This window comes from Patiria miniata, unplaced genomic scaffold, assembly GCF_015706575.1.
Source record: "Patiria miniata isolate m_02_andy unplaced genomic scaffold, ASM1570657v1 HiC_scaffold_16, whole genome shotgun sequence".
Taxonomy (NCBI): Eukaryota; Metazoa; Echinodermata; class Asteroidea; order Valvatida; family Asterinidae; genus Patiria; species Patiria miniata.
Genome location: NW_024037054.1, coordinates 4676085 through 4737745, shown reverse-complemented (window position 1 = coordinate 4737745; position 61661 = coordinate 4676085). Strand labels below are relative to the sequence as shown.

General features: G+C 40.8%; 1 protein-coding gene and 1 long non-coding RNA gene across 5 annotated transcripts; both read left to right on the top strand.

Moving 5' to 3' along the window:
• The first annotated feature begins 1911 nt into the window (after positions 1–1911).
• On the top strand, positions 1912–23501 carry LOC119722728. Of its 4 annotated transcripts, none has more exons than XM_038193001.1 (4): positions 1912–2051; positions 19740–19840; positions 19982–20482; positions 21395–23501. In XM_038193001.1, the coding sequence occupies exons 2-4, from the start codon at positions 19756–19758 to the stop codon at positions 22180–22182; spliced, it is 1374 nt and encodes a 457-aa protein (XP_038048929.1). In that variant the 5' UTR covers positions 1912–2051; positions 19740–19755; the 3' UTR covers positions 22183–23501. The 4 variants fall into 4 exon arrangements, with proteins under 4 accessions (XP_038048929.1, XP_038048928.1, XP_038048931.1 ...); XM_038193000.1 differs by lacking the exon at positions 1912–2051 and adding an exon at positions 2414–2527; XM_038193003.1 differs by lacking the exon at positions 1912–2051 and adding an exon at positions 4189–4290.
• Positions 23502–25851: 2350 nt separating this feature from the next.
• On the top strand, positions 25852–29282 carry LOC119722726. Its single transcript, XR_005270473.1, has 2 exons — positions 25852–26057; positions 29178–29282. It is a non-coding gene; the product is annotated as an uncharacterized LOC119722726 (long non-coding RNA).
• Positions 29283–61661: the final 32379 nt, after the last annotated feature.

Sequence of the window (61661 nt, the reverse complement as noted above, 5' to 3'; positions counted from 1 at the left end):
TGTCCGCGGATCACAAAAAAAACGTGCATTCTTTCATCAAAACGAAAACAATTCACACACATCCTTATGTGATTTGTTATCGTTTTGCTGAAAGAACACTGAACTTTTTGTGATCCGTGAAAACTGAATTTTCCCATATACGTCGTTTACACAGAGCAGAATTACCATTCGTACATAAAAAAGCCATAATTCCAAAACCCTTTTACCTATAGTCATGACATTTCTTGGGTGTGTTCATGATGAGTTGCTCTTTATATGTACCGAGTTTCAACATTTTTCGTCACTCGATGGCCGAGATCTAGGGTGGAATCCACCCCCCCCCCCCGGCTGAGAGATGGTCAAAATAACCCGGCCCTTTTAGGGTTAAAATGGGCACGTGCGCACGTTTCCCTTGGTTCCGGTGCAAGACCACTAGTTTTATTTAGCGCGCCCTTTCTCGAAAGAAACTTTCAGTTGTTGTTTGACGGTTTCTCACGAAATTGAATCTCCTTATGTAACACATCAAGACCGATCACTGGCCGAACTTACAACTTAATACAGCTGGGCCTGGTGGGCTCGGGTTATTGCCCAAGTAACGAGTGGTTCATGATTTTTCCACGGAGGTTGACTTTCTGTTCTTTCATTCGGTTTGTATTTTTCGCGTTTAAAATATTTTATTTCTTTCGGTTATATTCTTTTTTGTTGTTTGACGGTTTTACATCAAATTTAATCTCATAATTTTACACAATCATCATGACAAAACACTGGACGAAATTTCAATTTTGAAATACAGAACAAACTCGTTTTGGGGGCAACAACTCAAAAAACAATAGGGCCTAGATGTATTTAATTAAAATTTTAAACACCTTGCAGATCTGTTGTGAGCATTTTTTTTAATGGAAGTACGTGTAATTATCACTTAGGTCTCTGGGAGTCGATTGCCTAAACTCCATTGCAAAAATAGAGCCATTTGAAGGCCCAATTCCACCCAAATTACAGAAATACAAGCTTGCAGTCACGTGCACGCCTTCTGCCCTTCTTTTCTACAAACTTTCAAGTTATTGGCCCACAAAATGCTCTAATAGCAAAGTATTTGAGGGTACACAAATTGTGATTTGGCTAGCGTAGGCAATTTGGGGCCAATCACAGGTCTGCACACCTAGTGGTCTCGCACGCCTATTAATTTTCTTTCCATAGAGGGCGCGCCGAATAAATAGTGGGTCTCGATGTCCACCACCAAACTCGTTTTGGAGGACAACTCATGAAATACATGATGTAGTAAACTAAATTTTCGTACACTGATTTATCATTATGTTTTACATTGCGAGATTTAATGAATTAAGAAACCGTCAAACAATGAAGCTATAAGGACCGTAACAATACAATGTTTTAAGCGCGACAAATGCAATCCGAATGGAAGTCAACGTTGATTTTTCGCTTTTGAAACACTACATTGTTACGATCATATTTTATTTATTGTTCCACGGTTTCTCGTGATATTGTAACACATCGTGGAAAATCACTTCACGAAATTTCAATTTAATGCATCCTGTATTTCTTGAGTAGTTTATCTGAAACGAGTTTGTTCTTTTTGTTCAATAGTGCAGCATCCGTGTTGGCGCGTTGTGGAGACCACTATATATGTGGCGCGCCCTCTATTGAACGAAACATAAAGTAGGTACGAGCGCACGTTTGTCTTGATGGTGCGAGACCACTAGTCTTATTTAGCGCGACATTTCTGGAAAGAAACTTTCAGTTTGACGGTTTCTCACGAAATTTAATCTCCTTATGTAACACATAAAGACCTATCACTGGCCGAGCTTACAACTTAATACAGCTGGCCGGCCTCGTGGGCTCGGGTTATTGCCCAAATAGTGTGCTATTTGCATCGCGGTGGACGTTGAGGGCGACTGATTCCACATCATTCGCGATTCTGCCGGCCCCGCGATCGGGCGCTTTGGCTATCGGGCTGTCCGATTATGGCCAAATATCTCTCCCCATAGCTCATGTATTGCCGGAACAAGTAGAGGAACAGTGCTGCATGCGGGAAGATTCAAGAGGGATGACCCATGGTTAATTTTGTATCCTTAAATGACCAAAAAATATATATATAATTTTAAAAAACGGGGTGTTCAGGTATGTTGTTCATTTGTATACGACATGCCGAGGGTGCAGAATACCCTTGACTTTGCATGGATGCGTGCTCCGGTGCGTGTTTGGGTTTGTTATTTATTTGGTATTATGGAGGGTTTATTTCTGCTTGGCATGGTAGCATCAACTTGTCGATTTTTATGGAATCCATTTTCTTCCATTTTGGATTGGTGAATTCGTCTTGGCTTTGGATTGAGTGGCATACATATCGGATCGGTGCGCATACCTGTAATTCACACGTGCCTTCATTATGGTTCCGCATTATTGCGTTCAGGCGTGGTCCTTTGTTCCTGCGTAGGCGAGGGTGGAGATCGTTTCTTGTGCCATAGCACACAGATCGTTTGAAAGATTGCTGAGTGACAACGAAATCATGGCCGACGTTTACGATGCTATAGAGGTTAGTTTGTCTTTGGTTTCAGGCATTCGTTAAAGAGGCAAATACTGGGGTTTTTACGGTTTATAGGGGTTGAGTTTCTCTTTATAGGTTTCAAGAAATTCGTTGTAAATGCATGTTTCTAATGAAGCCTTGACTTGTTAGATGCTTAAAGGTGGGATAATTTTTGAGACCAATGGCCGCATGTACATTATGTTAATGAATACATTTACATTAAAAAGGATGGTATTGCGGGCTGTCGAGAAAATTCTTCCTCAGGGTAGTTGCCCTTCATCAGGGTAGTTGCCCAGTATCCTTCATTAGATTTTGAACTCTTTTGTTGCTTCAAACGAACAAAATGCACAAATTACAAATGATGGACTGTAAGCTTTAAGCAAGTACCCTAGACCACTGATCTCTATATTAAGACTGGATAGCGGATATCCATACACAATTCACACAGTAAACTTTGCATATTGAACAATTCGCCCCCGGTCTCATGAAGATGGCCGCGTATGATACGAACGTTCTACGCGTATCGTCAGCGCGCGTTGTATCAACAGTTGACGCACATTTTGGTCACGTACACATATTATGATGTTCTAAAAAGGACACATTCCCGTAGTGATTATTATGTGTATATGGAGATCAATGGGTCTCACCCACTGATCTCTATCGGACTGGATAGCGGATATCCATACAGCATTCACACAGTAGACTTTGCATATTGGCCAATTCGCCCCCGGTCTTACGAAGATGGCTGCGTATAATACGAACGTTCAGCGCGTATATATACGCGCGCGTTGTATCAACAGTTGACGCGCACTTTAGTCACGTACACATTATTATGAAGTTCTAAAAGGGACACATTTCCGTAGTGATTATTTTTCCAAAACGCCGAAAAAGTGAACTGCGGCATTAAACAAGTAAACCACGTCGTTAGAAAAATTGTAAACCTTGGTCAGTGGTGGTGGTCAAAATATAAGTCAAGTGAACCGCGATGTTACAAAAGAAATCATGCTGTCTATAAAGACGGCAACTTGTCCTGTGTAGATCACCAGCCGCGGTCTCACAGTCTCACCAATATGACGTCAAATTCATTCATTGTGCGGCTCTCTATTCTATCCAGTCTTTATATAAAGATCAGTGGTCTCACCAATATGGCGTCAAATTCATTCATTGTGTGGCTCTTTATCCGCTATCCAGTCTTATTATATAGAGATCAGTGCCCTAGACGTTGTTCTGACAGGTTCGTGGGTGATATTGGTTGGTCGTGATAGCGCCCTCTCGCGGTGGCCGGTTATCGCGGTGGCGGGTTATCGGCGTAGCAAACAAGAACAGCGTCTAGCCCCTAGACTACTTTCATGCCCAACAGGGACACTTGGTCAGGTTTGATTGGTGGAGGGAAACGCAATTCGTCGTTATTATTATTATGCAAAATAGTTCTACCCATTTATGGGCATGCTTTGCAGCAGCATGATCACATGATAGCGCTGCACCCTATATTAAGCCCTGGGCTCCCGGTGTCACATGAAAATCCGACTCCTATGAAAATCGGACCCCTATTTCCCTATTATTGGTTGATCCCTCGCACGTGACAGGTCACTCTCCCGAAACGATCCTAAAAATAGCATATTATCGTACTCACGCGTGCGCAGCACTACCAATGAGTCCACATTTCATGGAGTCGGATATTCACGTTACACCGGTACCTGCCTCTTGTAAGCCTGAGCCAGCACAGGAGATACACCTAAACACCACCCACGAATTCCTGTGAACTTCATCCGGTAAGTTTGTCGCTTGGCTAGACGGGGTGTACCCAATGTTCCCCAATACTAGCCCCATTAATGTGGCCAATTTACTGGATTATCTCCGTAAATAAAGGCCACACTTCCACCATGTCCAAAAACATGTCTAACTTTGTCAAACTTTGATGTTCACAAGGGCCCGCAAAGAGGTCAGTAATGACACAAACACAATTTAAGGGGAAACATCAAACACATCAAAACTTATTTCCGTTTATTTTACCCAAACTTGGTCCTCTCCAAATGTCTTTTTTTTTTCCTCTCATAATTATCCGTGATAAAGTACCGTATTTTGAAATGTCTCGTATTTTACCAATATCATTTGTTAAAGGCATATATCATTTGCATTTATCCGAAAAGTAAATACCGACTAACTATCGACAAGCTTACTTAGCCTTGGATTATAGACTAGTACCGTACACCCCGTGAAATTTATTGTAGGTGAATCCCAACGATCAGTTAATATTAACTGACTTTAGAAAAAAGAGTGCTATTGACGAAATCGTGTGTAGTGATCATGTGTATTGTTTTTGTTTTCTCGAAAAGTGTACTATCTACTGAGCTAAAACTTCAACAGAATTTGAGTGGTGTTACCCGTTTTATTATTGGAAACAACCAATATGCATGAAAAGCAAATGACCCTATAGGCTTTTTATAAGTCCATGCACACCCTTCCTATGGGGAAGAAAGATTCGAGCGTAGAAACCAGAGTCCGAACAAGCGACCTTGCTGAGGAGGGTGGGCGGGGCAAAAAAAAAACACCAGGCGACCTTTTATGTCCAAACTCGAGAGGATAACTTAAATCTCCTTTACCTTACCGCTTCTGCGTCACCTCACGGTTCATCCCTGCCACAGCCGGTGCAGCATGAATTTAGGTTTTATAAAATACGGACTCATTGGTGATATTGCGCATGCTCATGCATAGATAATTAGGAGGGGGACCGGTCACGTGAGAGGGTTTAACCAATAAAAGGGTAAAAGAGTCCGATTTTAATACGAGTCCGATTTTCACATGACACCGGATTAAACTTCTGATGTATACTCGTCCGCCCTCTACGTCGCTAGCGGTGCAAATAGGTTGAAAATACCAAAAGTATGGTGGCCCTGAAGGGACATCGCATATCGCAAACGTGTGCGCATACGTATGCGATGTTGCGAAATTTATCGCGAATATGTGCGCACACGTATGCGATGTCGCAAAATTTATCGCGAATATGTGCGCACACGTATGCGATGTCGTGAAATTAATCGCGAATATGTGCGCACACGTATGCGATGTTGTGAAACAATTCGCGAATATGTGCGCACACGTATGCGAATTTGTTTGCAATGTCGTGAATTTTATTGCATACCTTGTCGCATACCTTTCAGTAAAATTCCTAATGAACTGGGGAGTTGTAGCAGCTAGTCTGGAATCTAGACGTACTGTACTACTGTTAGATATAAATAGGGTCGGACTAATAAACCTTCGCGCGCACGCTGTTCCTCGTGCAATCGTTACTACTAGTACTGTCGAGCGCAAACTTGCTACTTGCGCTAGTTTGAAATTTGCGCGCGCAAGTTTCAAACTTGCGCGCAAATTTCAAAGTCCCGAACTCCCCAGTTCATTAGGAATTTTACTGAAAGGTATGCGACAAGGTATGCAATAAAATTCACGACATTGCAAACAAATTCGCATACGTGTGCGCACAAATTCGCGAATTGTTTCACGACATCGCATACGTGTGCGCACATATTCGCGATAAATTTCGCGACATCGCAAACGTGTGCGCACATATTCGCGATAAATTTCGCGACATCGCATACGTATGCGCACACGTTTTCGATATGCGATGTCCCTTCAGGGCCACCATACAAAAGCGAGTATGTAGGCCTACCTCATCATCTAGCGGTCGCAACCGGGATCTCGTTCGCAACGCCTCGCCACAGTTTGCTTTATTTATTCGCATGCATGCACATGTGCTGCAGGAGTCTGCGTGTGCGTTGTTGATTTGATTTTCTCAATACATGCACATGTTTTTGATAAAACCGAAATTCAAGGGAATAACGACCCACACCAGTTGTCGGTTTGTGCTGCCGCGGTTTGCGTCGGTTAACGAGAAGCGGTAACAATCGGTTGATATAATTATGTAACGTTGTAATGGCATAAAGTTGTCTCTAGGCTCGGTACTTCCCTGGCACCGCATTTACATTGCTAGCACATGTACCCGGTTCAAAATAACCTGGGACCCTTTTTAGGTGTTGGGCTTTAGCCCAAAACCTATTGTTTTTGCTAGGGTTTTTAGGTGTTGGGCCTGAGCCCAACACCTATTGTTATTGTAAGAATTTACTATTTTTTTTTTTTTTTTTTTTTATTTCTCCAAGACACATTCGTTTCCGGAACTGTTTGTAAACATGAAAAGTAATATGAACTTTAATTGTCAATACATGAATGCACAACCCACTGAAGATGTGCTTTTTTGCAATTACGTCATTATGACGTCATCATGGGTCACGTGACGTCACTTCAAAAAATAATAAATTTAATCTTTGAAATTCAATATAAAATCAACCGTGAGAGACCGGAACTTGAATTTTGCGGGAATCGACATGATAATACATGCTCTTCAATTAATCTTGTGTGCGTAAAATCACATGACCCTTCCTTCCGGTCGAAACCGGAAGTGCCTATTAATTCAAAAGTGGAAAAAGATATGAACTTGCTTTCAACGATGTTAGCCTGTGGGTGGGTTGATCTTTCAAAAAAAATGATCGGTGACGCCATCAAGTGTTCGAGCGCCCTCTAGCGGCAGGTTAAAAAATGTCCAAAACGCATTTTCAGTTGATGTCTGTGGCGAAATTTGCGGTAATCGCTTCAAAATTAATATACATAATGACCTTAATGCAGACAAGACCTGTACGCAAAAAAATAATGATTACGTCATCAGACCGGAAGTTACAATGAAAAGACCTCTTTTCCTTTGAGAATTGCTAAAAAAATCAACCGTCAGAGATATAATCCAGTTTTGTGCTTTAAATGGCACTTCAATAATAGGTCTAAAACTTCCTAAGGTTTCGTTACAATAAATTTACTAGAAGTTGCCCTGCAGCCCCCTTGAAGTTTGAAAGTGAACACGCCTATGCATTGAAACGCTCATTTAATGCCACGTACATTGTGTGTACAGCAAATGGGGATAATTGCGTACAAAGGGAAAATCCCGAAAAATAGTGTGCTACGATTGCGTAAAAGGGAACTTCCCCTTATATGATATTCAACCATTGGGCTGGCGAAAGCGCCCAATTGGGCGCTTTTTTAAATTGGGCGCTTTTTTCTACAAACATGGGCATTGGGGTTAAGAGGGTATGGCGAGCAATATCTTGAATTGCGCCAATGGTGTGCGACCTTTACTTTAAGAGATATGAGCTATTTGGTGGGTTTTTGTTACAATTGTACTAGATAAGTTTACAGTACAGCACCATACGTGCGTGCAGATCCTCTGTATAATTACTCCACGCGCTATTTTTTAACCCTCAACCCTCAACATCAACATCAACAATCAACATCAACATCAACAATCAACATCAACAATCAACATCAACAATCAACAATCAACATTAACATCAACAATCAACATCAACAATCAAAATCATCAATCAACAATCAACATTAACATCAACAATCAACATCAACAATCAACAGCAACATCAACAATCAACATCAACAATCAACATTAGCATCAACAATCAACAATCAACATCAACAATCAACGATCAACACCAACAATCCACAACAAAAATCAACATCGACAACCCACATCAACAATCATCAACAATCAACTTCAATAATCGTTAATCAACAACACCTATCAACTGTCAACAATCAACAATCGACATGAACAACCACCGTCAAATTCAATCAACAATCAACATCATCAATCAACAATCAACATAAACAACCAACAATCAACATATCATCAATCAACAATCAACATAAACAACCAACAATCAACATCAACAATCAACATTAACAATCAACAACAACAATCAACATCAAACAATGTGAAAAAGCCAAACCTCTAGCCCAACACCGTGTGTTTGTCCTCAAACTCTAGTGTATTTTTGTGTTTGTTGACTATTCTCCTTTGCAAAAATTTGCAAATTCTTCTCCGGAACAGTTTGTCAAAATGAAAACATATATGAACTTCAATTGTCAAAACATGAATGTACAACCCACTGAAGATGTGCTTTTTTGCAATTACGTCATCATGACGTCATCGTGGGTCACGTGACGTCACTTCGAAAAATAATAAATTCAACCTTTGAAATTCAATATAAAATCAACTGTCAGAGACCGAAACTTGAATTTTGCGGTAATCTACATGATAATACATGATCTTCAATTTATCTTGTGCGTGCAAAATAACGTGACCCTTCCTTCCGGTCGAAACCGGAAGTGCCTAATAATTTGAAAGTGGAAAAAGATATGAACTTACTTTTAACGATGTAAGTCTGTGAGTGGGCTGAACTTTTCAAAAAAATGATCGGTGACGTCATGAAGAGTTAGAACGCCCTCTAGCGGCTGGTAAAAAAATGTCCAAAACGCATTTTCAGTTTAAGTCTGTGGCGAAATTTGCGATAATCGCTTTAAAATTATTATACATGATGACCTTAATGCAGACAAGGCCTGTGCGCGAAAAAAAATTGATTGCGTCATCAGACCGGAAGTTACAAAGAAAAAAACTATTTTCCTTTGAAAATTGCTAAAACAATCAACCGTCAAAGATATAATCAAGTTTTGTGCTTAAAATGGCACTTTAATAAAAGGTCTAAAACTTCCCAAAGATTCTTTTCAATACATTAACTAAAACATGCCCTGCAGCCCCCTTGAAATTTGAAGTTGAACACGCCTATGTCTTGAAACGCTTATCTCATGCCACGTACATTGTGTTTACAACGGATTACGTACAAAAGGGAAATCCCCGTGCTAGCTTCGTGAGTGTCTGGTTTTACAACTGTTGTATGTTAAATATTGAGCTACATGTAACGGCTGTTTGATGAACCGATGTATTTTAAGTGTTTACCAGTGTTTTGTACACGTTTATTATGACAACTTCTGAACGCAAGCACATTTTTGACTTCTGATGACGTCATATGATACTCAAAAATTGGGCTGGCAAAAGCGCCCAATTGGGCGCTTTTTTGAAATTGGGCGCTAAAAACATGCGCATTTGGGTGAAGAGAGTATGACGAGCAATATTTTGTATTGCGCTAATGGTGTGCGACATTTACTTTTAGAGATATGAGCTATTTAATGGGTTTTTGTAACAATTGTACTTGATAAGTTTACAGTACAGCAGCATGTGTGCGTGCAGATCCTCACCTGACTTTTTTAAACTATCCTCTGTATAATAACTACACGCGCTATTTTTCAACCCTCAATTGAACCTCACCCTTAACATCAACTTCAACAATCAACAATCAATATTAACATCAACATCAACAATCAACATCATTAATCATCAATCAACAATCAACATCAACAATCAACATCAACAATCAACGTTTGACAATCAACGATCAACAATCAACATCAATATCAACATCAACAATGAACATCAACATGAACATCAACAATCAACATCAACAATCAACTTTCGACAATCAACTTTCGACAATCAACAATCAACATCAGCAATCAACTATCAACAATTTACATCAACAATCATGACAATCAACAATCAACAGTCAACATCAACAATCAACTATCAACAACCAACATCAACATCAACATCAACAATCAAAATCAACATCGACATCAACATCAACAAATATCGACAATCAACATCAATAATCGTTATCCAACAACACCAATCAACTATCAACAATCAACAATCGACATCAACATGAACAACCACCGTCAAATTCAATCAACAATCAACATCAACATCAACCATCAACAATCAACATCAACATAAACAACCAACAATCAACAATCAACATTAATAATCAACAACAACAATCAACAGTCAACAATGCGAAAAAGCCAAACCTCTAGCCCAACACCGTGTGTTTGTCCTCAAACTCTAGTTAGTTTTTGTTTTCTTCTATACACATTCCTTCTCCAGAACTGTGTGTCAAAATGAAAACATATATGAACTTCAATTGTCAATACATGAATGCACAACCTACTGCAGATGTGCTTTTTTGCAATTACGTAATCATGACGTCATCACGGGTCACGTGACGTCACTTCAAAGTTTAATAAATTTAATCTTTGAAATTCCATATAAAATCAACCGTGAGAGACCGGAACCTGCAATTTGCGGGAATCGACATGGTAATACATGATCTTCATTTTATTTTGTGCGCGTAAAATCACGTGACCCTCCCTTCCGGTCGAAACCGGAAGTGCCTAATAATTTGAAAGTGGAAAAAGATATGAACTTGCTTTAAACGATTGAAGTGTCTGCCTGGATTGACCTTTCAAAAAAATAATGGGTGACGCCATGAAGTGTTGGAGCGCCCTCTAGCGGCAGGTTAAAAAACGTCAAAAACGCATTTTCACTTGATGTCTGTGGCGAAGTTTGCGGTAATCGCTTCAAATGTTGTGTACATGATGACCATAATGCAGACAACACCTGTGCGCGAAAAAAAAATGATTACGTCATCAGACCGGAAGTTACAATAAAAAGACCTTTAAACCTTCAAAAATTGCTAGAAAATATACAGTGATAGATATAATCAAGATTTGACTGTATATAGCAGAGTTAAAATAGCGCTTGAACTTTCTGGTAATGACGTCATAATGACGTCATGGTTTCGTTTTTTATGGCAATCGATACAATATTGCAGGGTCTTCAGTTTTGGTATAAGTGCAAAATCACGTGACCCTTCCTTCCGGTCGAATCCGGAAGTGCCTTATTATTTGAAATTGGCAGAAGATGCGAACTTGCTTTCAACGATGTGAGTGACTGCCTAGGCAGTACTGTACAAACATTTTACATATTACATTTGACGTCATCAAATGTTAGAGCGCCCTCTGGCGGCATGTTGAAAAGTTTTAAACATGCATATTTTGCGTTGATGTGTATGGCAAAGTTTGCGGTAATCCATGGCCCAACACCGTGTGGTTGTTCCTACAACCTCTCGTTTTTTTATATTTAACTGTGACCCTCAAGTTCATGGCAAATGTTCCCAAGTTCATCATTTTATGGCAAATGTAGCAGAGAATTTGCGGGCAGTCAAATCGTGATTGGTGCAGATTTTATAGAAGAATTACTCATTACCACGCGGGCCCAACCCCATATCGCGGACCCAGAAACTGGGCGTGCTGCGCTGCAGACGTTGATAATCGGAGATGGCCGCCTTATGCGCATGGGGGCCCACTGGTCGCCGATGATGACTCGATCGGTACATTATGATTTAGAACTTATGTAGTAGACTAGTACTGTTGTTCCCGAATGCCCCGACAAACATGAGGACTGGTTTGAGAGTACAAAAAAATACATGATTATTTTGTGAACATGTTGCAAGAACATATCGTCTGTGTTTACAATTGAACATAAAAAATATGGTTCCCTCATTAAATCTACTCTGTCACTTGTAAAGTGCAAATCTTGCTTTGTGGATAACGTTTAGAACTTCATGGTTGTACCTTGATATTTTCGAAAAACACAGTGTTGTTAAACAAAACTGTGTGCGAAAACAATGAGGAAGCTTAAAAATGAAATTAATGCATGACCACACGGTTTACGGTGATTCCGTTTTAGTTTGAAACCTTCGTTCGGCACAAGCCTACGTGTTTTGAAAATAAATATGAAGCACATAGTTCCTCTTTCCCAAAGACAACATTTAAAGTGCAAACCCTGCTTTACGTAGTATAGGCCCATTTTAGAACCTGTGACGCCATGGTTGTTCCACGAAAAAGTGAACCCAAAAACATAGGTTTTCTCAGTATTGTTTGTGAAATACACGTAATGAGGAAGTTTGAGGGGAAAAAAACACACTATGACCCATATTTGTGAGAACTTAATTGAAATACCTTTTGTCCGGAACATGTGTTTTCTAAATAAATATGCAAATCCAAAATAAATATATCTAATCCAGTTCCCTTTTCCAACAAACCATAAAATACGGTAATGCGCAAATCTTCATTTTGTACTTTAGAAAGCAATATCCGATGGGGGCGCTGTTCAAATCTGACGATCATGCACATTGCTATCATTGTCATAATTGTTTTGAATCAAAACGGGGGGGGGGGGTGTTTGACACCCACCGGATCCACGCCTGCGTACCTAGTGCATGTGCAAGATTTTTTAACACGCACAATTAAAGGTCAAATACCAGGTTGAGAAAGCCTGCAGGCACTGGGAGCGTACTGCTCGACACCGTGGGACGGAGGTTGCAAAGCAATAGATCGGCCCATTAGGCCCCGCCCACTGTGCACGTATTATTATAACCAAAAACCACGTGTTGTGTAAGTTTAATGTTTCCGATACATGATGCGCGCACGCATGTCGGACGTAAAGTTGTGCACGCTTGTCGGACATTAAATCAGGGCTGTGATTGGTCAAACACCACTGGGCGGGGCTTAATTAGTCATCTGTGAGCTCGGATGGGGCGGTTGCTGTAAGCTAATGTACAAGCAAATAGGTTTAACACTTCGTGATAAATTTCAAGCCCCACGGTTGCTATTTATTTCACTTGAAGAGCAACCCATCAGTAAGACAGTTGGTGGTGTGAAACGAAGTACTGAAAATATTGTACATTAAATTCGATTTCGTTTCCTTCGTAAGCTTATAGCTACCGTAGCATCCTCCGCATACAACGGCTTCAAGGTAGGTCCTCTTTCTTATAAGTACCAGCCTTAAAAACAACTGTGTCAAATTATTTCTCGGTTTCTTTCTTTTTATTTTAAGAACTTAACTGCAATTTTCAGGAAATGCAAGCCGATCGTTTCAGCCCCAGCTGATTCTAAAGTACCGGTCAAGTTTGACCGTATAGTTGCTCGTCCATTCTGACTAAAGTTTTTAACACGAGTGTCACAGTATCAAAGCTCGACTTCGTGATCTAACTTATGCAGCCAGTCGCGGGCCTCAAAGATTATTCCTGATGGCTGTCTTATATCGAACGTCCCCGGAAACATTTGTATATCTTGTGTTTCGTCTATTCCAGCTGGATTCGATTCAAGTCGATTCCTATTTCATTCTACGGATACTTTGAGTAAATAAACTGATAACACATCGTACATTCTACCGAGACCAACGCCTATAATTCTAATGCATTGTTTAAAAAACCTGTCCAAGTTCAGCTCATCCGATACTATGCCTTTGTGAAAAAAAATAGTGCTTAGGCCAAAAAAAAAAAAATATTCGGTCTCTGGTCAGACCGAAGTTCCGGAATTGACGCGGGGACGCGGCTTTTTTTTTTTTCTTCAAGCTTGGATTGTACAGACAAGGTGGGGTACTATTTTGCTTTTTAGGTGTCCTCATGTACATTGGTGTCCTCCATAATTTGCCTTGGTGCTCTCGAGCTTTTGCCTTGGTGCAATTTCCCATTCCTTGGTGCTCTTTGATAAAAAATAATTGAGGAGGTGCGGCAACAGAGGGCGCTGTTGGAGCTACAGCGGAACATTTTGGGAAACAAAGATTGACGCGCATGATTAAATCGACGCGCGCGCTGACCAGAGACCGACTTATTTTTTTTGTTTGGCCTTATGGCCAAAAAAAAAATCTCCGGTTTCTGGTATGGAGCTTGCCCAAAAAGTGGTGCGGCGACGCGGTTTATTTTTGTTTAGGTGTTGGGCCTTGAGCCCAACACCTCTTGTTATTGTAAGGGTTTACTATTATTAGGTGTTGGGCTTTAGCCCAAAACCTATTGTTAGGTGTTGGGCTTTAGCCCAAAACCTATTGTTTTTGCTAGGGTTTTTAGTTTTTTTTTCTTCTATACACATTCCTTCTCCAGAACTGTGTGTCAAAATGAAAACATATATGAACTTCAATTGTCAATACATGAATGCACAACCTACCGCAGATGTGCTTTTTTGCAATTACGTAATCATGACGTCATCACGGATCACGTGACGTCACTTCAAAGTTTAATAAATTTAATCTTTGAAATTCCATATAAAATCAACCATGAGAGACCAGAACCTGAAATTTGCGGGAATCGACATGGTAATACATTTATTTTATTTTTTTAATACATTTATTTATTTTGTGCGCGTAAAATCACGTGACCCTTCCTTCCGGTCGAAACCGGAAGTGCCTAATAATTGGAAAGTGGAAAAAGATATGAACTTGCTTTTAACGATTGAAGTGTCTGCCTGGATTGACCTTTCAAAAAAAAATAATGGGTGACGCCATGAAGTGTTGGAGCGCCCTCTAGCGGCAGGTTAAAAAAAAGTCAAAAACGCATTTTCACTTGATGTCTGTGGCGAAGTTTGCGGTAATCGCTTCAAAGTTAATGTACATGATGACCATAATGCAGGCAACACCTGTGCGCGAAAAAAAATGATAACGTCATCAGACCGGAAGTTACAATAAAAAGACCTTTAAACTTTCAAAAATTGCTAGAAATTATACCGTGATAGATATAATCAAGATTTGGCTGTATATAGCACAGTTAAAATAGCTCTTGAACTTTCTGGTAATGACGTCATAATGACGTCATCAAGTATGGTATTACAAGCAATCAAAGATTTCTAGATTTAATCTTTGAAAATCAATATAAAATCAACTGCTACAGATTTGATTTGTTTTTTATGGCAATCGATACAATATTGCAGGGTCTTCAGTTTTGGTATTAAGTGCAAAATCACGTGACCCTTCCTTCCGGTCAAAACCGGAAGTGCCTTTTTAATCGAAATTGGCAGAAGATGCGAACTTGCTTTCATCGATTCGAGTGTCTGGGCAGTACTGTACAACAATATTACAGGTGACGTCATCAAATGTTAGAGCGCCCTCTGGCGGCATGTTGAAAAGTCAAACATGGATTTAAACATGCATATTTTGAGTTGATGTGTGTGGCAAAGTTTGCGGTAATCCATGGCCCAACACCGTGTGGTTGTTCCTACAACCTCCAGTTTGTTATTATAAATTGATAAACAATATCAAAACTTTACAAATTTAGTAAATTATTATTAGCTTTATGCCATTTATGATTAAAATCATTTACGCCAGGTATACTAATACTACGTGAGTGTAAACGCAAATATGTTTAACTATTTATGAATGTATATATTGTCTTTTACCTCGCTTTCTTCTTGGAGAACCAAGACAATGCTGTCACCAAAGAATGCACAGTTTTCTAATAATGTGCGCTTCCATGTACTATTCATCGGGCGATGATTGCCCTATCCGAGGACCGATTTCTCTTCTAAACTTCCAAAATTATATTCAAATATTGGACCGAGCGAGCACAGCTTATACACCGTCTGGGACTCTCCAAAGCTAAGCATGTGTCAAAGTGTGCGTCTGTTTTTTCGACTTTCCTGCCTATTCTTTTCCCCTCATGATAGTCAGGTGGCTTAGACCCAATTTTTGATAAGATCGTGACCAAGTGGTCCAAAGCACCAAACTTGGCAAATATGCTGTTATAGCCTTAGAGAAGATATTTAGAAGGGGTGACCCTGAAATTCTTTGGGGAAGAGTGCCTAATTTGCTTCAATCATTAATCCCTACCGTGTAATACATTTATTCCCACATTTGAGTACACTTTTTTTTTTTTGAAAAGTACATTTTGGGGATTCCACTTACACATCCTTACTTCAATAACATGTTCTAAAACATTTAAGACTGTCTGGATAATTATGAGGACATAGTAACGATTCGAAATGGCTACTAAGTTGCGCGCATTAACCTTGTCTCCAGATATAATCAATTAGTCTTGCCAAATAGTATTGATGAGCTTCAAATTCACCAAGTTGCTTACTGGCACAGTTACTCGATTAAGACTTCATGGAAAATCATGTGGACAACAACATTGTGATATTTAGCCCAGAACACAAAAACGGGGAGCTTGATTAAGTCCTCCACGTCAGGCTTCAAGTAATTTTTAGCCCAATTTACGGACACCTCATTTTCCCCCTTTTTGTTTTTGTGGGCTAAATATCAAGATGATGTAATTTTTCACATGATTTCCCTTTTATTTTTGTTAGGATAACTGTGTCATTAAGTAACTTTGTGAATTTGAAGTTCATCAATACTGAGGTTTGGCAAACTACTTGATAATATCTGAGGGAAAAGGAAATGGATCTTTATTATGTCCTCATAATCTTCAAGTCTCCGATATTCTTTAGAAAATGTTATTTAAGTAAGGATATGCAAGTAAATTCCCAAAATATACCTTTCAAAAATAAAAAAATCTACCCAAATATGGGAATAGATATATTACACGACAGGGATTAACGCTTTATGCACATTAGGCACTCTTCCCAAAAAGAAATTTCAGGTGTCACCCCTTCTAAATATCTTCACTGGGGCTAAAAGAATCTATCTGCCAAGTTTGGAGCTTTGGACCAGTCGGTCACGATTTCAACCGTATGCAACCTGACTCTTTGTCACTTCGTGGGAACATGAATCGCAGAGGCTTTACCTATTTGTACTTTTGACGACATTTTGTTACTTTTGCGCGTCATACGATGGGTGAGCACGCGCGCGTCTGTTCTTTTTCAACATTCGCACGCGCGTGTATGCTCCCATCCCGCCGCGTGTAAACCACTGATCTCTATATAAAGACTGGATAGCGGATATGCATACAACATTCACACAGTAGACTTTGCATATTGACCAATAGACCGCTTGCAGACGCGTTCGATAATCGACGCGCGAAGGCGCGCGACGCCATGTTGTGGGACAGGCGTATATCAATTCACGCACATTTTGTCCCATAACATGGCGTCGCTCACCTTAGCGCGTCAATTATCGAACGCGTCTGCAAGCGGTCTATTCGCCCCCAGTCTCACGAAGATGGCCGCGTATAATACGAACGTTCTACGCGTAAATACGCGCGCGTTGTATCAACAGTTGACGCGCATTTTGGTCATGTACACATATTATGATGTTCTAAAAGGGACACATTTCCGTAGTGATTATTATTTCAAAACGCCGAAAAAGTTATATTTGCGGCATTTTAGTAACCACGACGTTAGAAAAATTGTAGTTAACCTTGGTCAGTGGTGGTGGTCAAAATATAAGTCAAGTGAACCGCGACGTTACAAAAGAAATCATGCTGTCTATAAAAACGGCAACTTGTCCTTTGTAGATCACCAGCCGGTCTCACCAATATGGCGTCAAATTCGTACATTGTGCGGCTCTGTATTAGCTATCCAGTCTTTATATAGAGATCAGTGGTGTAAACCAATGTATAATTCCTCCGGCCCTGCTCACGAGGTGAATTTTTGTCACTTCGTGAGAACATTTTACACTTTTTTACATTTCGTAAAAATGAAAATTTCCGATTTCAGGCTTTTTGTCAATTGTTTGTTTACAATAATTAAGAGAGTAAACAAGATTTTGCCTTGAAACTTGGTCAAATTGTTCCTTGAGACAACTTTAATAAAATGGCCAGTAAAACTCAAACTCGAATAATTATCGATTTTCGAGGTTTTTGTCACTTCGTGAGCAAAGCGACGATTTATGGGGCTACCCCAATACGTTAGTGTACCTATGTTCCCCAATACATTATGTTCCCCAAAATCGTTAGGGTTAGTATTGGATTTCGGGAACATAGGTATTTTTTGGGAACATGGATATTGGGGAACATACCCGGCTAAACCATCACACATATTAGGTTGTAGTTTAAAATCCTGTACATTTTGGAACTCGCTGAAGCATGTTAAATATAGGTAGGCCAAATTGAATGATTAGCTTTTGTGCAATTTGTTTTCATTCGTAACAACAAAATTGCTCAAAATCTTTAGTATACGAGGTACTTATACTACTATCAGGGTGCACAAAGTACCAAACCTGTTGGAGTTTCGGCTCAGTGGTTAGCTATGCATATTGAGAAAACACAGAAAATGTATATGTAGGGCTACAGTGTTTATAGCTTCATGGTCTTGGATTATGTTGCAGCTATTTTCAAAGGTGTCGTGTTAGTATGAATTGCATGGCATTCTCATGTATAAAATCATCCCGAGATCAGCCTTCAATCATGTAGGAATCATCATGTCGAGGTCCCAGGGGATGGGTAATTCGGGCATTGTGTGTGCAGGATATTTCTTTTACGAACGAAGTACGAAAATGGGCAGCCTACTTCAAAAATACTTTTAACAACATTTTTGCTGCTTCGCATAACGAGCTACCGGTGGAAGGTCAAGTACGATCGGCCCACATGGATCTATCAAAAGCGTGACTGGCGTCTGGTTCTCACACATTTTTAGCTATTTATTTCATGAGTTGATCTTTGACAAGTCACACGTTGCGACGCGTCGGTTGCCGGCAGCCTATAGAGTACAGGGCCGGCTCGAAATATCCACTGGACCGTGGACCGTGTCTAGTGATTTTAGCGTCGGTCTAGTGCTGTGTGTGACTGCACTAGTCCGGCTGTCTAGTGTTTTTTTTTCTTGCACTATATAAACAAAATGACCCCAAATATACTAGCAGTTGAGGTCTGATTAATAGTGTGCTTTGAGTTCATATTATTACTTGATTGATTAAAATTACCGGCCAAAAAACTGTCTGTGCAGTAGAAGGAGGGGGAGGGTACCAGACTTTACCCCTCCCAGTGATCCCCCTCCCCCCCCCCTCCAAAATAGATCCCCCTCCCCAAAATATATCCCCCCCCCCTCTCCCCAAATATATCTCCCTCCCAATATATCACTCTCCCAATATCTCAGTCTCGGAATCAGGCCAGGCTCTTAATATTTACAGTCGCCCTCTTGGAGATCTCAACACAGACTCATAGCGACTGATGCGCCCTCTATCATTACTTTCAAATAAATAAACAAACAGCGTTTTCTTAGGTTTACAAAACAAAGTTTTAACTTTATTAAAACACAATAATGTAACTTTAACAAAATATAATTTATAAACCACAGATTTAAAAGAGGCGAAGTGCACGTCTCCTATGACATCATGTTACTGTATTTAAAAGAGAGAAGCACGCTTCACTTTGCTAATAATATTTATGACATCATTCTTATCGATGAAACTTAATTTACAGTTAGAGGAGAAGCACGCTTCCCTTTGCTAATAATATTTATGACATCATTCTTATCAATGAAACTTAATTTACAGTTAGAGGAGAAGTGCACTTCTCCTATGACATCATGTTACTTTATTTAGACGAGGAGTAGTTTGCTACCCTTATGACATCATGTTACTGTATTTAGACGAGGAGTAGTTTGTATCACAACCAAAACTATTCACTCGGATCCCTCTCATATAAAGTGTTCAAAGTGAAAATTTGAGAAACCTCAAGCACTTTTTCCTTTTTAATTCCGTCAACAGCATCTTTTCCGTCACCATGCTGAACCAGTCTCGTGCAAAGCGACCGGCCCTGCGCCAGGCCGCATCACCGCGAAGCGAGCTTTCTAAGGCCTCCGCCAAAGGTGAGTTAAGTCATATCCAATACAGGGTGAGTCATATAAAAAACGAAACCCAAATGTCGGGACCATTGTTTTAGTGAAGTTCTGTTTCAGTGAAAATCTATTTTCGGGTTGACAGTCGAAAATCTACAATTTTGTTTGCAGCTGCGACACCAGTCACGGACGATCGCCAGTTGCCGTGCGTTTGGGGGCAGCCTTTCCCCGTGAACGGCCAGGGAGTGATGATCTTCAACACGGACCGCCACATGATGCCCTTCTACGCCTGCGTGGAGGACGAGGACCCAAGCAGCAACGTTCTGGCTCTGCACGTCGGCGTGGGCTACGCCTCGTTCGTCATGAACAGCGCCGGAGACGCCAACCCGACCGAGCTGAGGCGGGTCACCGAGGCCGACACGCCCAGGTGCGGGGTGGAGGAAGGCAAGGTGTCGTACTGGTACAGCTACGACCGCGACAACCTGGTGCTGAAGTACGGCAAGGGCTACCGCATGGAGGAGAGCACGCTCATGACGCACGACTTCTTGGAGGGGGTCACGGACGAGGAGGACCAGATGAAGATCAGGGAAGACTTGCAGCCGTTCTTCACCGCCGAGGTTCAGAAGTTCGTCAGGCAATACGACGAAAAAGCCAGCATACAGATGTATGCCGGTAAGTATACATTAACTTAGATAGCAATGGAAAAACAAACATTAATATAACCACAAGTTTAACCAGCAAATTATGATCTAACAAAACACTTCATGCTTTACCATCGGGGTAAATTTCAACAGAAACCTAGCAAAATAAAAAGTGTGCTGAGCAAACTCTGTTGATTACCAGTGGAATGAAACCAAACTTTTAGATCATGCATGCAAATAAAAGCATGATACATTTTATGGAGTGAGTTTCATCAGCTTTGTACAAGAGGGTGAGATTTAAACGCCAAACGAAAAAAAACATCCTCACTTTCAGAATCTGCCACTTCCGACTTGGCGTCCTCCAATGTCTACATGTCGATCACAACACCTGGAGACGGTGGCGGAAGGCGCTTGCTGCGGCCGAAAGCTTCTGAAGGAATGCAGGATCACCCCTGATGTCATTGCACACCTCCTCAATCGTTTGGCGAAACTCGCGACCGAGGAGGTGCATGAGCAATGACATCAGGGGCGATCCTGCATTCTTTCAGGAGCTTTCGGCCGCACGCGCCTTCCGTCTCCAGTGCTGTATCGACATTCTGAAACCGAGTATTTTTTTCATATGGCGTATGATAAACAACAGAGTTGTTGATGATCTAAAGTAGGACATGTTATTTTTGACAACTATTACATGTCTTTGCCGGATTATTTTCGGTACATTGTTTTCTGTCCGGGAATTCGGTCTAGGCTTTGATAAAGTAAATGGTATAAGTAAAAAGATGGAGTAAAAAGAGTAGGATTGGTTATGGACAGGAAGTGTTTTATTGTGGGGGGCTGGGTGGGGATTAATATTAGTTCGCTTTTGCCCGTCAAGAAATAATAATTGAGAGCCTTTGTATTTGTTAAAGATGAGGCAATTTCCTGGAAAAAAATCGTTTCTTTTTAGCAAGGGGAACCGAAGTGACGGAGCCGATGGTTGAGTTCGACAAACAGCCTCTCATCTGCAACCTCCCGCCGACGGTCATGGACAGCTCCAAGGCCAACCTGTTCGAGCTGGACAGGGGCGACCACATCTTCTCTGCCAGCCTGCCGGCGGCCTGCAAAGAGCTGTACTCCAACGTGGCCAACTGCGAGCTGAATTACACGGAGGTAGAGGGGGAGAAGGTGCTACTATCGGACGCCATCCGATACAGCCTGGCCTACGGCATCCTGAAGGACAAGATCGAAAGCAAAGTGGGCGAGCTCGGCGACAACCCAAACGAGACCTACTTGCGCGTCACGCTGGGCAGCAGTCTCGGCAAATCTCCGGGAATCCCGTACGTGCTGGAGATTTGGCCAGGGGGCCATTACAGCCCCATCCACAACCACGGCAACGCCAATGCCGTCATCAAGGTCCTGTTCGGGTCCATCACCATCGACATCTACAACAAGCAGTCGGAGACCAGTTCCCACGACCCCCTGTTCACGTTCGAGGCGTGCGCAGGAGACGCGACTTGGCTGAACCGCAACTGGTACCAGACCCACAAGCTGCGCAACCCCGGGAAAGAGTACTGCGCCACCATTCAGTGCTACAATTACGACGCTGGCGACACTACGTACTGGCCGTATTTCGATTACGTGAGCGAGAACCAGACCATTGACGAATTCTACCCAGGTTCTGATTTTGGCTTTCTCGAAATGCGTAGTCAGGTCATGAAGGAATACACTGATTTTGTATACGGCACTAGCTCTTAGGTTGCTTGCGCAAGTTTTTTTCAGCACGCAATTGACACAAGTTTGGGTTGTTTGTAATTCCTTTAATGTTTGTTTAATTTTTCATCCTAAAGGCCTAAAGAATCCTTTGTCATTATAGGGCCTACACTCGTTCACATTTCATGAAGCTGATTTCGATTAAATTCAGTTTGATTAAATTTGATTGCTTCGGTTCGATTATAGATTGGTCTCAGTTTTAATTTAGCCTGCATTTAGTGTACTTAATTTGATAGATTAGTTTTGACTGGATTGGAGAAAATTAAATATGATATCGTATTATTTTGTAGTTAGTTTGGGTGACTTGGTTTGATACGATTTGTAAAAGTTCGATATTATTTTTTTGGCTTTGAATGTTTGTTTGGTTTTGTTTAGTAGCAAAACCTCAATTTTCAGGACAAGGAGTGAGCCTAAGTGTTAATGTAGGCCTAAAGATTTAAAACAAAATACTGTAGGTTCTTTTTTGGTGGTTTTATTTCAATTCTTTTGAGGGTAATTATTATCTCATGTTAATGAATAAGACACACATTAAAGTAATCAGGGACTGGTTTTCCGATAAACCACCCATGATACGCCTGCACCTTAATATTTTCAAAAGATGGAATTTTTGTCGGGGTGATTGATATTGGTATTGTGTTTTGCCCTTCACCGACGTATTTACTTTATTCTCAGTGTTGTCACGAGTGATTGTGAAAAAAATCCCTTGAGACAATCAACTAAATATTAAAGAAAAAATGGCGGAGATCGGGGGGGGGGGCGGAATCTGCCCCCTCCCCCGGCTGAGAGATGGTCAAAATAACCCGGCCCTTTTAGGGTTAAAATAGGCACGTGCGCACGTTTCCCTTGGTTCCGGTGCAAGACCACTAGTTTTATTTAGCGCGCCCTTTCTCAAAAGAAACGTTCAGTTGTTGTTTGACGTTTTTCTCACGAAATGGAATCTTCTTATGTAACACATCAAGACCGATCACTGGCCGAACTTACAACTTAATACAGCTGGGCCTGGTGGGCTCGGGTTATTGCCCAAGTAACGAGTGGTTCATGATTTTTCCACGGAGGTTGACTTTCTGTTCTTTCATTCGGTTTGTATTTTTCGCGTTTAAAATATTATATTTCTTTCGGTTATATTCTTTTTTGTTGTTTGACGGTTTCACATCAAATTTAATCTCATATTTTTACACAATCATCATGACAAAACACTGGACGACATTTCAATTTTGAAATACAGAACAAACTCGTTTTGGGGGCAACAACTCAAAAAACAATAGGGCCTAGATGTATTTAATTAAAATTTTAAACACCTTGCAGATCTGGAGTTGTGAGCATTTTTTTAATGGAAGTACGTGTAATTATCACTTAGGTCTCTGGGAGTCGATTGCCTAAACTCCATTGCAAAAATAGAGCCATTTGAGGGCCCAATTCCACCCAAATTACAGAAATACAAGCTTGCAGTCACGTGCACGCCTTTTGCCCTTCTTCTCTACAAACCTTCAAGTTATTGGCCCACAAAATGCTCTAATAGCAAAGTATTTGAGGGTACACAAATTGTGATTTGGCTAGCGTAGGCAATTTGGGGCCAATCACAGGTCTGCACACCTAGTGGTCTCGCACGCCTATTAATTTTCTTTCCATAGAGGGCGCGCCGAATAAATAGTGGGTCTCGATGTCCACCACCAAACTCGTTTTGGAGGACAACTCTTGAAATACATGATGTAGTAAACTAAATTTTCGTACACTGATTTATCATTATGTTTTACATTGCGAGATTTAATTAATTAAGAAACCGTCAAACAATGAAACAATTATGATCGTAACAACACAATGTTTTAAGCGCGACAAATGCAATCCGAATGGAAGTCAACGTGGATTTTTCGCTTTTAAAACACTACATTGTTACGATCATATTTTATTTATTGTTCCACGGTTTTTCGTGATATTCAATACACTCATGTAACACATCGTGGAAACTAAGTGCACGAAATTTCAATTTAATACATCCTGTATTTTTTTAGTAGTTTATCTGAAACGAGTTTGTTCTTTTTGTTCAAATAGTGCAGCATCTGTGGTGACGCGTTGAGGAGACCACTATTTATGTGGCGCGCCCTCTATTGAACGAAACTTAAAGTAGGTGCAACCGCACGTTTGTCTTGATGGTGCGAGACCACTAGTCTTATTTAGCGCGACATTTCTGGAAAGAAACTTTCAGTTGTTTGACGGTTTCTCACGAAATTAAATCTCCTTATGTAACACATCAAGACCTATCACTGGCCGAGCTTACAACTTAATACAGCTGGCCGGCCTCGTGGGCTCGGGTTATTGCCCAAATAACGAGTGTGTTATTTTTCACGGACGTTGACTTTCTGGGATTTTTTTTCATTCGGTTTGTATTTTTCGCGTTTAAAATACTGTATTTACTTCGGTCATATTTTTTTGGTATTGTTTGACGGTTTCCCATTAAATTTAATCTCATAATTTTACACAGTCATCATGACAAATCACTGGACGAAATTTCAATTTTGAAATACGGAACAAACTCGTTTTGGGGGCAGCAACTCAAGAAATACTAGATGTATTTAATAAAATTTCAAACGCCTTGGAGATGTGAGCATTTAATCTCATAATTTTACACAGTCATCATGACAAATCACTGGACGAAATTTCAATTTTGAAATACGGAACAAACTCGTTTTGGGGGCAGCAACTCAAGAAATACTAGATGTATTTAATAAAATTTCAAACGCCTTGGAGATGTGAGCATTAAAAAAAAAACCCGCGTAATTATCACTTAGGTCTATGGGAGTCAATTGGCAGGTCTAAAACCATCGGAATTGAAAATGGAGGCGCTCTGCGCATTTGCTTTTTATATGTGGCCACAGTGGGTTTTTTTTCCCAGTGGAATTAAGTTGGTATTTTCCAGTTGAGGTATCAGATTGAATTTACAGCATGTTGTTAACATTTAAAACTCCCGACGACAAATTTCACCGCATGCCTGTGGCATTCTTTGGTAAAAACATTGTTCCTAATAGTTTTGGTATTCTTTTGTTATAAGGGGAATATTTAGAACAAGGATTTTAGGGGCAATGATTAATGCAGCGAGTGAAACAAATCCTCCTGTTCTCGCAAATTGAGCAGCGCCCCCTTTCGGCTTTCAAAGAAAGCCACTCTTGAAACTCATTTTGCATATAACGTGATTCATAAAAACTGCCCCAGAAAAAAGGTACTTGAAGAATGCCTTGCATGTGGCTATTATTTAGTGGATGTGATCATCTATTGCATAAATTCTTGTTTATCGGACATAATCAAATAACGAGAAGTTGGGACTTTTTATATGTCACCGGCCGGCTGCACGCACGGTACGACCGCACTAAAAGTTCCCTACAAGTTTACCTTTTGGCGGCTTACAATATTGGGACGGTGCATTATGCTAAGAGGAAAAAGAGTGCGCATCATTCACAAAATTACCCAGTAAACTTGAACGTATCCCCCTTCTAATAAATAAGGGTGTATGATCATTTAACTGTGTGTGTAAATTTAATCAGCAAAATTTTGAATGTGCTCTCTGGGAGTGGAATTATATACATTTTTGGGGTAATACTCAAAAAGAATTACCCTAATACAAATGGGCGAGACCAATACTACACGTGGTTGAAGTGTATACACGTACGTGCGTACATATCCGGCCGCCTACTCATACCATGCTGGAGGATAGGAGATCGACGACCGGACCACGGACCACGAGTACTTGACGAGCGTGGTGGAGTAAAAACTAGGCCTACTTTCCCGGTAAAAAGACGGGTCTTTTGCTAGCTGTGATCTATGGGATTGCTTTGCCGTGCAAGATAATTTCAGTATCCAGCAGTAAAGTGAGTTACCTTCCCTTCTGACTTGATGTAAAACATTGGGATGTATTTTTATAAAGTGTTCAATTTACTTGATAATTGATTGGTTTTCCCACCTGCATTTTGTTAGGCACCTGTTACCAACTTTACTGTGTTTTTATTGCTCCATGAGTACACTGAGACATCGGGGTCAGATGCAAAACTAAATCAGGCTAACTTTAGTCTTTACTCACTCTTTAACCTAGTATTAAATTAGCCGACAAATATCTTCACATTTTTCATTAGGCAAAGACAAGGTTCTCTGTATTTCACCAGCCAAGTTCGAATTCTGAAATCAATTTTTAAAGGAGACTTTTGAAAAAATATTTTGCACCTAGATACATGGCACTTCATGCACTTATGGCCAAGTGATTTCAATTTGAAACAGTATGACTATGAGTATTAAAAATAAGACTAGACTGGCTGGCACAGTGTTTAACAATGTGATGAGATGTGGGAATTGAAGAATGTTGCAAATTGACGCCACTTTATTCATCATGTATCATCTCAATAGAGGTCGGTCATTGCAAAAATGTTGGTAAGACATGAATCTGGGGGGAAAAAATTCAATTTTATTGGAATCCTTGGAAAGATTTCCATATACGAAGTTCACTAATTTTCCTCTGTATTGACTAACAAGCCCCCAGATAGCAATTTCATGTCATCAAAGTCAATTTGAGCAGTGAGAAAATACAAGCATTTTCTTAGAAAACACTTAAAAAATGTTCAGTCCAATCTCATAGGGTTTGTACACAGAGTGTTGAGTGAACTTCGTATATGGAAATCTTTCCGAATCTTCTTGTCTCTCCTTCCTTTATAACTCCATCTTTGTATACAAGTTAAACCCACAAAGTGGTGTCTACAAAGCACATTCTTTCCACGGGTTGAATCATGAGTTAGTCTGTTTTCATGTGTTACATATTTTCAAGGTCAGTTTTGGGACTCTCATAGGCCTACACCATGTATTGCTAACACAGAACTGTCAGCAGTGGAGATGGAACACTTTGGAAAGTGGGGGAGGGGCAAAAGCTCCACCCGTGGGGGGGGGGGGGAGGGTCGCTAAACCTCATTCATCAATAGGGGCGGCCTTCGGCAAGATTACCATATGCGAAGTTCACTAATTTTCCTCTGTGTTGACTAACAAGCCCCCAGATAGCAATTTCATGTCATCAAAGTCAATTTGAGCAGTGAGAAAATACAAGCATTTTCTTAGAAAACACTTAGAATTTTTCAGTCCACTCTCATAGGGTTTGTACACAGAGTGTTGAGTGAACTTCGTATATGGAAATCTTTCCCGGCCTTCTCCAAGATCAAGAGTACTCTATTGTGGGACGTGAGTGGGGTCCCCCATAGGGAAAAGTTGGGGGGGGGGGACCCAATGGCCCCCAGGCCACAGGCCCACAGCAGGTTCACTTGAGTATTTCACTTCATTTTGGGTACGGATACGATGAACTTGTTTCGCCTGATGAAGCCATACAGGAAAACGATCTCATGCATTGAAAGTTGTAAGAATTTTATTTCCCTGAACTGAAAAACAGGATAAATTTCCCACACAAAATCGGAGTTGCTTTAAATCTGTGAAAATGATAAAAATTAATTATTTATTAATAATATATACATTTATATTGCGCAAATTCCATAATAATATGTGATGCGATCAAGCTAAATGAGTCGTTTGTCGACCCTTGGTCATTTTTTTTTTTTAACAGATTTCAAAAGAGCATAATCTCAGCATTACTGCTGTGAAAACAGTATGCTTGTACCATCTTTAGTTCAAAAATTATGGAAGTTGGAGAACCAAGAAATGTGATGAAATGGTCCTATTTTGGCCTGAATCTCCAAATGAAAATTCCCCACAAACGACTCATTTAGCCTGATCACATCTATTATGATCGAATGCGCATCACAATTACTATCCCTGTTCATCAGGAATGAGATCCTGCAGCAGCTCGAGATCCACGCAATATGGTCTCTACCTTCACCCATCTATACTCCTGGGTGGAGAGAGGCAATTGTAATATTTTAAGTGCCTTGCCCAAGCGCACAAGCACCATGTTCCCTGTCAGGGTTCGAACCCATGTACCACGGCACACAAGTCAAACACCGTAACCATTGGACCACAGCATCCCACCGATATTTTGGTAACAAGGGGGAAAAACTATGGATACAGAACCTTCAGTGTCTGACCACAGAGAAAGGTGTTTTTCTATGGTCTGACAAAATAAACTTTGACAAGCGATAATATTGTTCATTCATGGTTGTTGAATTTGGCCTTGAGTTGATAACAAAAGTGCCGGGCCTGAAGAGTGCACTAAACTTTTTACGTACAGAAACAGGACCGGAGGGAATGTCTTTCTGTTTTTTTTTAGAGTGTTTTTTTTTTTTTTTTACAAAAGAGGATCATCACTTAAATTCTGATGAGATTATTGGAGATTTGATTTATGTCCTTTTCCTTTTCGAACTTGTAAGCCGGCTATCTGTTCAGAGAATCTGTAATCCTGAGAACATGTCCCAGGGGCCGATGACATACATGTACACCACAGACAACCACTGCAGAACGATATATGCGTAACAATGCAGAGAGTGTCAGTTGGTCTTGTAAGGTGATAAAAATGTTCAAAAGAGGACTTTTTCCCTACCAGTGTCAACCTGTCGTAGTGAAATTTGGCCTTGGGCTTGGCGTGGGTTGGGTTAGGTGCTGTTGGTCTGAGTACACTTGGGTGCCAGTATGTATCGCTGTACAACCATAGAGCATAGAGCAAGTGTGTCTTTTCCTGTACATACTGGTTCTGTCTAGGTGTCTGTAACATGTGCAGGGTGATTAAAAAAAACCGAAACCCAAATGTCAGGACCGTTGTTTTAGTGAAGTTCTGCTTGTAGCACTTTCAAAATCTAGGATATGAAAGCCCAATTCATAAGCTTTCCTTTACTAAAAGAAAGCTTATGAAATGAGCTTTCTCCTAGATTTTGAAATTACTACATGCAGAACTTCACTTAAACAATAGTCCCGACTTTTGGCTTTCATTTTTTTACTCACCCTGTAGACTGTACCATTTTGAAATTTTAATATCCAGGAAACAATTTGTTGAAATTTTTGCCAAATAGATAATTTGTCTGCTGCAGCACAATGGAAGCCGGCCCAGTGTTGTCCTCCTGGAGGTCGTTTATGCTGCTGCAAGTTTGCCTCGTCGTTTTGCTGCTGATCATCGCGGGATCATCAAAGACTGAAGCCAGAAGTCAGGGTAAGGCAACTTTCAAATTGTTATTGGATAACTTTGCATGGAAATCTATATCTATAAGAACAAAGTTACAAAAAATGTTTGTTCAACAAAGGATTCCGGTGCGTCGGCTCCCGGGCGCCAAATGCCCGCTGCAAAATGCGGGAGAAAATTTGGAATTGGTCAATATTGTTCATTCATAGTTATAAAGTTTGGGTAACCCGGGCGTTTTCTTTTTCCATTGGCCGTCGTGTGGCTGTTACGAAAGTTGTGTGTCTGCCCTCTGCTGCCCGCTTTTGGTTCTCCCCGCTGCGGGTGGTAACGGCCAGAACCAGAGGGGTTGTGTTTAGTTGCGATACTTCGTTGGTGGTGCAGTTGAGTCGTACACTATAAACAGCCGTGAATGCGCAATATGCATTCCCGGATATCGTACAATCTTTGATGCACTATGCGCTGTGTGTGTGTTTTTGAGCGCCTTAGCGGTGTTTTGGCTGCTTGCATGGGTTGCTGTTGCACGTGATAACGTGATAGTTTGCTGCAGTAAAATCCACATGTCGCGTTATTTTTGGAGGTTGCAGATCATTGAGTTCTGTTGTACCACTCCGGGGAGCTATGGGGCTATGGTTGTACGGAGGATTTGCAGTGCTTACAAATCACAATGATGAACTAATTTGGTTGGGCATGGAGAAGAGTGCATAAATAATACACAGCATTCACTGAGCTAAAACTTTATCAAATTAGTTGTTGAGCACTCGTCTTTAGATGTTGAGCGCTTTTGTTGACTTAAAAAAACCAACAAAAAAACCCACAAATGACCTGCCTTTAACACTTGTATGAGTTCCAGTTGATATTTACGGTATATGAAATTCGAGCCTTGTCCTTCAGGAACTTGCCCCTGAACTAGGAGTAGGATGTAAGAGCACTGGATTTATCACGACAAAAGGAGACAGGGTCTGTTACTTCCTTGGGATTTTATTGCTCTGCCATCGCAGGAAGCAATTGAAACTTGATCTCATTCCATCAGCTGGATAATAATGTGACTGGGCGGCAACTCATTGCCCAATTTAGTAATCGCGATGAAATCTCTTGTTATTTTTGATGTGTCATGTCTGATTGTGTTCCTTCCTGACAAGACATGATGATACCCGTCAAATTATAGACAGTTCATTTGGAGGCCATGGAATGTGGACAGTAGAACATACATGTCTTGGGTATATAGACCAATCAGGGCATATTATTCTATCATGGATACGTCCTTCAAAATGCAAAACATTGTTCTAGCAATTGTTCAAATATAACATCATCTTATAGGGTACTTGATGGGACATTTGATTTGTGCATAAAAAAAACGGAGCCCTCAAAGCCCCCTCTTCTTCACAGCTTTAAAAAAATACCTCGCAAATATCGAAGCATACGTGGAGAGTATAGTTCATTGGCTTTTCACCAACGAAAAAATCTTGCCAATCGGGTAAATATTTATTGAGTGATGGCCAATTCAAAATAAGTGCCGATTGTTCAATCTGTCCTTGGACTCAATTGTCATTTCTTAGGAATGTAATGGATTTGGGGGAGGGTAGTTTGCTTTCTGTAATGTTTTAACCTTTCTTTATTTGTTTCTTTTTCCTTTTTTTCTGTTTTGCAAAAATGGTGATTTTTCTTTTTGACAGTAATGGTAGTCTTGAAAAGGACTGTTTGGTTAACTTCTTAGATGTTTGCTGTGCTGCTCTGTCTCTGCCCTCTACTTCTTTGCCTTTTTCACAAATGCAAGTTTCGGCCCGTGTTCATATTGCGGCAGTCAAAATATCAGTCGCCGTGGACAAAATGAAAAAGCGGTACTTGTATTCAACTGGCCATAACTCAATAAATATTCACCTGATTGGAAAGATTTTGCCGGTGTTGAAAAGCTAATGAATTATTACTGATCTGCAATGGGGGCTTTGAGGGTTCAAGCCCCACGAAGTGTTCAGTGATCTTAGTGCCCGACTGTAAACCTTGAAATACAGATTGTTGCTCCCTGGTGTAATTAAGTGCCCAGTCATACCCCTTCCTCAATTCTGAGACCATGATGTGACCAATTAAACATATTTTGTCCCTGCACAACTATTATGAGAAGTTTTGCTGATCAGTGGTTGGTTTGGTTGTCACTGGTAGGGACATAAACCAGAGGCTGATGACCAGCATGCGCGAGTCATGATTATGTAATGTGGTAGGAACAAATTTCATCTACTTAAAAAAAAACAACTGTTGAGGACAGGATCACATTTGCTCAGTGCAAAATCAGGACCTCAAGCCAAAATTGTCAGCATGGAAAGTATGTACTTGTTGTTGCTGGAACTTTGTAACACGTTGCTGTAAAGTGGAGTTCCCGAACGTGGCACACTTCGACATTTTCCCTCCACTTTTCTCATGCAAAGTTGCCAAACCTCTTTGTTGACAAACTGTTAATTCATTCAGTCAAATACTGGTAGTTTTACCTTAATAATGCTTGCTATTGAACCAGTGTTTCCCCTGCCCATTCAAACGTGAGGTGGCCCACCTCGCTACTATCAGTGACCACCTCGCTCAATTTTTGCCAATATCACCACCTCGCTGTGAAGATTGGCAAAAAAGGAAATATCAATTGAACAATTTTCATTTTGTGTAATATATGTGCATTTTCCTTTACCTCCATGTATCAAGAACTCACAATTTCGATGTTTTTTTTTAATCATCGCGCATTTTTGTGAGTGCTGCATTCTTTTCAGTTTGCAGACTGCGTAAATTTCGATTCAATCATCAACTTGAATTGCTACCACCTCGCTCAGTTCATTAGCCAGGGGAAACACTGTATTGAACCTTGTTAAACAATTTCAGTATGACGAAATTTAGTCTGAATTATTAAAAACGGTGACGTCCAGAAATTGGGCACAAAATCGTCCGAGTGTTCCCTAACGTGGCACTTTTGAAACAAATTTCGGTAAATCCCAAGTTTACATTAAAGCCTTTGAAAGTTGACAAATTAGAACCATTATTAATACCTCTTGCGTCACCGTCTACAAGTTTGTCGGAAAATTATTTTCTTATTTTTGGGCGCATTTTAAAATGGTTCATAGTGCATTGTTGTGCACTTCAAATAAAATCGGAAAATCACGCCAAAATAAATGTCTCCGTTAAGTTCATTTGTAGTGGGTACGTTAACTTGAGATTTATGAACGGGAATTTTTGAAGCTCGATGAAATTTTGCTTACTGTGAAATTTGAGGTAATACCTTTGCTCTAGATACCAGTACCAAGGCTCAAGAGGCAAAAAATAAAAGTGTGCTACGTTATGGATCGCGCCATGTTAGGGGGCATCAACAATATACACATATTATACACATATCAAATTTGTTATCGCCAAATTGTACCGCATTGAAATGCATTCAAATACAGTATAAAAATGTCATAAATCTGCGTACTGGGAATACAACTCTCAGCACTCCAATCTTTTTAGAGGTGTTCTGAATCCATCAAAATCCACCAAAATCCACACCCCTGTTTTGCAGGATTTCATCAGATTCAGGATACCTCCATATTGAAAAATTTGGGGGATTTTGATGGATTCAGGACAGTAGACTAGCGGTACTGCAGGATTTTTATTTTCAATGTATTCATTTGGGGGCCGACTTTGATGGATTCAGTATCTCAACAGTTAACTCCTTGGATATATGTTTTGGTGTGCACGAGTCATATGTACTACACTTGTGGATTTGGATGGACTCACTGGTGGATTCTGATGGACTCAGAACACCAACATATATTTTGCATGACAAAATTGGTGGATTTTGACGAAGTCAGGAAACTTTCTAGTAAAAGTTCTCAAGGGGTTAGGGTTAATCCATGGGTCCTATACTCCAGATGCCTTTGATTAAACTTGCCCTTATTTTATGGTTTGCCCTCATGAGGCCCCACCAAGGGATCAACTTTTATACGCCTACATACCATGCCATTCTGGTAGAGGCACGTTTTTTGTCCAGTTTTACTCCCACCTGTGATAGCAGTGCCCTACATAAAGGCCTGTGCAATATTGAGTTTAAATTTAAAATGTGCGTGGGATTGGGCAAAACTATTTGAACAGCCCTCGGGCATTTTGCCAATTAGAAGGGGACCCCAGAACCCGCAACATGTAAACATCTACTGTGGGCGTACATCTTTTTTCAGGTGAACTGTGGTTTCTTTATAAGTATGATGAATTGGGAGAATTTTGGGGCTTGTGGTTCAGGGTCTCGTGTAGCTCGAAGGCACGAAGTGAGAGACACTTTATAAAATTTGAGTTCACTCGATCCCTCTCTGGAATCACCAAATGTTTCACATTTCCTGGGACGCATGTAGTGCGCTCTTGAGCTGTTTACATTGTACATCGTGCGTGTACAACAAAAATGAGACACAATGGGCAATTTCAGACATGAATTTGTCACATTGCAATCCAAATGTCAACGGTGGCCATTGAAGTGTGAGCATTGTCATAATTTGATCACTTGCAAATAATGTTTCCTTCCTGATAAGATTGGCTTTTTGTGTTATTGTTGCAAAGCGTCTCATATGGTTTCATTTTATGACAAAAGTTCTGTAGCATGAAAATTCTGCAGTGCCTCAAATTAATGTAGTTTATGTTTAAAACCCTTTTCTGATCTATTTTACCTCCTGGTATTGGAAGGATTATTTTAGCGTAAATTTTTGGGTTTATTATTTGCGTACTGTATCTTTTTTTACTTGGATATACGCTGTACAGTAGAAGCAAAGTGAATTAGGAGCAAACTCTTTTTTATTTCAAATGTTCAATGTGGGCTGGTAAACTCGGGCCCGGATTATCCAATAGGTAGGCACTGGGCCTACGAAAAATGTCAGGGCCCACGAAAATACCACAGTCACACAGTGTGCCATTAAAACACACGCACACTTGTTCCGTAATTGTGGGGACTACACACAAGTTGTCCCATGGTACTACGGGGACCGAAGACGCTATGGGGACCGAAGACCCTATGGGGACAGCAGTAAGTCCCCATAACACGGTCCTAATTTGCCTAACAATAAAAAAAACTTCCCAATAAACGTGGTGATGGCCCGCCCATCACCAACACCAGCACCCACGCACTCAAGAATAGTTTTTAAAAGTTTGAAAGTTTCTCTCTGAAAAATTTCCGAATTCGGGAAAGCTTCAGACTAGCAGATTTAACGTCTCTCTCTCAATTTGTGTATTTTGGGAAAGCTTTGGAACACTGGTGCCTAGGGGCTACGGAATGCTGAATCCAGCTCTTGGTATAGAAGAAATCTTTACTAAACAGTGCATTGGATCTGATTATCCAATGTGCTTAATACTACCCATGCAATCATATCCCATCCCATATTGAATTCCTTAGCCAAGATCAGGAATAGACCAGTAGGGTACTGTAGCAATGCCATATTTAAATTTATAATATATTTCTACCCATATAATGGCAAATGTTACTGGACCCTCGGACTAGGCCTAAGCCGTGTCCGCACTGGACTTTTTTTTTTGAAGGTTTTACCGAGACGATGGTAAAATGAAAAATGGTCAAATGTGACCACTGTCCGCACTTGGACTTTCGACACGGGAAATTTTACCCCGACCGCGTGGGAGAAGTAACCGAGCTGTCACAGTGTCAGTATAATGACTCACCGTACGCAGAAAACAAATTGCCGATCACATTTTCAGCCACCGATACGCTCAGTAATATTACACACGCCATTTGCATGCATAACATAATCGTTTACACGATATTATTTCATCTTGACACGCTAAATCTTGACGAAAGGGCCTATAATTCTGACGCATTTGTGATGCACGTCGTCGAAGCCATGCCGCTGTACGATGTTCCGTGCGGCAGCAGTGCCATCAGTATTCGTTGGTTCCCATCGCATGCTTACAGAATCGAAGCTATGATGTGGGCCAGGAACCAGTGACTACGGCCTACGTACGGTACCGGACCATGATGTTCCGTGCATGACTACAGTAGCGTATCAGGACGAATTTGGATCGTAGAAAATAACAATACATCGGTGGAGAAAGAGAATTTCCGCAAATTAATTCTCAGAATGTGATCTCTCTTCTCTGTGTATGTATTTGTCCGTTGAAATATATATTTTAACGAGATTTTACCGCTCGGACTTGATAATACACCGCAGCGTGTTTCTACAAAATGTTCGGCCACTGCACGTGCAGGTTCGTGCGGTCTCTGTATGCATAACAGGGCGCTTGAGCTGGATGTACGCTTTCCTGAGCCGCTTTTACCGACTCGCACTGTCCGCACTGGACTAATCGTCTCGGGAAAAGCGACTCGGTCAGTTTTCCTGGGCGCGTGGGAAGTTTTCCTGGGCAGCAGTTGGCCAGTAAAAGTAACCGCTGGACTCAGGAAAAGTAACTGAGAGGAAAACGTCCTAGGCTGTCCGCACTGGACTTAAAATGGGCAAAGTACCCATAGTCTCGGTTAGTTTGACCAAAAAAAGTCCAGTGCGGACAGGGCTCTAGATACCCCCTGCCGCCACCGCAGATTGTACACGCTTGTGTTGCCACATTGTGCTGACTGTATCAACTTACTGAACCATCAACAAACATCCGTACAGTTGTACAAATTCTAGCAGAGTAAGCACCAGATTCCCTGTGGGTTCGAACCCAACTGTAGCCATTTTAGATCTTGTGTTGAGTTATTGTTATGTTACACTTGGGAATTTGGGCTGTGGGATTTCTGCTTGTATTAAAATGGGACCCATATATGCGCGCAGTATTACTACCGTTACATCAAGGTCTCTCTCTCACACACAATTCGGCTATCGAAATCAGAGAACCTTTGAGCTTGAGCCATGCCAGGGATTTGAATAGACTCAAGTATGTGTGAAATCTTTTGTGGGGATTCAATTTACCGGCTTCCTATATCCTTTGTATACACCAGACTGGGCCCACTAGGTTCCCCTTTCAAGAGGTTTGGCCTCTTTTGTGTTCATTCGGCACCCTGCAGACTTGCGTCTGCATCTATTACTGGACTGGTGTTTATTTATCTAAATTTTTAACATCAAACTAACAATTTTTGTTGTGTGTGTGTGGAGCACGGGGTCCAGGGTTTTTATCTGCCAACCGGTGTGGTATACATAAAGACTTCCTGTGGCATGTGGGCACTTCCTTTCCCAGTGCAGTGTCTGGACAAGTTTTAATTAACATTGAACCCTGGTTAAAAAAAAAGGCCATTTGGAGTTGGGTGTTTCAATGACAGTTTGGTCATGAACTTTTAAAATAATCTATGGTGAGTCAATGGATGATAGATAGTGCATGCATCGGGCCTGCCAACTCTGACGCATTGAGCGCGAGACTCATGCATTTCTCATGCTCTCATGCCCACAAATAATATAAATAATAAAAACAAAATGAATAATTACTCCAAACTTGAATTTCTCGAAAAATGATGTTTAACCCTTACTCTCTGAGGGTAGTTTACTGCATGTCAGTTGGTTATGCCAATGCCCTCCAGCTGCAGTTTATTGGAGGATACTTTGATGTAGCAGTGAAGGCTCCAATTGGCAGGAGTTGGAGGCCCTGGAGGGTGCCTGATACTGACCAGCTGGGGGCACTTGATTGTTATCAGAGGACTCTCATTGTTCTCTGTGGCATGTATTGGAGTGCCTGTCCAGTTACCCTTGAAATGACATGGCAGATATTGGAGGGCCATGCAAAAAACATAGGAGATTTTCTTGAGGCACAATTGGCATGCGTTGGAGGGTCAAGTAGGGTAAGGGTTAAATATTTATCTTTTGCTACAAAAAAAAATAGTTAGAGTGGTCAGATATTGCTTCAGATCACACCACAGAGTGTCCAGAATCCAAAAGTTTCTGGGCCCTTAATTAAGTGGGCCCCGAACTCCACAAGCCGTTAGGGTCTTGCGCTTCGCATCTGAATTAGTTCTGATCAAGCTCCATCGCCAAATTCTCACTCTCAGCTCTTACCCAAAGTTGGCAGCCCAGATGCATTATCTTGCCCGCACAGGTGTCCACACATGTGTAGCATAGGGGCAAACCATATTGTACTTGGCTGTGCGATCCCAGCAACAAGATCTACATACCTTCATGGGTTGAGCCTTGGCTGTTTCGCCTGACCTTGTCAAAACGCTTCATGACCCAAATTATTTATTTGGCTCCAGGAAGGTTTTTTTTGTTTTATGGCCACAACTGCTGACTGTTTAGTTTGACCAGCTGTATACTTGAGGCACGGAACTTGTGTGAGAAAGAAAGAAAACGATTCACACAGATTTAACCATTTGATACAAGTGAAGTTCCATTCTTGTCATGCTGTGCAATTTCAAAAGTTTGCAAAGTATTGGTTTACCTGCGAACAAGGTGACTGTAACTGTACTAGTTACATTCCATGATTCTCAGTGGGTTGAAAAGTGAGGGTTACACTCCCAGATTTCACAAAAGTATAAATGGCCATCAGGAAAAGTACTCTGCATATTTTCAAGTGTGATTTTCTTGTGTAGAAGCAGTTCTACAGCAACAAGAAATTGAAGATTATCCCCAGTGATGGTGCCTCGTGAAATGATGAACATTAGGTTCGGGCGAGTAGTGGACTCTCCTACTCGAGTACTCGCAGAGATATTCCTCACGGGTAGTCGAGTACTTGCGAGTAGTTTACTAAATTCCCATAAAAACATTAACAAATGGCATGTATGTACTAAGAAGGAAGTTACTACGAATAATGTGCTAGACACACCACTCCAGAATCTTCCAATACCCCCAAGAGGATTTTGGAGGATTTAGGTCGGTTTAGGGATGGACATTCAAACAATTGTTGGAACAGGCTGTTCAAATAGCAGCATACATAAGTATGCGTGTAACTTGTCATTTTCTCTAAAGATTTTCTGGCACAAGTTGACTTTTCAACAATAATCTTGGTTCCTGATGCAATCATGCAAGGCCAAGCTCAGGGGCTCTGCTACATTCCATTCCGATTGTCCAGAGATATGTCAATCTGCTTTGGTGTTTGCACATGGTATTGTGCGGCTTGATTCCCCGTGACTGGGAGGCTTTTCAGGGGAAAAGAACCAGGGATTAACTTCATTCTATTAATCTTGTTATGGATAACAGTTGTGGTTGTATAAGGTTCCTTATGGGGGTGTGCACACTAGGTATTTATTTACACGTGCCGGGTTTGTTCCTGAACTTTCAAAGTCAGGTCATGCCCAAAAGGTATTTTTCTGTGAAGTGTAACCATTTTCCAGTGTTTGTAAACCCCAAGTGGATTTTATAGCTCTGAGTTTATGATCGGAACCTGAGTTCAGTCGGTGCCGTTCTGGTCAGGGTCCGTGCAAAGCTGGTCTTGTCTAAACATAACTGAACTGAAGTTTACTCAACCATAAATTTAAGTGAACTTTAAACATCAAAACGGGGCGGAGTTTTGTAGTAAATTAATCACATTTGGAAGGATACAATGAACTAACTGCCTCAGAAATTAAGATATTCTGTGCCTGAAAAGTATTCATAGAAATTGCTTTTCTACCTATGGGGGTGCAGACCAGTAAATTGGTCCAAAATTGTCCATGCCGGCCAAATCACGACTTGCATGCCCTCAAATTCTTCAGTATTAAGAGCAGTTTTGTGGGCCGTGAACTTGAGGGTTTGTAAAAATAGAAGGGTGGAAGGCGTGCACAGGACTGTGAGCTTGTAATTTCTGTGAAATTTGGATGAAATTGGGCCCTAAAAGCGCTCTATTTTGCAATGGAGCGTAGGCATCTTTTTTTCAAAATGGCGATGGGCTTCAGGACTATTTTTAGGGGTGATCATTTTCGGATGGACATTTCTCCCAAAAGTCATTGCTTTATTACTAAAAAATTGAACAGAAAATGAAAGATGATGGTCTATAAGCTTTAATTTGATGCTTGTTGAACACCTCAGAGAGTTGTGAGTATTTTTAATAATTGTGGGAAGTGCGCGTAATTACCACTTATGTCTATTGTAAGTAGATACTGGCCCGGACCCACAGAATGGCGATCACAAATTAAAGAATTCTGTGGTTACGTTATACTGTACATGACCTTTGGATCTAGTTATTTCATACTTAGGAGGGGCTAAATTAGCACTTCATGACCTTTGCGCTTGTGGGCGGCTGTTAGGTAAGACTTGATAGATGATGATGTCTCCAGTGAGAGATTATCTGTGATTAAAGGCATTTCCTGTCCAAGAGTACACATCATCTCTGAATGTCCTCACATTTCGGGTCAGTGGTGGTTTACTCTGTCATGATCTACGGTGTGTGATTGAGTGTGAGTGAATGCTGTGAGTAACGTGACCAGGTTTCCTGTTCATAACCTTGAGGGATTTAGAACTTTAGGGGAATATACAACATTTGCTTTTGCTGTAATTTTCAGAAATGGATGGTTTTGGGGGGTTAGTATTTTATAGCAAATGTTATACTGACTTGTTTGAAGTTTTGTGTTGGCAGATGCTGAAGAACCAAGGAAAACAACCGTAATTCTTGTAGTCTGGTTCACTGACCCCACTTCAGATGAAACAGAGCAATTTATAGATGTCGGGGAATTGTAAGGTCAGGGAACCAGTCTAGGTGGCTTGTACCCGTTCATACATGTAGGTGTGTAATCGATTACAAACAAAATGCGGACTACCTAAATATGGTAAATTGGGAGCAGTACTTAAAAAAAGCCAGTTTTTTCCAATTCTGGTCGGCTGACCAGCATTGGAAATTGATACAAAAAACACTTTTCTTGCAAATGTCAGCACACCAGGTTCCATGATTTTACAGGATGCTTTAAACTGTCATTCACTAACAGTCCAGTAAAGGTAGGCCTATTTCATATTAATTTGGTAGGTTTGTTTTTTGATGTTTGCAGATGTTGTATATTCCCTTTAAAAGATCTGAACTGTATTGCTTTGTGTTCTACAAAGGAAACTTCGACAACAGTTCACACATAAATTGTGATAACCTTGGAATCTGGTTGACATTTTATTCAGACATACATCATGCACATTGTGTGTTAGCATCTAGACGAGAATACCTACAGTGTAGAGTTTATTCGAAATCAGTTTTGAAACTGTTGGATTTAAGTGACCTGATTTTTGTTCACCCATACTACATGAAACTTAATAGACAGGTGCTTGTGACAATGTGTATGTTTCCTGGTGTATCAAGTTCTTTCACGTGTTTACATTTTTAGAAAAACTTACATTTTTCTTGATTTATACCTGTATAGTTGTAGTACTGGTACAGTCCACATGTGTATGCATGCAGATTGAATTAATCTAATCCTTCCTTGTCATTGATACTCAATTGATTATTTCCTTCTGAGTGATTTTCTGAAGGCAAGGCGTCATGTAAATGCATACTTGTTAACAGGCCTGAATTATATCATGCAAAGTATCGACTGTAAAGTTACACATTGTTAAACAATGTGTTTAACAAAATAATAAACATCCTCTTTCTTGGACCTGACAGTGAAATTTAGAAATTGAGGTTTTCACAAATGTTTTTGTGCTAAAGCCCCCCCCCCCCCCCCCAAAAAAAATAGTTCTCTTCCGATTACACGGCATTTGAAAATAGGGTAGGTAGGTAGGGAATTTTTTTGGCCAATTGTTTGTGTGTACGATCATATGGAGGCGTCTGCATGTAGTCAAGGGTAAAAGGTAGAAATTGGTGGTTTGGGTGTTTTTTTCCTGATTTTTCCCATAAAAAATTAGGGTAGGGGCTGTCAGAATAGGGCAGGTAGGGAAACCCGAAGCAGAACTAGTTTTTCTTTTGGCCCAACCAAGGTCTGCATTTGTAGGTAATATTTTCTGGCATTATTGTACAATTTATGACAATGTTTCTTCCCCAGCAAATTCTGAAAGCTAAGACGCCCCCTTCCTGTTTTTTTATCCTCCTCCTCCCCCCCCCTGCCTACTGTAAGTTTGACACTTTGCAAGGCCATGCAGTGTTCTTCAGGAAATTGGAAAAGCTACTTAAAATCACGCTGATATCGTGTGCCCTTAGGCGATAAAACTTAATTCTCACTGACTGCAACCTTGCGTGCGTTTTTTTTTTTCAACTGGATTATGTGCTCACATTACATTACTCATTTTGAACTTGAAGACTATTTTTGGCTTGAATGTAACCGTCACCTGTTCATTTTAACGAATGTTATCTCAGTTAAACCTATACATACATGCAAGTTAAATAAGGAACTATTGGTAAGGCCTAGTTCTGTTGACCTTTTTCCCCTTGGCACTTATGAATATGAACATATTTAGACATTTATTGCTTCCACGCATTGTACTTGAAGGTTTTTGCGCTGCGGGTTTGACCTCTCTTCACCAAATTTCCCACCAAATGGACTTGCTTGACTTATATCAGTGTCCGTGCAAGAAGGCCACAAAACAGAAAGGAGTCCAGCCACTACATCACACAAGGGCTGATAAATTGATATCCAGCTTCTTCTTTTTTAAACGAGAACAAACTATGTCCTTTGGTACTCAATCAGTTGACTTCTTGCAGATTTTGGTTGGTTGTTAAAACCTCCTATGCAAACATGCAAACATACATTCTGTGCAAAGTTGTCCTTTCAGTAAAAATCAATCAAGTGACTGTTTTCAGTAGTTAAGAATTCCCAGCCTACGTAACCTTTTGGTAAATTGATGCAGCTATGCTTTGACTGTGGGTAGTTGATAAGACGAGCTGTGTTCACGACTTGCCTGCTTTGTCTGTGTATGGTCTGTTGACTGAATTTGACTAGTCACAGTGCTTGCTGGACGTATAATGTGGCTGCTGGTGACAAGCCTGTGTCAGCCGACCATCGTTGGAAATTGATACAAAAATTCAACTTTTCTTGAAAATGACAGCGTCATATACACGTTCTCACTGAGCCGATTGCAGCTACGCGATGTCGCGCACTGATCTGATGAATTATAGCAACCGGGTGCGCATGTGCGTCGTGCCAATGCTTGCGCGCACTTCGCCGAATTAAAAAAACGAACTACTAATTTAAATTTCCTACGGTGCTTCTTAAGAAGCACCATTGGAAAGGCCTTCTTTCGTTGATTTCTTCAAAATGACAGCTTGCCAGAAAGAATAATTTCACAGGGAGTTTAGTCCCCTTATTATCTTTCAACCAAGTATGTTTTTCAACAATAATTACGCCAGTTACTTTTTGGATAGCTGCAAATGATGGACTCTGGCTTTAAACACAGTGTGCAGGAAGTAAGGTTAGATCTTTGTACCTTGACGAAGTGGTGTAGATTAATTATAGCAAGAACGGCTTTGCCACAACCCAACATGGGGGAACCAGTTAATTGAGGTGAATGAATGGCTGGCTATTGGCCTGGAAGCCGCTGATTTCCTGTCCCACAGGAGGGGGTAAGTTTGCTCTCAAAAGGCTGAACATTGTTTGTTGTTCTTCGGGATATTTTTAGTTTTTTGGGGGGAAGTCCTTGTTTCTCAAATTGGAAACCTCAAATTTCAACAGACGTGATGCGATGTGTTCACGCTTTAGACGGGTCTTAAGAGTTCATTTCCGCGATCAACGCCATTTTGTTTATAACTAGAATCCCATCTATCCTGGCAGCCCAATATATGAATACTTTTAGGAATATCTGCTAACAATAAAAATACCGACAATGCAAGAGATTAAGTAAACAGTATGCCTGTAAGGCTGTATCGATGCATAATTAAATAATATGGGATGGCTTGTGGGGGATACAAGAGTATATTTCATGAGCTATAACAATATTTCACAAATCGACGACGAGTGCAATAATGTCAAAGTGATTGCAATATATGTCTGTATCACCTGAAAAAAAAAGCCATGTAATGTTGTTACTATCTATATATATAAGAGAGAAGTTTACTCGCCCCCGAGACGATGTTTGCTCCTGAAAGGATCTGAGACCGCGGGCTCCCGCGGCGCCAAAATCGCTCCACGTCCGTGGAAAAATGCGGAGGGTGTCTTCCGTCGGGTCGGACACTTCGGGTCGTCCTGATTTTCCCGTACGGACCGGCGATCCGTTTCGTCTATTTTTCGTGACTGCGTTTTGCCCAGGAATTTGCCGTCGTGTGCGCTTTCACGTTGACTGCCTGGCCGCCCCCTGTGCTGGCTTTTCTGCGTGTCTAGACTGTGCGAGGTCAGCGGCTTCGACGTAGGGGTTGCGTTTACGTGTTCTACTCGGCTGTTCTGCAAAAGCGTTCACCAAATTGTGGATGGGGTGACCTTGGTAAAATATTTTTTCTCCATGGTGCGTGGCCACCCAGTGCCCCTATTCTTTCATATGCTTCGCTTGCCACCCCTGCGCCGAGTGCAACGAATACTCAGAAGGACTACATATTAAGTATGCCTTGCGCAGTCTGACCAATCTAAAGTCTACACTGCGTAGTATTTCCGGGCTATGCAAAACTGTCGATGGCAACGCGTACTGCAACCTGCTCCACACCCTGGAAACGAGGTTGGGTCTACGGTGCTCGCTATTTGAAGCGCAAGCATGTGACGTCGCGTGATAGAGTGCTGTTGCTTCCATAATGTGTTTACAGCTCCATGCTTCCACCACCAAGGCTGAGCGTTGTGAGTTCGCTGCCCGCCACGTATAATTCATGTCGTGTTATACTTTCGGGGGCCTGTTTGGGGTCAACGAAGGATCGATGCATTGCTTCAAATATAGCGATCTTAAACGCAGTCACAAAAATTCGACGAAAAAGTGTCCGACCCGGCGGAAGACACCCACATTTTTCCACGGACGTGAAGCCGCGGTCTCGGATATTATCAGGAGCAAACATTTCTCGGAGGCCGAGTAAAACTTGCTGTTATATAGATGGTTGTACCAACTTCAATAAAAGTTACCGACTTTTTCCTTGCAGATGGTCTCGCAAATTGTAAGAAGTTCAAGTTTACGTTTGTTGAAGAGTCCAATACCTTAATTATGACCTTCCTCCGTGATTCAGACCGTTTGTAATTTTATGGTAACACTCAACATTTTCATTTCAAATGACACCTTCACGTTTTATTGCATTATGATTTAAACCAGCCTTCGCCTGTGTACTACAGTAACCTTTTCACTATGTTTTCCAAATGCGACTGCCTCACAAAAAGCCAATTTAACAGACCAACGGCAACAGTTACAGACAGTTGCTACGGTACATAATTATCATGTGCGTAAATCGACCCCCCCCCCCCACACACACACACACATTTTGAGGCGGGGGGGGGGGGGGGGGCATTGTTTGGTGTTCCCCCCCCCCACACTTTTTTTTCCCCGAATACAAATATTGTAGCCTACAATAATGATTATATTGCTCAGAATACATGTAGCTGATTCAATTACTCAAAACTCAAAACTTTAAAAGATGATCTTTGGTTTTAGTGGTCAGAAATTGCCTAAGATCACACCACAGAAATTGCTTTTCTATAACTTCATGTCTCCCCAACTATATCCCCCATTTACATTTAACTCCCCACATTTTCATCCCCGACACTACGCCCTACCCGATCTATGATCGGGTAAATCAGCTTGTTATTTATATCAGGCTTACTTGATCCGCAAGAAATAAATTTCAGGACACTGTCTTTATTTCTCCAATTTCGTCGAATATTCTTCGCTTACCGAAACAGGTTTTTTGCGCTGCTCAAAGCAGCCATTGTGGTTCAGTTGTTGACAAGAGTGCGCGTATACCCTGCTGCGCGCTGCGTCAGCGTGCGATGGTACTGCACGCTACGTCTGTTGACTGGTTGACAACTGTGAGTTTTTACACTCTTGATTGTGCGGGAACGAGTGAAATTTGTTAAAATACCCGGATGAGGACAATATCTTAAAGGGAATATACATCATTTGCTTTTGCTGTAATTTTCAGAAATGGATGGAATTGGGGGGTTGGAAATATAAAGCAAATATAGTTACACTGACTATTTGGAGGTTTTGGGTTCGAAAATGCTATAAAAACCAAGAAAAACGATAATTTTCCTGTAGTCTGGTTCACTGACTCCATAAAAAAGAAACAGGGCAGTTTACATACATTGGGGAATTGTAAGGTCAGGGAACCAGTCTAGCTGGCTCGTACCCGTTCATAGGTTTGTAATCGATTGCAAACAAGTGCAATGGTCAATTGGGGCCAGTATTCGAAAAAAAGCCAGTTGTTTCCAACGCTGATCGGCCGATCAGCGTTGGAAATTGATACAAAAATACAACTTTTCTTGAAAATGACAGTATACCAGGTGCCATAATTTTACAGGATGCTTTAGACTGTTATTTACCAACATCCTATTAAGGTATTTCGCAAAAACTTGGTAGTTTTATTTTTCGATGTTTGCAAATGTTGTATATTCCCTTTAAGTAATACTGTGCTCATCTGGGTACTTTTACTGACATAATATTGCAGTCGTCCGGGTACATTTTACGAAAGCATACAATACGCTGATTTATTTTTACCAATGGAAGCCTGATATAAATAGTAATAGTGTATAGCGCTTCAGCTACTTCTTCATAACTGCCTCGTCTTTTTCAAGTTAAGCCTTCAAACTTTTGCCAATAGAGTTGGCACGCATATAATAATAATAATCGGCATTTAAGAACGCTCTTTTTAGTAAACTAAATCACAGCGCTTACAGTATTATTATTACCCCTGATCATTGGGCCAATTAAACATTCCAATTACCATCTCAGCTCCCTGGGGAGTATACAGCTCGATGCTGCCTGTTAGGCGCAAGCAAGCTTATTCAATCACAATAACCATCTCTGCCCTCACAGGTACCCATTTACTCCTGGGTGGAGAGAAGCAATGAGTGACAAAGTGCCTTGCTCAAGGGCACACGCACCATGACCCTGGCTGGACTCTATTCAAATCTATTTACTTTATAACACTTGTGATCAAGGTAGTTACTTTTGGCACACTAGAATTTACAAGTTTGCAAATTTGTCCTTGGATAGTTTGCAAAAGAAACTGAGAAGGTGCAATGCACACAGTCCTGGTGGCCGTGACTGGCTAGGCTATGTGTCGGCCTTGAAGTTGGAGTCGAATGTGGTCATGTTTCGGCTTCCAATGTTGTGTAAACATTCATTTAGTGCGGTCGATGTCCCCTGGTGTCCCGCATTGACCTTTGCTGACCTACATTGTACACTCATGTTGTGTTTGGCGTGTATCAGGTGAATCCAGTTAAAACAAATTTGAAACCCTCTGGGATGTTGGGAGGTACATCCGAAACTGGTGGCTCCAATGTTCAGTTTGTTCAGGTGCGTTTTTATGGCACTCTGGATTTGGATATCATAATCCTCCAATAATAAAAAAACATGCCTGAAAGTACAGGGTCGACTTAAGGAGATCACCTACATAAAATCCTAGATAACCAGACCAACCTACATGTACACCGAGTTAATTTTTGTTGGCTCTCAAGAAGTATAGCTGTAAAGTGACAACTTTTTTAGCCTGTGTTAACTCAATCCCACTAGCAGCTGCACAACATTGTATGACATTGTATTGATTTCCTGAAGAATTGATTAAAAGTATAGAGTGCCCAGTTGGTTTGGTACTACAGCGTGTCCCAATAAACATTGTGCGTGAAGAAATCCCTGATTTTCTCAAAAGTTTGTCAGACTAGCTGCTAATCAGATTTTATTTCATTCAAATCCATGCATTGGAATAAATGCTATGCTTCATCAAACTCAAGGGTTGAAAATCGTCTTGGGCCACTTTCCTTGAAAGTGAGAAAGTGCAGTTAGAGAAAGACACAAAGGATTTGTTCAAGAGTTAAACAAAAGTGGCCCAAGTGGTTTTTCAAGTCCCGTATTGTGATTGCTGTATCTTTTGACCAAAACATCCTAATGAAACCAACTAAAAAGCATTTGGAAGACCAATTAGTGTACTCAGCAATACATTTGACACAATTTTGAATACTACCCCCACTTTTCTGAAAACATTTTTGTACGACAACCTGTATGAAGTAGCACTTTTGCACAACAGTGCAAAATACATGAAGTTGAAGGATTTTTGGTTGAGATCGAAAAATATAACTGGTGTTTACTCTAAATTCTTCTAAGTCAAAATTGGATGACATTGAACAGGCCATCGTTTATGGTTCCACTGCCTATTGTTTTATCCTCTCTTACCCAAAGATTGAAATATGGATCTGGATCTGGTGTGGCTACAAAAACCAGGTCAAATGTCTCCCTTGCGGTAATTGGCTTACTGGCTTACGCCAAAGGGTTAAAAAGCAAGGTCCGAGCTTGTGAGTGACCGCCAAATAGTTGGGTAAATAAAAAAACACCCTTAAAGGTAATAAACAACGTTGGCAAAAATAAAAAATAAAAATGAAAAGTTACTAAATTATTATGAAGTACCTTACTTGACTGTAAGTGAATAATAGTCTCAAGCATCCTGTCAAAATCATGGCACCTGGTATGCTGTCATTTACAAGAAAAGTGGAATCTATGAATCGATTTCCAACGCTGGTCAGCCGACCATCGTTGGGAAAAATCTTAGGAAAAAAATTAATTTGCAGCCTGATGCCACTTTTTTCTTCATATATCATCTCAATGAAGGTCAGTCATTGCAAAAATGATGATAAGACATGAATCTGGGACTGAGAATTTTGTTGGGAAATACTAACAACATTTTCTTGACTCCCCGTAGACTTTGTACCGTGGAAGTGGCGTCAGGTTGCAACATTTTGTCCAAATCTTACCTTTTTTCAAATAGTGCCCCCAATTTACCAAATTTAGTTAGTCCACATTTTGTTTGCAATCAGTTACACATCTGTGAACGGGTGCGAGCCAGGTAGTCTGGTTCCCGGACTTGACAATTCCCTGAGACCCTGACGTCTATAAATTGCTCCGTTTCGTCGGAAGTAGGGTCAGGGAACCAGGCCACAAGAACAGCATTTTTTCTCATTTTTCCCCCAGCATCTATGAACACAAAACTTTAATCAGGTCAGCGTAACAATATTTTTTATAAAATAAATCCATCCATTTCTGAAAATTACAGTAAAAGCGAAAGTTGTGTATTGCCTTTAACTTGTGCTAAAACCATTATGAAATGAAAATACCTTGGATATGGCCTACATGTATTTGATACCGCTATAAAACTGTGACCTTGACATGCTGAGATTTTGACTCCTGGTTGATTTCAGAAACAGACAAGTAAAACAAAATTTGATCCTTGGGGGGAAAACTGAATAAAAGGAAAAGATTTGTAAGCTTCTGACCTGTAGACATTACACTTTTGGGGACTGGTGACAATTTTTCCTATTTTTTTTCCACCGAGGATAAAATATTGTTGATGTACCCTAAACGTGGCGCACTTTGATTTTTTTTCCTCTAGCGCCTTACTAGAGCAAAAGTTTTACCTGAAATTTCACAGTAAGTGAAATTTCATCAAGTTCTAAAAATTCCCGTTCATAAATCGTGAGTTTATCTACCTGTTAAAAAAGTTAGCAGAGAAATTTATTTTGGCGTGATTTTCCAATTTTATTTCGAAGTGCACAGTGAACCCTTTGAAAATGTGCCAAAAAATAAGAAAATATTTTTCTGACCAACTTCTAGTTAGGTATGTAACTCGAACCCACAACCTCCTGCTTTCTAGTTCAGACGTCTCAATTCTCGACCACCGAGCTTGCAGGATCGGTTGGCTGGTTCAAATCTGATTGCATCTTATGAATAACTTCTGTATACATACAATCCTAGCTCTTTAACCAGTGCACGTTGGGTGACGTGTATCCGCGCAAAGGTTTTGCGGTATTCGGAACAGATGACGGATAAACACGCAGCAAGCGAGGCCAGAAATATCAGGGTGTGCTACCCGCAGATGACGGCCTGAATCCGTCTGGCATCGAGGTTCATGAAAAACAATCCCGCGCCTGGGTCCAGTCACTGTCAAAATAATCCCGGCGCGAACTGCTTAATGCACATGTACTTGCGCATGCCACTGCACTGCATCACCAGGTGTGCACACATGTCATGCAATCTGTCAAGACTCTAACGTCCTGAAAATGTTAAATTAAAATATTTCAATGCTGAAGGTAATGTAAGCAACAACATTTTTTTTCTGATTCCCTTGTGTCCTCGACAAGTTTACATGCTTAGGAATAAACTGGTAACAGTTACTGCAATCCCAGGTAATGCAGTTTGGCAGCCTGTCGCCTACATTTTAAAAAGTATACATAATCTGAGGCATTATGAATAAAGGGCAATTCGTGTTATGATGAATTCAGCGCTTCTCTTATCACACAATCAAAAAAGGTGCTTCCAGTTGCAGAGACCGTTTAGCAACCCATAAACGAATTTTGACTGGAATTGCTAAGGTTGAGTAACTGTCCATGGGCCAGGGTAGTAAAAGGTCCTTGATCCCTGATTGAATTCCGATCACAGCTCCCGCAAGTACGTTCTTCCCATCATTGCTGTGTGGCTCCAGCTGAACAAAAGTGACACATCCTAATACTTCAAAGATTTAAATTACAAAATTCAGGCTCTCCATGATTCTGTGGAGGTCGCCCCCTTTTGTGAGGCACTTAGCTCAATCGTTTATTACAGTTGGGTGGCTGAACTGTATTGCAGGATTTTTTCCTTTTGTTGATAAACATTTTGACACCTCCCCTACATGTTGCTCTATTGTGCCACTTGGTCATGCTTGGATATATGTCGTTCTGAAGCATGTACCGTTCTGAAGCACATTCATACTGTGCAGTCGTATAATTAACAATTGGGTTGACTGCTGTGATGTGGGATATGACGTTTTTAACAGCCGAGGGGCACATAGCACCCGAGGCGACGCCAAGGGTGCTATGCGCCCCAAGGGGGTTAAAGGGAATGTACATCATTGGCTTTTGCTGTAATTTTCAGAAATGAACTATTTGAGGGGTTAGTATAATAGATCAAATATTGTTTAACTGACATGTTTGAAGTTTTGTGTTCGAAAATGCTTGAAAAACCAAGAAAAACAAAACTGTTTATGTAGTCTGGTTCCCTGACTCCACTAAAGATAAAATGAATCAATTATAGATTTCGGAAAATTGTAAGATAAGGGAACCAGTCTAGCTGGCCTGCACCCGTTCATGAACATGTAACCAATAGCAAACAAAATTTGGACTGAAAAAAAAATTGTAAATTTGGAGCAGTAGTTGAAAAATAGTTAAGTTTTTCCAACGGTGGTCGGCCGATCACCGTTGGAAATGTATACAAAAATACCATTTTCTTGAAAATGACTCGACACCAGGTGCCATAATTTTACAGGATGCTTTAGACTGTCATTTACCAACATCCTAGTAAGGTATTTTGTAAAAACTTGGTAGTTTTATTTTTCGATGTTTGCAAATGTTGTATATTCCCTTTAAAAACGGCATATCCCACATCACAGTGATCAAGAATTGTTTTGTTATATCGTGCCAATAACCCAAAAAGATAAATGGTTGTAGCTTACTGTGTGGGAAATAAATTAAATCACTGCGATGAAACCTTTGATAAATGAAGGTTTTGATGTCCTGCCGGACATGAGACTGAGCGTTTGACGTTGCAGTTCTCATTGGGAAAAGCTAGCACGCCGGCAACGCGCGCATTTTACGCAATTCGATATCGCCCTCGGTGTGTGACATGCATTTTTATTGTCCAGACACGTGGCCTTCCAGGACTAATGAAATTACAGTATCTAAGCACATGATATAACAATACAAATTAAAGGAAGATGTTGCATAATTGGTAAATGTGACTGCTGTGTCCCTTTTCAAGTATTTCATCCATTATCTGTTTACTCCTCAAAGTGCCCTGCAACTGTTTTTTACGCAGATTACTTAAATTCTGAAAATTAACGTTGTTTTTTTTTAATGCCGTGTACAGTGTAGAGATGTACGAGTTTTCGAAGAAAAACTCTCAAATTTTTGTATTGGTGACTGCTCTATGTTCCGACACCCCTATGTTCCGACACCCCTATGTTCCGACACCCCTATGTTCCGACACCCCTATGTTCCGACAACTCAACCTATGTTCCAACACCCCTGTGTTCCGATGTCTCTATGTTCCGACACCCCTATGTTCTGACAACCTGCACATAAGATTGTGTACTCCTGTTGAGGGCTTATGTGCACTCCTGTTGAGGGTTAGGTTTAGGGTTAGGGTTAGGGATATATTGATAGGGATAAGAATATGTGCAGTCGGAACATGGGGGTGTCGAAACATAGGGGTGTCGGAACATAGGTTGAGTAGTCAGAAAATACATTGTAGGGGTGTCGGAACATAGGGGTGTCGGAACATAGGGGTGTCGGAACATAGGGTTGTCAGAACATAGGGATGTCAGAACATAGGGATGTCAGAACATAGGGGTGTCGGAACATAGGGATGTCAGAACATAGGGATGTCAGAACATAGGGATGTCAGAACATAGGGATGTCAGAACATAGGATTTCAGAACATAGGGATGTCAGAACATAGGGATGTCAGAACATAGGGATGTCAGAACATAGGGATGTCAGAACATAGGGATGTCAGAACATAGGTTGAGATGTCGGAACATAGGGGTGTCGCAACATAGAAGTGTAACCATTTGTGTTGGCCTGAAAGATCACAAACAATTTGTGTAGGCCAACACGTACATGTGTGAAGCTTGGAGGAAGTTCTGCTTCCTCCATGTGTGTAGATACCGACTGGTGCAGGTACCGACTGGTGCAGCACTTGTTCACCCCTTTGGCATGTCTTGAAAACCCATTTGGAGGCAGATGGCAGAACCATACACCACACGGATCATTGTAGCCTTTGAAGTTTGATCTATAAACAGATTTCTAAATTCAATCATATTAAACGGTTTAACACCCCCATTGGTGGAATTTTTCAGGAGTGCCCCTCCCGAGACCCATTCCTTTCTGAAAGGGAGGAATTCCAGATTCTCCTCACCCCAAATATCGAAAAACCCACACAGTTTGCAACATGTGGAATCCTTTCATTTTCATTTCCCTATGGATAGTTCAATTGATCCCTTGAATAACGAGCCAGTTTTTGGTTGGTTGCCCACATTATGTTGACTGCACCTGAAGTATTTTTTGTATCCGGGTTAAAAAAAAAAGGAGAGGAAAGGAACTTTTGGAAGGATTTATTTCATTATCATAACCTGTGAGCTAGGCACATGTAGAACTTTACACTGGGCTTGCTAGCAAAAGTGCCTTGGAGCTTTGCACCAGTAGGATCAAGAAGTTGTTTTTAACTGATTCTTACATGCGTGCTTTGTTAGCTGTTAATCTGCCAAAACAGCTCTTGTTTTCGTTAAAGTTTTTTCCCCCTCTTTTTTTCCCTCCGTAGGTTTTGTACATGTTTTTCTTCCAACCATACACTTCGGCACTTTCGTATGTCTGATTGACTTAAGACTTGGCAAACACTTAGACCACCACCTAAAGACGGTCCCCGACGATTTTAATTAATTATGTGTCACGTGACATCATATTATTATTAAAGGTGTATTTTTCGCATCACTTTAACTTAGGAAATACCAGTCCGATTGGGTTGAATCTTGGTAATAATACGTACATGTATGTACATCGACAGGGATGTGTTACAGATGAAAGTGACGTCATCATGACGTCATCACATGTCATGTGACATCACATTAAAGGGGCATTTCTCTAAGGCATATATGTCACAAGAACTATAGGTCCAATTTAGTTTTAGTTTAATTTAGTAACTTGATATGTACCTATACCTGGAGGTGCTACAGATGAAAATTCAAGTGACATCATCATGATGTCATCAAAGGTCATGTGATGTCACATTAAAGGGGCATTCTTCTAAGGCCTATATCTACAGAACCATGGGTCTGATTTGGTTGTAACTTGGTACCAATACCAGGATGTGTTCTAGATGAAAATGTAAGTGACGTCATCATGTCGCCATCACATGTCACAGAGTCATTTGAAACAGCAGAAACAGCTTGTGTTTGTCCACAAACACATGTCTATTTTCTATTTTTTTTTTTACTGAAGTTGTGTCCTGACCTTACACGGATGTTTTTTGATGAAATTTTTTAAGGAAATAATTGTTTACTTCCAGGTAAATCTACATGTCACAGTAGTGACTTGTTTTATTTATTTATTTATTAACCACATCCAACAGTGGAGGAACCGCCAATATAAAATTATTATGTATTTCAATGAATGTCCATTGAATGAATGGAGTAAAGGATACAAATCTGAGGCCCAAATTTTCCTATAAGCACCTTGTAGTAGCAGCTGACCAAATATCTTTATGAATCCCATGTCACATCCTGGATTGTGCCCAATTGGGCTACAAAACGCATTTTAACAAAATGATGTTAATTGAAAAGAACATTTAAAAGTACCGGTGTAAACCCCCTCACAAGTTGACTCAACCATCCTTTAAAGCTATAGTCCATCATTTGCAGCCATCCGAAAAAGTAACTGGCGTATTATTGTTGAAAAACATACTTGGTTGAAAGATATACTATAGTAAGTGGACTAAACTCCCTGTTAAATTAATCTTTCTGGCAAGCTATCATTTTGAAGTAATCAACAAAAGAAGGCCTTTCCAACGGTGCGTCTTAAGACGCACCGTAGGAAAATTTAAATTAGTTGTTCGTTTTGTTATTCGGCGCAGCGCGTGCAAGCATTGGCACGAAGCACAGGCGCGCGCGGTTGCTATAATTCGTCGGATCAGTGCGCGACACCGCGTATAGCTGCAATTCAAAACAATTCAAAACATGATTCAGCAACTTTTGATTTGAAATTGAGATCCTAGAATGCTGTTTTTCTCGGAATATACAGCTGAAGCTGAGCTGAAACTTCATCAGGTTAGTTGTTCAGTATCCTTCATTAGATTTTGAACACTTTTGTTGCTTCAAACGAACAAAATGCACAAATTACAAATGATGGACTATATCTTTAAAAACTGAGCATTTTGAGTTGGGGTCAAAATTTTGACTCTCAAAAATCGAACTGTTTGGTGCTGGTCATGAATCCTGCTGTACATATTCCACCAGTGCATCGTATTTTGCGTACGTGGGAGAAACGTGTATTGGTACTTTGTGTGTATTATGTGTCACACACACACAATATGTACTGTACATTGAATGGACATGTGTGGAAATAAGTGTGCGTATGCCACAAAATGTCCACCGCTTCAGAAGTAAAACAACAGGGATTTTTGGTCGTTTTTCTCGGGAACGGTAAGATATAAGGTTTTTTTTCCTTTCAACCAGACCTTTGAAATCCTGGATCCGCACCTGAATAGTGATAAGTAAACAATTCAAAACATACAAATCTGGGGACTTCAGGCCGTAATGTCCCTTTAATGACAATAAAGTCGTTAGGGCATTTTAGATTATGTATTGCCGCGGTAATACAGCCAGGAAATGGATAGGCCCTTCAGTGACCCCATGCCACAGATGTCATAGGGCCAGTCCCATTCTCATGATAATCCAAAATGATGCATTACCCAGTCAAAACAACTCCTCTACCAGATAAGCCCTAAGATGTGTCCCTCGTTTTCTTGTCAGTTTGCTGTTTGCCAGGTTTTCTTTCCTAAACTCCAACAGCTGAACTGAAGGCTACATTTGTCAGTACCAGAAAAAAAAGAAATTGATTTCATTTCACCTAGGCAGAAACACCTGCTTATACCACCAGGGTGGCAGGGGTGGCTTGTGCGTAAAGCACTCGCCTCTCACCAAGGTGACCACGGTTCAAATCCTGGCCGCGGATCGCATGTGAGTAGAGTTGTGCGTTGGTTCTCTCCTGTGCCACGAGGGTTTTTCTTCAGGCCCTCCGGTTTTCCTCCCTCCGGAAAAATCAAACACTTTCGATCTCAGGCTGTGCTCCGTGGTCTTATATGGGTCGATGTGGCCGGCAGCAAGAGGCGCCTTTACATGCCAGCGGCCCGACCACGTTGTAGCCGCGTCCTTCGCAATTCAGCATCCCAGCTGCGAGTAAGGATGATTAGCCTCCCAAATTATTATTATTATTATTATAAATAAAGTAGTATGTAAGAAGAGTCACTACCAGTAAGTGATGACCTTCAAATGTAAAACGTAGGTCTGTCCGTTTTCGAATAATTTAGTATTTGATTATTTGAAACTGCACTTGACCGAATATTCCAGTATTCGAAATTTGCTGATCAAATTTTACACAGGCCAGCTGAAGCTTCCTCACTGGTCAGACGTTGCATACAAAGCACGCCGGTTAAAAATTGCATGTGGTGATGGATAATATGGAATGCTGGATTGTTTTGCAATTGCAATAAGTACTGCATAACTGTCCAGGGACTTTACCCAACTGTTGTTGACCAATGGAATTAAACCAAAACATCATGTAAAACAATGCATGACAAATTTTATGGAGCAACTTTCATCAGCTTTTTGCAAAAGGCTGAGATTTAAACACCATAGGAAAAAATAATCACTTTCAGAATCTGCCACTCTCGACTTCGTATCCTCCAATGTCGATACAGTGCTTGAGATGGTGGCGGAAGGCGCATGCTGCAGCCGAAAGCTTCTGAAGGAATGCAGGATCACCCCAGATGTCATTGCACACCTTGATTGCTTGGCGCAACACATGACCGAGGTGGTGTGCAATGACATCAGGGGTGATCCTGCATTTCTTCAAAAACTTTTGTCCGCAGCACACGTCTTCCGCCACTGTCTCCAGCGCTGTATCAACATTCTATAAGAATTTTTCATATAACGTTTAAATCTCATCCTCTTGATGAAACTCACTTCATAAAAGTTGTCATGCCTTGTTTTACATGATCTGAAATTTTGGTTTAATTCCATTGGTAGACAACAGAGTTATTTAGGATCAAAAGTAGGACATGATTTTTGTGACACGTATACATTGATTTAGACACCAGCTTTCTGAAAATGCCGATTCAAAGGGTCATGATTCAGATTCTACTGCATGGCCTCAAACCATTCCCATTCCAGGCTTTCCAGCCTATTTTTGACTCTGCACTGATGGACACAGTGCCCCATGGCGCAATCAAGAGGCTCTGGCGGATGACATTGTAACACACTTATACCATCATCAAGTCAGGTTATTGGGATCCAATAGTCGCCAGACAGGTCAGCGTCAGGTCAACTCCAGTTAATGTCCAGGGGCGATGGGTGGTCCGGTGCTGCAGCCAGCCAGTCATTTTATCAAGTTGATCCTGGCACTAGAATTATGGATTAACTCCGGGACTATGCGCTCGTGAGTGTGAGGCTGCATTGGACAGTAAATTGACTCGGTATGGGACAGTGAAATCCGGTTAACTTGCATTCAGGACAAGGAACAGAGGAGTGTCATTGTATTTTGTTGGAAATATTTTTGTCGTGTAAACGATGTGATGAGTTAGAAGGCGTCTCAGCTGTCCGTCTGTCCATTTTGTCTCGTATGGCATCCCCAGCAACCACTTTAATACGGAGACATGCCTCCATTTTCACCTTTTGTTCGAAGTAACTTCTCAATATTTGTTTCCACTTGTAAGGCTATACACTGAGTTGTTAAAGGTATAGTCCATCATTTGCAGCCATCCGAAAAGTAACTGGCGTAATTATTGTTGAAAAACAAACTTGGTTGAAAGATAGTAAGGGGACTAAACTCCCTGTGAAATTATTCTTTCTGGGAAGCTGTCATTTTGAAGTAATCAACGAAAGAAGGCATTTCCAACGGTGATTCTTAAGAAGCACCGTAGGAAAATTTAAATTAGTAGTTCGTTTTGTTATTCAGCGCAGCGCGCACAAGTATTGGAACGACGCACACGTGCGCGGTTGTTATAATTCGTCGGATCAGTGCGCGACGTCGCGTATAGCTGCAATTCAAAACAATTCAAAACATGATTCAGTAACTTTGGATTTAAAAATTGAGATCTTAGAATGCTGTTTTTCTCGGAATGTACAGCTGAAGCTTAGCTGAAACTTCATCAGGTTAGTTGCTCAGTATCCTTCATTAGATTTTGAACTCTTTTGTTGCTTCAAACGAACAAAATGCACAAATTACAAATGATGGACTGTAGCTTTAAACTATATTTACTTACATTTTATGAATTGTGAAATGGCAATAAATGAGAACGAATCCATCGGAAGTCACATTCATAAGTAAATGACTGCCAGTAGAATTTCATGCACTTGGAAGTTTGTGTTCTGCGTAAATCAACACCTGGCTTATGAAACTAGAGAGTGCATATTCCCATTCATCATGTCAAGCTACTTGTCCAAAGTGTGACATGGATACCCGGGTGGCATATAAATGCTGCGTTAAATCATAAATTGGGACTCTGTTGAGACTTTGTTTTGGCACTTGTCCCAAAACTATCAACAATACAGTGAAACTGTGAAAGCAAGCGTTTATAGTGTTGTAGGACTCAGTCTGGACAACCCTAATAACGGTCCTGACTCCTCCAATTTTAATATGATTTTGCACACCCCCTAGGGAGTTATCAACCCTAACCCCTTGGGCTCTTGTATAGAAAGTATCCTGAATCCGCCAAAATCCATCAATTTTGCCATGCAAAAGAATGTTGGTGGCCAGTGAGTCCATCAGAATCCACCAGGTAGGCGGGAGTATATCTGTTGAGATCCTGAATCCGCCAAAGTCCCCCAACAGCTCAATATAGAGGTATCCTGAATCCATCAAAATCCTGCAGTTCTGCTCGGCTTACAATTCTGAATCCATCAAAATCACCCAGTTTGTGCAATATGGAGGTATCCTGAATCCATCAAAATCCCCCAGTTTGTGCAATATGGAGGTATCCTGAATCCGCCGAAATCCCTAGAACAGATCCTAGAATATTTTTTTTTTTTTTGGAATATACAGCATTCTTGGAGCTTGCTTAACATCAGGTTAGTTGTTAAGCGCCCGTATTAAGATTTTGAGCACTTTTGTTGCAAGGTCAAGCGAAAAAAATGCACAAATGACGAATGATGTACTCTGCCTTTAACAACTTTTTCAATAAACTCATATTTGGACTTTGGTCTTTGGTACTCGAACTGAGCCTCAGATTTTCAGGGCTTTCAGGTACACACTTCTACATGTAGACTCAAAATGGGAAGAGGGATAAAGATGGTAAAAGATGGGTCAAGATAGGAGAAGATCGCAGATCGAGGGGTAAAATGAGACACTTCAAACCAGAGCCCCATTTTAAAAAGAAATCAGCGTAAGGCCAAAAAAAAAAAGTCGGTCTCTGGTCAGCGCGCGCGTCGATTTTAATCATGCGTGTCAACCTTTTTTTTTCTCCAAAATGTTCCGTGGTAGCTCCAACAGCGCCCTTTATTGCCGCACCTCCTCAATTTTTTTTACCAAAGAGCACCAAGGAATGGGAAATTGCACCAAGGCAAATGATCGAGAGCACCAAGGCAAATTACGGAGGACACCAATGTACATGAGGACACCAAATAGCACAATAGTACCCCAACTTGTCTGTACAAACCAAGCTTGAAGAAAAAAAAAAAAGCCAAAAAAAAAAAAAAAAAAAAAGCCACGTCCCCGCGTCGATTCCGGAACTTTGGTCTGACCAGAGACCGAATATTTTTTTTTGTTTGGCCTAAGTTACCAGATGCTGTCTTTTCACAAAAAAGTATTGTTGGAATGTCTGATATTGGGAGCAGTTCTGGATTGTAACGTATCAAAACGCTCAAATCCTCAGTCTAGCCAGGAAATATTTCATTCATGATGAGGCGGAGTTAGTTGTTGGAGATCCGCCACTCCAAGCTGGGACTGGTAACACGACTCTTCTTCCTAAGCGGTATGCCACAGTCTTGGCATACCACTTGCCCGCGTGAAGGCATCCTTACTTCGCATCACGCTGAGACGGCTGGCTTGTCCTTACTGCCAGGAGTTCATAACCTATCACTGTGACGGCCAACAACTGTCTTGGGATCAGAGAAAGAAAAAAAAAGGCCCGGGCATGTTTAACAAATTTCATTTTCGTGTTAGAATGTTAGTGTCAATATTGCTTCACACACATTTTTGGAGTAGCATTAGACTTCAGTTGTAAAATATCGGGATCGATCATAAATTATTCTTGATTTAATTTACGTTTTTACAGCAATGATAACAGTGTTGACTGTTCAGATTTTACAGCAGGCTTTGGAAACATGAACTTCTCTCCCAAGCGTGGCTAACCTCTTTGCACTAGTGACCAGTGAGACTTTATCCAACCCAAGCTCAAAAAGATATTGATGACATCCTAACGAAAAAAGTTGCTGCGGTTGTAAAATATGGAAACATTTGGTAAAGTGAGGATCAGTCTTCATATGGGTCCGTTTACTACAGAAATTTGAAATTCTCTCTCAATTTTGATAATGACGTCAATTTGTTAATGCCAAAATGATCGATTAGCGTCAAATGGATATATCCATGGTGGCCTGAGGCTGAATCAGCAGTTGACGGGCAGCACCAGGAAAAGTTGATTTTTGTCCATTGGAAAATGATTGATGTTGCTTGTATTTTGGTTTTAACAAATTTAAAAATGCTCTTAAATCATTAAAAACAGAGTGTTTTGTGAGGGGAAAATAATCATTGGGGGTCTATTTTAAAGGTAGAGTGAGCCATTTGCAGCTATCCAAAAAGTAACTGATCACCATTTTTTTTTAAAGCTTACTTGGGTTAAAGGTAGTAATGACACTAAACTCCATGTGTAATGATTCCTCCTGGCTTGCTGTCATTTTGAAGAAAACAATAAAGGAAGGTCGTTTCCAAAGGTGTGCCAAGCAACACATTTATGGAAATTTCCATTTATACATGTAGTTGGGTGAATCTTTGAATGAGTGCAAGCGTTGACACAACGCACTAGGTTACTACTTTTTGTCGGTTCAGTGTGTCACTTCACGTAACTACAATCGGCTGAATGAGAATCATGTCCCGAATGCTGATTTCGGGATTGTGTCGCGAGAGGCACAATTCAAAATACGACTCATCAACTTTTAATTTGAAATCGAGATCCAGAATATTGTGTTTTTTCAAAATATACAGCATTCACAGAGCTAAAACTTCATCAGGTTAGTTGTTAGGCAACCATCTTTAAATTGTGAGTGCTTTTGTTGCTTCAAACAAACAAAAATGATGGTCCATTCTACATTCCTGTAAGGCATTAGAGTTATTTTGCCCACACAGTGGTCTGTTGAAAAGAGCCAAAAACTTAACTTGAAGCCCAAGTAGTTGGTTTGTATGGAGGCTGGTTTGCATCAACCAAATCAGGATGAGCAGAATTGCTGATTAAATCCCAGGGCCCTAGGGGGTCCAATCTACAGTGGTATGAATAGTTGAAACCAGGCAGTATATATACAAAACACAGCTGAATAAGCCATTTCGGAGTTATAAAAACTAGCGGGATGCCGCGCTTCGCGCGGCACCCGCTAGATGGGTGGAGTTGACTGTTTTGTAATTATTACTTTATACAGTGAAATCTCGATAATTTAAACTCCAATAACTCCAAACAACTGTTAAGTCAAATAAAGAATCAGACGCTCTGCTGCACGCGAGCCTATTTGGACTCGCCATCAGTCTCACCTAAGTTGTATTTGCGTTTAGCAACGTGCGCGCACATAACATTTCCTGCGGAGATTGTGCGAGGGTCCAGGACATATTGTCAATATATATATACGCCCAATTTCCGTACAACCCGTCAACCATGTCACAAATATTTCCGGGGATGGGGAGAAATATTTCCAGGGACGGGGAGAAATGGTTTTTGTTATAGAGGGGAGATGGTGATATTGAAATCGCTGATATTGTGGAGGTTTATGTTTGTGCTGGGATTCATACCGTTTAAATGTTGTTTTAAATTGCGCACCGATTAGGAAGGTCTTGCTGTCAACAGTTGAATGAAATTAAGTATTTATTGCCGACCGATTGTCTCATGCGATGTCTCATTACATGTATATAAAGCTCATAACTAATGTTGTGCTGGAATATTGTCCAGTCAAATTGAACATTGATTTTTCAAGGTGCCAAACCATAAAGGACGTATACACCAACTGTACAATTAGGTAATTTAGATGAAACGCGGTTTGATCTTGGCCTTTACAACGTCGTATTCATCGTTCTCACTACAGAGGAGAAGAGGGGGAAGCCAGTGGGGGTGGGGGTTGGATATTGTGTGGCCTATTTACATGGGCGTCGCCAGGATTTGTTTTCTAGAGGGGGCAAAACATATTTTTGCCAAAAAAATGCCTGTTTTTCTCAACACATTCTCCATTTACATGTATCAGTTGTAGAGGGAGGCAGGGACATTTAGCCCCCCCCCCCCAACTCATTAAATTTAAAATTAAACTCATTTTTTCCCTTCTTTTTTTGGTTTTCGGGGGGGGGGGGGGGGGGGGGGGCAAGTGCCCCCCTTGGCCCCCCCCCCCTTGCGACGCCCATTCCTACTTATGTTACACCTGTGAATGGTCACTTATATTTCCGGGGAAGTGGGCAACAATTTAT

Coding starts and splice junctions, on each gene's coding strand:
- LOC119722728 (XM_038193001.1), top strand. CDS start 19,756: ATGCTGAACCAGTCTCGTGCAAAGCGACCGGCCCTGCGCCAGGCCGCA. Junction 19,841..19,981: donor TTCTAAGGCCTCCGCCAAAG/GTGAGTTAAGTC, acceptor TTTTGTTTGCAG/CTGCGACACCAGTCACGGAC. Junction 20,483..21,394: donor CAGCATACAGATGTATGCCG/GTAAGTATACAT, acceptor GTTTCTTTTTAG/CAAGGGGAACCGAAGTGACG.